Source organism: Leiobunum rupestre, chromosome 4 (genome assembly GCF_980474605.1).
Source record: "Leiobunum rupestre chromosome 4, qqLeiRupe1.1.hap1, whole genome shotgun sequence".
NCBI classification, from domain to species: domain Eukaryota; kingdom Metazoa; phylum Arthropoda; class Arachnida; order Opiliones; family Sclerosomatidae; genus Leiobunum; species Leiobunum rupestre.
In genome coordinates, this window is record NC_143387.1 from 33,026,517 (window position 1) to 33,098,605 (window position 72,089).

Genomic DNA, 72,089 nt, shown 5'->3' on the forward strand with positions numbered 1-72,089 from the left:
TGTTCCTTAATCTACGATGCCGGGCGATGCCAATAATTTCGTTCCTTTTTTTCCCGGCTTATCGGCGTACGTAGTGACCTTTATGTTTTTCTCGTCATCTTTGAAACCATCTGCCGCTTTTGCTGGCGGGATGGTTATTTTCGGTGCGAGGAAACAAACTGCTTTTATTTTAACAATATTTGGGACGATTTCCCTACTGGTCCACGCGACCGCTAAGAACTCCTTCGGGGCTTAGCTCGTATTATTGGCAGGTGCAAATCGCTATCGCGGGTAATCTATCCTACTCTCGAAGGATATAAAAATAACTCGACCGAATAGCCGGACAAATAAATATTACTCTAGCCTTGTATGGAACATTTTTTTTCCGTAATAAGCGAAATTGGTTTTTGAGTGGAAGTTTGCAGCTTCATCATCCTTGTTAAATTTAATTAAGAAATCAAATTTAACGAGCAAACATCTTAAGAAGATTATTTCTGTTGGTTTTTCTTATACTTTTCGCAACTTTAGTTATCTCTAATTCCTTTTTGCTTTAGTAGCAGGAATGACGTCGTTTGCTTATTCAGGTGTTAAGTGTGAAAGAAAATGAAGTACTATTCTTCAAATATTTTAGTGTCGTTTGAAATGATTAAATCGTGATTGAAATGATTAAATCGTGATTGAAATGATTAAATCGTGATTGAAATGATTAAATCGTGATTGAAATGATTAAATCGTGATTGAAATGATTAAATCGTGATTGAAATGATTAAATCATCATTGAAATGATTAAATCGTGATTGAAATGATTAAATCGTGATTTAAATGATTAAATCGTGATTGTAATGATTGAATCATGATTGAAATGATTAAATCGTGATTGAAATGATTAAATCGTGATTGAAATGATTGAATCGTGATTGAAATTGTTAAATCATGATTGAAATGATTAAATCGTGATTGTAATGATTGAATCATGATTGAAATGATTAAATCGTGTTTGAAATGATTAAATCGTGATTGAAATGATTAAATCATGATTGAAATGATTGAATCGTGATTGAAATGATTAAATCGTGATTGAAATGATTAAATCACAAATGAAATGATTAAATCATAACCGAAATGATATCATTGAAATGATTAAATCATAGAAGAAATGATTAAATCTTGATTTAAATTATGAAATCGTGATTGAAATGATTAAATCATGATTTAAATCATTAAAGCATGATTGAATTAATTAAATCCTGATTGAAATCATTAAAGCATGATTGAAATGATGAAAACAAGATTGAAATGATGAAATCAAGATTGAAATGATGAAATCAAGATTGAAATGATGAAATCAAGATTGAAATGATGAAGTCAAGATTGAAATGATGAAATCAAGATTGAAATGATGAAATCAAGATTGAAATGATGAAATCAAGATTGAAATGATGAAATCAAGATTGAAATGATGAAATCAAGATTGAAATGATGAAATCAAGATTGAAATGATGAAAACAAGATTGAAATGATGAAATCAAGATTGAAATGATGAAAACAAGATTGAAATGATGAAATCAAGATTGAAATGATGAAATCAAGATTGAAATGATGAAATCAAGATTGAAATGATGAAATCAAGATTGAAATGATGAAGTCAAGATTGAAATGATGAAATCAAGATTGAAATGATTAAGTCAAGATTGAAATGATGAAGTCAAGATTGAAATGATGAAATCAAGATTGAAATGATGAAATCAAGATTGAAATGATGAAATCAAGATTGAAATGAATAATTAGTGTTTACATTTTTAATAGTTTAATCATGATTAAAAGGATACCCTAAAGCGTAATCATAACTGAGCATATTGAAGTTTCCAACAAATCATCTTTGTCCCAGTAAAATGAAATTGCGGAGCCACTATTCTAAACCCGACTGACGGGGTAGGGGGGGGGAATTCAATATCTTTCTTTGGTTTATCTTCTTTGAAGGGCTGCATTGTTTACGCGTGGGAGTGTTGAGAATTCGAATTGAAGCTCTGGCAAATTGATTAGAAAAATTTAATTTATTTGCGAGTTATTGTATACGCGGTCTTTTGACGCAAATTGCGATTTATTTTCGGATCCCGGGCGCGCCCTTCCTCGCCTCATACGCCCGACTCATCGCGCCCATGCCCAGATATACGATCGGAAATTGAATGAAAGGGGTCCGCGGAAGCGCCAGAAGAGAGTGTCGCCTTCGAACTCCGATTCAGTTCCCGCGCGTGGCCGATGTTTGCAATTTCGATAAAGAAACATTTTCTACTTCCAGTTTTTTCGGAATATTTGCAAAGCGAAACGCTATATCCGCGGAACGATTGCTTTCCTGCTACACCTCGCGAGGCTCTCTTCGTCTTTCGGAATTGAAACGCCCGCTGTTCGACTTATCACTTCGGGAAGACGTGTCTGTCAGAATCGGATAAATTCCAATTGAGCGTTGAATATCCCAGTTTAATTGCTTTTTTTTAATGGAGAGCTTTGAAAACCGCAACTAAGCTTCCGCTGTATTTGGCGGTGCTAATTTGACAGCGGCGTCCAAACATTATCAAATTCCGCCTTCGCTAACTTATCTCTATTAGTCCTCAAAGGAGTTTGATTAAAAGGGAAGAACTCCAGGGAGTGTTCGCTAAAAAGTAAAATTAACTGGCGGGAAATGTTTAATAACGCATTAGGCTTTTAATGTACGTTTCGATTTTGAATTTGTCAGGATAGTTCGGGGACCTCTTGATTCTTGGCACTCCTTTCGAAATGGATGGTTTATTCCTTCCCGGGGCACTTCAACTCGATTATTTGAGAATGTCACCCGAGTAGTTTCTCTTTTCGGCGACAGGGGGAGGGAGAAAGCCTGATACTGTTCTAGGCCGTGTTCGGTCGAGAACACGCCGCGTGCTACCCAATAGACGGAGTTCTTTTTGGATTTTCTAGATTGAATGTTAAGAAGTAAGAAGCGTTTCCATCGTTTTTCAAATCCGAATAACTTCTTTCCGCTAGATTTACACTTGTTTATTTATTTTATCGTTCGTATAGAAGATACGAAAAAGCAATGTTTCGGAATCGCTTCCGTGTTGATGTCCAGCACGAGATCGTTTGTTTAGCGCTGTTCCGATTGAAATTTTGTTTCATTTCGTTCGCGTTACTTATCAGGAAATTGATATAGACTGCTAAGAGTGTTAGGATTTGTAGGGACTTTATGGGCCAACTTTGTCCTATTACAAACCCGCTTGAGTAATACGTCAAAAGTATATAATTTATCTTATAAGTATCAATCTCCATTACTGCTAAAGTGGTTGGCTTGCTATATAAAGGAATTTAATCGATGATTTATACATTTTACATCGTTCGGTGAAGTAATACCTGCTAAAGTACATGTTTAATTTTATGGCCCAAATAGATACTTTCTCGTAATTTAATTTTATTAGGGTTAAGAATAATAATCGGCTAAGCTAAGACAGTTTTAACTTTCGGAGTCGCAATCAGAAACTTGTGTAGGAATATTCCTTTGTTATTAAGAATTTTCAAGTTCCCCGTAGACATATACATCAAAAGAATACTGAATGTTAACAAAAGAATTGCACTATAATTCCTTCTTTCAACGGTCCAAAATAAAAATGGGATTTTCTTTATAAATGCAATATTACGTAATCGGGACCTATTTTCCTTACATTGTATACATGTAACGTCCCCACCAGAGAGAGGGTCGGCTAAGCCTAGGTTCACTCTCTATATCTTTTATATCCACTATTTTTAAAAAGGAGTTAAAAGTCAAATACATCCCCTTTTCTTCTGTTTCTTCTCCGCCCCCCTCCGCCAGGGAATTTCTTTTTAAAGTTCCTTATTTCGAACACTTCTTCTCTCTCATTTTTACGTGTGGCGACATCTACACCGAAAACGTCATTTCACGGCGGCTATTTGTAATAGAGAACGTTGGTAAATGTTCACCAAATGAGCTATTAGCACGTGGTAATCGCTTTTCATCCGTATTTTAGTTTCAAATTTTAAATTATCAAAACTCTCGTCTGTTAAATAGTAATTTAGCAAACGAATCTAAAGATGGTGATAGCGTAATAACAAAATTATGTTATGACAGAATTGAGGAATATCTAGTGGATTTTTAACAATCTATGGCTGACGAAAATGTATCTGCAAAAGAGAGTCACTGAGATTAAAACGAAAAATAAAAACATGAAGCCGTTTCTATACTTATCGTTAACGACTGAACGGAATTAATTTTTCTGTTGGTAATATAAATTAAATGTTAACTTTTACCGAACCTGTCTCCTAGTGGTTTCGTTCAGTGGTATAGTCCTAAAAAAAAAGAGCCGAGGCGCTACCTGGGTACGGCCAACTTCGATTTCGCGCGTAATCGAAGTTGGCTGTACCGGCACGCTATAAATGTACAGCCAACTTCGATTTTTAGCGTGATCGAAGCTGGCCGTACCAAGGTAACAAAATTTATAATAAATTCACACACCATTTTTTCGAGAAAAATGATTTACGAAATAGAAGCAAGGCGCGCCCTGCCTTGGAAAAAAGCACCGGGGTGACGCCCTGGCCCGACTACACCACTGGTTTCGTTGCTAAGTTTCTTAACGTGCGTACATACTCGAAGGCGATCGTCTCCTCGTCTACCATTTCCCGTAGGAAGAAATATCTTAAATCTATGTGCTTGCTTCTGTTCAATGATATCTGGTTTTTGGTCAGACACATGGCGCCTTGTTTATCAACGTTGATTCGCAAGGGTGCTTCGATTAGCACTCCATCGCCTATCTCAAAGCAGGGTTCTTAACCAAATCGCTTCCTTGGCGGCTTCACACGTAGCCAGATACTCGGCTTCTACCGTTGATGTAGTTGGTCGCCCATCACGTAGCATTTTGATGATATAAGATATGATACGATAACCCAGGTATGAAATCTGACGCAATGTTTCGGCGCTTAAATTTTTTATTTCTAAATAATTTTTTCTCGTGTTAATTTGGTGAGCTTCAAATGGTAAAATAAATATTGTGTTATTAAATTGGGACTTTAGTTATCGTGAACGGCATCCGTATTATTTCGCTCTTGGCCAACTTGTTTTATCTCTTTTGGGGAGTTCACTTTTGCAGAAAGCAATTGCCACGACTGGCCAGATTCCCTCTTTTCCACACCCCCTTTTTTAAACATCAAAATTTTTCTTCACTCTCCATCTCGCGACATCAGTTGCTGTCTCCCTTTTCGCTTAAACTGCTCCCTTTTATACTTTCAATTTTCGGTTGATTCAAGCAAAAAGAAAGAAAGAAATTCCCCCTCCCTTCCTAAGAAGAATAAAAACATCCCGTCCTCACTATTACCCATTTTCAGTGGCGCACCAAGGATTTTTTCTGGTGGGGGGGCGATGAGTCCCAAAACAATTGTAAATAGAGTTTGTAATGATGAGGGCTTATTTTCTTCTTCTTCCTGGGGGGAACGACCCCTACCCCCTTGGTTACGCTACTGCCCCTCTTTAACTGTATAATATTACGCGCTGTACGCTTTTGACATTTGCGTAGAGATGGCGTTAATAGCTATCATCCTGTAAATTAACTTCTTCGCGAACAGCAGTGTCGCGCGTGTGAAACACTTCTACAGGCGTCAGTAGGCCAAATTTGACGTTTAAAATTACGACGGTAGATAGTGCGAATCAAACTGTTTTATCTTTTATCGCGTAAGAACAGTAGATTTGGTTTTTTCATCCGTATTGGCCCTAAAAATGCCTATAAGAAATATGGCAAAGCGATCTGTTTGCCCAGAACTTATCATACAGGGCGCGTACGTCCTAAGAAAGGTCCCAACCTTTCCAACGTGTTTTGGCTCTTCGCGTTTATTCGTGTGTATATAGTAGATTTCTGTTTTCTCTGCCTTTGGCGTTTTTCCTTTGGATATTCGAAGCCTTTTATCACAACTCTTTCTATCTAGCGTCACCTGTATATTCGTAGGAGAAAGGTCACTCATAACCGTTGCCGCTGCTTAGTAAGCTCATTCCGCTTTTAAACGCAATACGCGAGGGTCCATATTTACCTCAGCACAGTGGCGTCACCAGGATTTCAAAACTAGAGTCGCTTAAGCCATAAGCCTTGCATGGTCAGGGGCGTCCCATTGAGTGATATGGGAGAGGGGGGCCGTCTCCAAAAAGTTTGGAAGTTGAAACATCGAGGCCGACTAGGAAAAATGAAGTTTTTGATGAGCTTTTTTAAGGAAGCATTTCGAAGAAACTTTTCTCCAAGTGAATTGGAAAATTTCTGAATTTTAGGAGGCGCTTCAAAAATGTTGGCTCAAGCGCCACCTAAAACACCCTAGCGACGCCACTGCCTCTGCAATTAAGTTATAAACTTTCTCGTCTACGTAAAGCCACTGACAAACTTCATGATGGGCCTTCGTTAATTTTTTTAATTTATTCGGTGTTAACTTTCATTTTACATTTAATTTAAGGCTATAAGTCCCTGGGTGTCTTGCCCCTACTACCCCAACGTAAAATAACCCGAAAATAAAAAAAAATTAATTTAATAATAATCTTTGTGAAAAATTGAGTTAAGTCTATGACTTAACTTAGATTGAGCCCTGTGATAATATTTTATGTAATATCAAAAAGTTAAATAGTGTATTTAGGCTTACTTTTATTTTTAAACATATTGGGAAAAGGCTTCTAGTTTCTAGCCGTGACCACTGGGTTTTTGCCATAATTCCCTTCTCGAACGCAAAGGATTTCTTTCTATTGTGAATATTTTTGTACGGCGGATATTGTTATATCTATAGAAAAACCCTGCCCGGAAATTGGTTGACGTAGTGGAAAATACGCGAATGCCCCAAACTTGTGTCGTGGTGGGTGCAACACCAGCGGCCTCTAACAAAACAGTATGAAAACAACTCGTCCGATAACAGTAGTCCTCCCAGACTCTTGACCAGTGCCGAACCGCCATAGTCGCGAAACTGAGCTTAGTTAAGTTTTAAAGTGTGCATTTTGAGTCGTCGAAAACAGTCGTTAAGTGCCGAAGGTTATCGTCGTCGGTAATGTAGCTAGCCATTAGTAGCGTCGAGCCAGCAGACCTTCGTGCGTCCATAAGCAAACACGCTCCAGACATCGGGACGGATGACGGATGAAGAAACCATCTTGGGTCCAGTTGCAGGAACGTCCGCTCATATGAGCCCACTATAAGATAAGTACTTTACACGGGACACCCGTACTATAGTGCCGCGATAGTAAGCCATTCGTTGGCATTCGTTGAGCTTAGTGTTCAACCCGTAGTTCGTCTCCACGATCGAATAAGTCGCGCGCAATAGAGTGGGGTACCCCAGTGTTTAAAGTTAACCGTTGAACTATAATTTCCACTACCAACCAATTAGAACCTTGATTAATAATTATTCGTTAATTAGTTTGTAATCGCCGTTAACCTAAAATTAGTGTTTGATAAATTAGTGTTTAAGTAGTATTTAATAATTGTTTAATTGTCTTTCCCATCATTTAATTGTTGAATTGTATTTATAATTTCAAGTGTATTTTGTGTTACTAAGAAAGTCTTTATGTGTAGGGATTTTGGCATATAATTTAGTGTTATTGTAATTTTAATTTACTTTTTAAATATTAAATGCTTTTCAAATTCAAATCCTTTGCGTTCTAGTATTTCCCTAATTCATACTTTTTGCCTAATGATTAGTTTAATTTGATGTCAACGTTATTGACTACGCAGGTCGCGGTAGGAAATGAGTACCTCGACTAGAAAAACGTTACAGCCCTTAATCATCTTATGCTCGTGATGTGTATGTAATTTTGTAAATTTAATATATCGCTTTGCTTGTTCGAAGCAAAGATAATATAAACCTCGTAACCTAGATTCGAAATCACAGCCTCGCCGGAACTCATAAAAAATAGCTTCATAGTTACCACGGTAACCAACTACAAATAAGACCAAGTCAAGTTTGATGACGCTCTGTTCGCGCAACAGTGCGTCATCAAAGTTGACCGTGACAATGCAGCGACCGATAGAGACCAATTTTTCGGAGAACACGTGCTAGAAGTTGGTAAACGTTACAAAACCGTCAATCGGAAAGCTCTCGGAATTCGAATTTATTGTAAGAAGTAACACTTTTAAAATGCTTTGAATACTCTATATTATTACTGAAACTTACGAAACTTTCAGTAAATGGCGTACAAAAGATTTAATATAAAAAATGCTTCCGTTTGTTTCTACATTTCGCTACCTGAGAGCAAAACTCAAGTAAGTCGAGATACGTGACTATTGAAAGAAATTCAAAATAAGAATCCTTGAGTGTTTTTAAATTAAGGTGACTCAGTACAAAATTTTCAATATATATTTTCACTCTATTTTTATCAGTTTTCATTATTAGATAATCATTGTTATTATTCTAGATTTCGAACTTAAAACTGGTTTTTCTGAAATAGGGGTTTTTAGACTTGCTTGACTCTTGCTCTAAAGTAGCGATTTGGTGTATTTCTAAACTTTAATAAAATGACACATTTGTTTTTGAGATATTTGAAAATTGCAAAATATAGAAGAAATAATCGTAATTGGTCGCTGTTTCGATAACAATGGAAAAACGCGGAATAAGCTAGAATGGAAGTTATAACGTATCCCACACATTCAAATTCTTAGTTTGTAACGGACGGCAAACGCTCCTAGCTGCCAGAGCAGTCAGACTCGTATATTAGCTTCTTAAAATCGTTCCCTTTTTTGATTCGCTGCGGGGCCACAAAGAGGGGGGTTTTCCTCTCCCCGCGTCTCTCTTATCCCAAATTTATTACCGCGATTTTGATTGAAATTTCTCCCTCTCTGGTACTTTTCTTCAAGCTCGAAGAAACGCGGATTGAATCGAAAGATGTCTTTGCGAAAAACATCCTCCTTTTCCGCCTATAACTAGCCTATAGCCATCGGCGGGGAGGACAGACTCGGAGATTCATGTCAAAGAGTATTACGAGTTGCTTAAGCGGCTTACGTCAAGCTTTTTCTGGCTTGATCCGTCGGCCCTTCGCCCCGACCTATCTAGATGGGAGCTTTTTCCGAGCGAAACAAATCTGATGAATCGTTGAACGATTCGCTGAATAATCTAATCTCCAGTTCCTCTCTCGAACGCGGCTAGAATCCCGGGAAGGGCCAGCTCTTTGCCTATAAAAGAACCCTGAGCTTGTAATTTGCCCTCGCTCCCGTAATAAGCGTTTTTTAGCTCTACCCAATGGCCAAATGGAAATTTATATTGAATTCAGCCAGCGCCTTTTTTTTACTCCCCAAAGAAAGCTCGAGTAGCTTTTTAATTACAAAAGTGCCGCCGCTGAGTAAACTGTTTATTTGTGTTTTTTTTTCTGAGGCAATTTGATAAAATTCGACTGGATCTTCTTTGTATTATACAGCCGTCTTTGTAATCTTATTTCTTATGTTTTTCTCTAAATTTCACCTTAAGGTTTTTGTTTCCGAATCCAATTTATATCTAGATATATCAGGTATACTTAGAAAGTGCAGTGTAGTGATTAATTTTGAATTAATTTAATTATTTTATCCCAGAAAGGCTGGATAATTTGAATTTATTTCTATTACTTATAGGTTTATTAAATTTGAAATTTGGAAATAATTACGAATTTAGTATAATTTATCTATAGTGCAAGGGACGTAAGCTTAGCAATTTCTGGTTGTAGAATTTTGCCAAAACGCGATAATACGTATAAATTATACAGGGTGTTTCAAAAGGGTTATGCAAATATTTTAAGGAGTTGTAGGGGTGAATTGAGAAGTATGCCTGTTTTTTCCCCATTTCCCTGCGATGAGTTAAAAGAGCGCCAGAGAGCTTCAAAGTGTGGCCTACTAGCCCCTGGAAGTAGGCTGCAACAAGCGCAAAACCAATCAGCGGGGAAATGTGAACATTAAGGTTTGGGTTCGTGTGATAGGTAAAAAAGACTTTGTAAACAAATCTAGGTAACCAGCGTAAAAAAATAAACTTACACAGTATTTAAAGTAGTGATGGACCGCGATTTCTCATCACTTTCAAGGAAGAAACTTCGAACATTTATTTTAACTTTTGCAAAATACATATTTTCCTACTTGGTTCTTCTGTGTTTAATTAAACTCATTGCACATTGCTTATTTACTCATTTGTTTTTTGTTATTTATCTAAATTCCCACGCATTCGCAAATTCATCGTACCCCTGAAACCACATTTCCCTGCTGCTTGGTTTTGCGCTTGCTGCAGCCTACTTCCAGGGGCTAGTAGGCCACATTTTGAAACTCTCTGGCGCTCTTTTAACTCATCGTAGGGAAATGGGGAAAAAACAGGCATACTTCTCAACTCACCCCCTACCACTACTTAAATATTTTGCATAACCTTTTGAAACACCCTGTATATATCGACGAGTTTTATTATTTTAAACTCTAAGCTTAAAAATATAAATCTAGGGCAGCAAAAGGTCGTAATTCTAAATTTAGAACTTAGAATTAGCGAAATATCTTACTCAAGAGGGAGATGCGTGAAGGATATGGCGGCCGCCTGCTGGGACGAACTGAAAGAGGAGAGGCTTATCAGGGCGCAGCCTAATGAAAGCGCAATAATTACTTCCTGAATAAGGGAATTTTGAGGTCATGAAGTCCGCCTTTACAGGGAAGAGGAAAAGTAGGGGGTTAAAAGGAACGAAGCGCCCGGAGCACACAGACACGCGGCAGAAAAAAATGGAAAATAAAAGGAGAAGGGTTGGGCCCGGCCAATGTTGCCCGAATTCACTTAAGCGGAGGGGCGAGAAACCTCGTCTTCGGTACCTGAGTTTCGCCGGACGGATAGCGTTCAAATTCGCCACCAATACAACAACTCACGGTCAGTTCGATAAAGATGGGAGGGAGCGCCGTATACGCTAGTAGGTCGACACAATGGCGACCTTAAACTCCCCTTCCATAAAAAAGCCCTATTAGCAAAATGCAGTCCGAGAGAAAGAGAGCTATTAGTCGAAGATGCTGGGAACAGGTAGATTATACGGCCTTTTGGCACGCGACCTTCCTGGATAATAACGGCCCCGTTCGCACTGCGACCGATGATTCATCGCTCGCTTCGTCAGATTCGCGTGTTGGCGAACCAATTCGCCTCAAATGCGAAGCTAGGATTAGTTTCGAGATTTAGCGTAATGTTTCCCTATTATATTTATTTTTGGTTCTTCTTAAGGTGGATAAAGTTTAATATTAGCTCGCTTTCGCGTATGGTATATGCCAATTAGTCACGCGTAAATACATTTCGAATTTTAGATTTCCCACTGACAAATAATCAACGAGACAAATACTTTCCCAAATTAATTTTCTAGTAAGGGTTCATCCTGAAATACATTTTTTCAAACCGAATGACTCGCGTTTTAAAATATTTTAATACATTTAGTATTTTAAGGTTTTAAAATTTGCATTATTTGGGAAAGCTATTTTGGTGAATGCCCTGTCACCTTAGAGCGTTATTTTTTTTAAACTCGACTAAACTCCATTAATTAAATCCGAAGTTTGGTATTAAATATAAAACGGAGAATTAATTCAATAAATGCAAATTTAAGGCATTAAAAATATTGGCGCTTCTAAGGACAAATTTCAGTCAAACACAGTAAGATATCTCCAAATAATCTAGCCGTCAAGTCAAAGTACACGGTCGTGGTCTTGGGCCACTCTGTGTCTCTTCCTAACAAGCGCTGGCGACAAATCGCGAAGGAGGCTAGCTGGCACCGTCGCGACTGTACTCTCGAATATTAATTAAGACCTGGACGAAATCATTTGTACAAACAAACTGATCAGGCGCGCCTTGACTGGCTCGACGTAAAAGTAACGTATTACCAAATTGATCGCTTTGCCCATCTCCTTTTTTATTTCGAGTCTTATATCGCGAGCTTTATTAAACACGAACAAAGCTAAAACTAGACGACATCGACTGTCAATTAGCGCGGAATCCGTCCATCACAGTCCAGACTCCGTTTGAGCCCTCCCCCGCCATCCACCTTCCCCCCCCCGACGTTCCGGAGCACCGTGAGCAATCTTGGGCGAGCGTAATGGATGCCGGCGACCCCCTCCCTCTCCCGCCGTCACATATTGTTTCATCAGACCCCTCCCAAACCCACTAACGCGTCCTAACCTTGGTCGGAAACGTACTTGACGTGGATCGCCAGCGAGTGAAGGATGAGGCGATCGGGCTCACGTTTTATAAGCAAAATAACACCGACGACGTAGGCGTGTAACCGAACCAATAATAAATGACTTTCATCAGATTGAGTACTCCGGGGAAATTCGTGTCGGTTTATCAGTTGATGTACCATAGAGGTAAAATGAGGCTACTCCGTACGTCGCGTGTGGCCAATTTGCTAACGCGAGATTCAAGCTCGATCGTGGTACTCTATTCCGTACCGTTATCATACAATACATACACCGAATCTCTACAATATCAATTATCAGCTTCCAAAATTACGTGGTCCCTCTTCAAGCCAAACTTTTACTTGAAGAGGGACCACGGTCCGAAAGCTCGCCGTGTTTATTTAATTGTAAATACATTTTAAAACTTTTAGTCATGAAGTATCCTGACTCTTTATTATTTTAAAAGTACAATCATAACGCCCTGACTTTAAATTGATTTAAAATTAAAGACCTTTCAATTTCATTAAACTTTCGAACCAAATTGCAGTTGGATTTTGGTCTGTCGCCGCTAACCCCGCGCTGTGATTTGGGTTTACGGACCGTCGTAACGAATGATAAACCATCGGGAAAAGAGTTTGCAATTCTAGACGACAGATGTCTCCCTTATCAATTAAATGTATTGGCTTCGCCCAAAACGTTGTTACTTCGTAAGGTGCAAAATTTGCCGTAGCGTATACGTGGTCGAATTACTTTTAGGATAAGTGACAATTTTCCTCGGGACCAGCGGGCGTTTCATCTTCGGCTCTTTGATGAGCTAAAAATAAGACAAAGTTCTTCCCCGTCTTAATGAAATAAAAACTTTATTAAGAACTTTGGCCGCGTATCTGTTCGCTCCTGGTTCGTCGCTAAAGGCGATGTTGCTCCCCCTCCTAATTCCCCCTAAAGAGTGCTCACATTAATCGTTCTATCGCCAAGAACCCCGGATTAATAGTCTACGCCGACGTCTACTCGCTGCCAAGGAAGGAAAACACTGACGGGAAACGCGTCTTCCTAACGTATGCGTTATTCACGCCTTCACCTATAAGACGTCTTCACTCGCGTTAGCGGCGGATAACTACGTACCGGGAAGCGGTAATGTGTCGTCCGCGTGGACAACCTTATTTTGATGTAAAACAGACGGATCTAGAGCATATCGCCGATTTTATTTGGGTCGGCGGTGGCGTTTCGTGAAAATAACGTGGCGGTGGTGCGGTGCTACGATTTCTTACTAAATTCTCGGTGGCGTTGAGTTTTTTGGCGGTGGCGGCGGCGCGGCGCTCCGATTTTTTTAAAATTCTCTTTGGCGTTGAGTTATTTGGCGGTGGTGGTGGTGCGGCGCTCCAATTTTTTTTAAATTATCGGTGGTGTTGACTTTTTGGGCGGTGGCGGCGGCGCAAAGCTCTGATTTTTTATTAAATTCTCGGTGGTGTTGAGTTTTTTGGCGGTGGTGGTGGTGCGGCGCTCCAATTATTTTTAAATTCTCGGTGGTGTTGACTTTTTCGGTGGTGGCGGCGGCGTGGCGCTCCGATTTTTTAAAAATTCTCTTTGGCGTTGAGTTTTTTGGCGGTGGTGGTAGTGCGGCACTACAATTGTTTTTAAATTCTCGGTGGTGTTGACTTTTTGGCGGTGGTGGCGGCGCTCCGGTTTCTTTTCTAAATTCTCAGCGGCGTTGACTTTTTGGGCGGTGGCGGCGGCGCGGCGCTCCGATTTTTTTTTTAAATTATCGGCGGCAAAAGTTTCTCCTCTCTTTTGAAAATTTTAAAGCAAAAATTCCAAAATTATTTTGAAGAAAAAAAAAAGTTACTTAGAAAATTTAACAAAAACTTCGGCGGCGGGAACAAAATATATCGGTGACGGCGTCGGCGGCGTGCTGAAAAGTAAATGGCTCGGCGGCGGCGGTAGGTTCGGCGCCAGAGAAAATATCGGTGACGGCGGCGTTGGATCGGCGGCGTTAGGTGTTCTAGACGTATCCCCCTTATAGTAACCAACTTTGGACCATTACCGAAATTTCGTTTAGAGCCAGAGATATATACGATGAAAGTTGGATGAACAATTCCCTTTATTCGAATAGTGGCCGAAGTTGGATTCGATGATGGACCGAGAGAAGTACGTAGGCCCGCGGAGACCTGACCGGAGGTCTAAATGTCGCGTGACCACTTATCCGGTGGAATATGTAGAGGCGAGTAAATGACCATTGGTTATTGATCTTTCTTACGCGTCGGAGAGGGAGAGGCGTCCGTGACTCGCCTTCGTGTATCTCGGCTGTTCCGTCGTTCACCCCCACTCCGCGAACTCCGGCGCTGCCAACTTTGAGCTGTATAAATAAGGTCAGGCGTCGTTCTTGAAATTGCACCCAGCGACTGACTGCAAACGACTCTATCAGAAAACCCGGCAGGAAATATCTCTCCGTTGGTTTTCGCGATTCGGAAAAGGTGTTTTTATTTTAGTGTTATTTTTTTTGCTCAGCCAGACTCGGAAAGCTTTGAAACGCGACCGAACTTATAGGGGTCGCTCTATAGCTATTTTTTTTGCAATCGCCTTTTTTACGAATATACGCTTGGAAGTTTTCCGCGGGGTTCATTCTTTATACAACCGCAAAATGCTTTTCTTTTGTTTTTAGGATCGTGTCAAATATTTTACGAGACGCTTTAATATGAATGGATGGAGCCATTTTTTTGGATGGCGGCGTCGAGATGCTCGAGAACGACAATTCCTCCCCGAAATATCTCGACCCTAGACAAACTTTCTAACCTTAAAAGGGTAGAGAAATACGGGTCTAGGCTATTTCGGTGTGGACATTTTCGCTACCGGCTATTTCGGTGTAGCTGTTTCGGTGCGTAGGTCGTTTCGGTGCAAATAAATATAAATAAATAATACTAATAATAAATAAAAATACACAAAAAAATGAATAAAAATAATTCAAATATGTTGTATACATTTAAAAATCAACCTCGTACCACTGCATCTTAATGATTCCACATGTGAATAGGAAAGCGAGCCTGTCCTGTTCGTCCAGTTCGTCCAATAAAATTGACCTCGAAATAATCTAATAATGTTAGGACGTAAGGGTTCAGATAGTTTGATAAATACTTCTTTTACGTCCTCTGGCGGAACCAATGCGAGACTAGGAACCATTCAACATTCCACCGCAAATTCGGGATCATTCTCGTATAAAACGTGAAGGCCACCTCGTTGAACTTCTCTGTAAACACAGTGACAAAGGTGAAAGAAGCAGCAACGGATATCAACTAGGGGATATACTTCTTGAACCGCCTTTATAGAAGCCATCTCAAAGTCGGTCATAACTGACTTTAATCTGATCTCAGGATGGTGGAGATGACTTTGACGTATGATGACTTGGTCTTGTTTTTCATCAAGACGAACGCTGCTGGTATTATAGAACCATTCTTCTTATTATCTCGATATTTATATTGCGTTTATATTTAATTATTTTATATTTACGCACCGAAATGGCCTACGCACCGAAATGACCGGCACCGAAAGTATAGTATTTCGTATGTAATATTTGACGAATAACATTGGCAAATCTTTAAAAAATATTAAACTTTATTAGGCAATTTTAATTTATTTAGTTGGTACATTATAAATTCAAATATATCGGCTATATAGAAAAAGCGTGACTACTTTTTTGGTTAAGGTCATGTTGTCCGTATCGTAATAAGTTAACTAGGGTTGGTCAGAGTCGCTAAATATTAATATTCAATCGCGTTACAAATATGTTCCGCCACCTGCTTTTCTATTTTTTCTTTCATGAACGCGTATGTCTCGAAATAGGCGTTACGGATAATTTAATTTAATTATATATTTATCTTATTAATTGAACAATATAGTACGTAGGACACAAGTTAAATTTCTACTCTACATTTCTTATTTATATAAATTGAATTATTTAATTTCCATTTACATCGCTTAATTAATAGGTATACATTATTTTTAGTCTGAACAGGAACACTTCGTAAATCTATACGCGCATTATACCCGTATTTCCCATTTTTTTCACGCGTGACTTTGGTTCGTTATTTATGATAAACGATAGTGGGACGAATATTTTTTATTCCGTTGTAAATGAACCGTAGCCTGGGCTAAGGCGATAATGAGTTGCGCGCGTCACAAAAACAGAAATTACGTTTTAACCAATGTTACTCAATTTACGCCATTTCTTAGAAGCCCGAGTTCACTAAATATTTTATTTTATTTTTCTTTACTTTATCTATACCGTCCGACGGGTTTCTCGGAATATTTTCAAAATATTATTTCCACGAATCATTCCTAACAAGCTAACTATTCGCGGTAGGCAATAAATATACCGCCTAAACTATGGCAGCGTAAAATAAAAACACCCTAATTTTCGAGACAATAATATTTGTCCAAAATGGGCTTTATTTCGCTACATCTTTTTGGGCTTTTTATAACTCAAAGCAGTTACTCAAAACTGCCAAAATTCAAATCACAGAAAACTAGAGAAAGCGAGATATACTTCCACCAAGATATTAATTTGCTAAAATGCGTGAAGTCAAATTACTGTCTAACTTTTACAAAACTATTGATTCTTCCTTATTTATAACGGAGGAGCTGAATTTATTTATTTAATTAATTCCAAGCAAATATCTCGGTAGAAGTAAAATAGTTCTTTTTATAAAGTAACGCGGCCTTCTTGTTTAAATGTGGCTCTTACGTCACAGTCTCTTACTTTGACAAGCCTACGAGCGCGCGCTACAATCGCCGGAGGAATATTGGTTTTTCTAGCGCTCGTGCAAATCGCTCGCGCGAAGAATATACTAATAAAGCTGGGTCTCGTGACGTAGAAGCAACATTTTAACAAGTTGGGCAAGACCACTTTTTATTTTATAAAATCAACTATTCCCGCAACTAGTAACAATTTCACATCTTTGTACACATTTCTTATATAATACATCGTATTTTAATTTCTATATACGTTTCTTTTTCTATCGGCGTTATTAATTATTTAATTAATGTTCGATATTAAATTGGTGCTTAATTCGTTTTTAATGTCTGTAGTAACGCTATACAAAATGAACGTAGAAATTGCGAATCACAGGTATGAACGGGACGCCTTTTTCAACTTTTATTTCATCTTTTTCTATCGCGATCTGGAGTTTCGGTATACCCACTTAGTCATGTGAGATTTGAGTAGAATCACTTTAGCGCGAAGGAAAATGTTCCTTTAAATGTACGCGGCGAATTCCTCAATTTGGTCTTGGTCGGCCAACCAATTACAATAGGTTGTGATATGTAGTCAATCGTCCAGTCGTACTTTTTTCGGGGTCGCTTACTCGAACCCTCTCAAATATGGGAAGTCATCGTAGTCCCTCTCTCTGAAAGAAACAAATTCATTGATTCAATAGCTTTATAGGGTTTTGAATCGGTAAATGTACAATTTTATCTCTCTTTGCTAGTTAAGGGGTAACTTTGTGAATATTGTTAAAGTATTTTTTGGGTCGTTGGGTTTAAGGTAGGTATAACTATGAATCAAATTGTTTATTAATAAATTAAATTAATTAAATACATTGTTTTAATAAATATCAAACTTGACGAACAAACTCAAACGTAAACATTTGGATAATTTTTAAAGGAAACTAAAAAGACCAATTTCGGTATTTATCTGGCACTTTGATCTCAAAATTTTAATTAGCTTACAGGAAACTTATTTTATATTAAACAAAATCTGTCTCAATAATTAGATTTTATTCCTGGGTTGTCTATGATAATGATTGACTCATTAAATTTGACATTGAGAACACCTTTTCCAAAGGGAACGTCTTGAATTCTATGAATTGTTCGCTACATAAATATAATTTTGGAATCAATTATAGAAACCCTTTTTTCACGTTATGTTTCACTGATTTCATGTTCGAAATTGAAGTGTAAGTGAAATCTTGTTATATTATTTACGCGACTTTTGAAATAAATTTCAAATAATAATTTTCAGAATATTGTAGTGGCTGACGAAGGACTACGGTCCGAAAGCTCCCGATCATTTTATTTTAATAAAATCATTTTTTAAATTCCATGAAGTAGCAGTACTTTTTATTATAAATCATTACAACAAATTTTCTAGTGTCTTTACATTACTTTGACTCATTACTTAATTTTTAATGTTGCTTTAAGTTTATTATTAGTATATTTCAATTATTTGATTATTATTGCAATTATTATAGATATAAAACTAAAATTTTGTTTTTTTCAGAATGGGGCTTATAGATTCGTTTGCCTTTTAATCTGAGGTAGCGTACTTTTAAGTTTTATTTATTTAGAAATTCACCATTTACCACGGCTTTACCTATCTCTCAATGGGAGCGAGCCAAAGAAAATTAAAAAAAAAGAATAAAAAGTTATTACGCTTTGAACATTTTATCGGTGACCTTTCAATTTCCCCACAACCATAAAGAACAAGATCGAAAGAAGCAAGTCGCAATTAGAAGTCTCGGCGCCTTTTGATTCACCTTCCCTTTATTTACGTATTTTTAAGTTTTATCGATTACGTCTTGTGTTGCCATACGCGTATCCTATTGGTACCTTTAGAAATTGGAAACTCCTAGCTATACGAAAATCCTGGATTCACGAAACTAGTGCACCTTATCTAACTTCGAGTTGTATGTCATCCGAAACAGCGGTTTTCTATGAATAATGTTGCTTATTCAATTTAGTCCGGTTATCTACGTGTCCGTTTCGGTGTTCGTGAGTGTGTCATCGCGTTTGGACACGCGGATTGAAACCGCTCTGCTAGCTTTGAACCACGCATTGGAAACTAAGATCTATAGCGAAAGGAACCAACGGATTCTTCAGATTCCATCTTTCAATACTTGTAGAATTGTAGTTAGTTCTAGTTCCTTTTAATTTCTAAATCAACAAACTTGATTATAAAATTAATTACCTTATTAAAAGGGTGCAAATAGTTTCAACGACTGCAATTAAAACTCTCAGGATAGCCGGAACCGTGGCTGGGGCGAGACAATAAGGGCTAATGACAAATATAAAAATCTGATAATCACTACGACTGCCTGTAAATCTTCCCAGGCGCACCCTGATCTCGAGGATGAACTTCATCAAAAGCGGGGCCTCAAAATCGTTGGGTGCTTCATCGGGTGAAGCACCCAATGATTTTGATGCCCCCGATTTTGCTGAGGCCCCAGGCACGCGCCTTATGCGCCTATGCGGTAATCCGCCACTGGCTGGAACCATGGACCAAGAATTTAAGGTGACTCATTGTTCCCGATATTTTGATACGGTGGGCGTGGTCTAAATTGGAAGGCTTACTGAGGTACATAAGCCGCTTTGAAGCACCTCAATAATTCTGTTCAACTATCACTGCTAGTTGGGGCTTAGAAGACAGTACGTGCGAGAAAGTTAGGTTAGGCTTAGTTCATTAAATCTTTTAAATTTAGAAATTAAATGGATTCCAATAAATTTTATTAAAAATCGTAACACAATGGTTAATTACCATTACTTAAACTTTTAAAGCCCAATTTCAAAAAAAAGGTCAAAACCTTACTAAGCCTAATCATTTAACCAACAACAACGGCGCCATTTTTTGAAAATTGAACGGCAACGCTCCAGCTTCTCTTTGAAACAACGCCGGAAATCGACTTCAGCGACGCCAAGTTTGAACTAAAATTAACCGTGATTTTCCTATTCGGGGAGTCGGGGTCCGGCTCTTGTAACCCGTCAGGGCGGTGGCGCGCTGGGAGATGTTAGCTCCGTCCAAAGGGTCCTACCTCCAACCTCCGACTTCGGTCAGGTGTGGGCTGGATACTGGGCTTCGGCCCAGGCTAATGGAGAGGGGCCGGGCCAACTGGCCACCTCGGCGGATTGGGTTGCCTGCTGTGGGGCTGCGGGCCTCCGTATGAGGGCGCGGCGGACCCATCTCCCGGCCTTTTGGATCACACCGGGATCTCCGGTGCCAGCTATGCCGGGTTATGCGGGCTGCTGCGTGCCTGCCGTTCCCCTTTAGGCGCTCTCTCCAAAGGGCTTGACTCCCTGCCTTTGTAGGTGGGGTGTCGGCCGGAGTTGCTAGAGCATCCGTTCTCTATCCCACTGCTGTGTGTGAAGTGGCGGGCTGGTCGTCCCATTGTTGCACCTTCTGCTGGGTTGAGCGGCTTGCGTCGAGGGTGCGACCATCAGTAGTGGGGTTCTGCTACCCATGCTGGTTTTGTCACCTGTCCGGGCTTGTGGACGCTGGCGTAGGGCATTCTGATGATAGGCCTCCGCTGGTGTGGTTTCTTAATTTTACCGGTACAGTGGGCTATAAATTCTGACAACATATTCCCAGTGAGTTTAAAGCTTGAACGGTGAGTCCCCTTAAGATTCTTGGTCCATGCTGGAACCGCTATTTCATATTGTTCGCTCTGTCTCGCGCTTTATCGTGCAGCGTATAAAATAAAAGGCTGATTTATTTAAATAATAATAATAATAATAATAATAATAATCAGCTAGGCTAATACCCAAGGCACCAACTTAGGCCCAAGTCATCTAGCGACTTTCAATGCCTTAAACAGGTAGGCGGGTTACAACGCGTAGGAGGGTGGTAGCAAGCCCTTCATGACACGCGAGCCAACAGCTCCCTACACTCACTATTACCGTTAACCTCTACAAGTTTAGTGTTATTCTTACCAAAGATAATATAGACCTCGTACGATAGATTCGAAATCATTGCTTTGCGCGTATAGTCAATATCGTTTACCAACTTCCTAATATCGGAACTCCGAAACATTTACCTATAGTTACCAAGGTAAAGAACTATAGATAGCGCAATACTGTAATTGATGGAGCTAATTTTCCTGAGGTCTGGTGCCGGAAGCAGGTAACCGTAATCGCTCTCTGTTTTAGAATCTATGTAGAGCCAATTTTTACTTCAAAACACTCCCAGAATCCCATTGACGTTAGCTATGGCAACGCGAGGTAATAATGCGAAATAAACTATTTTTATGAACTTCATTTGACAGATAGCACGCTCGGGGAATGGTACCAATGTCAGTGCGACTTCTATCTCATTCTTCGAATATAACTACGTCGTCATTTCCCTCGAAATATTGGTTGCGGTTTTCCTAGCTCGTGTTTTACCGATAAAAATGATTTAATGAGTCAGAGAATTTTGAACGGCCACGTAGGAAAAGGTGAGAAAAGTGAGAAAGAAAAAAATTAATGGTTCGAAGAATCGTGTGATCGTGCCCATTCAAGACGCGTCCCCGAAAACGTGGTTCGCAACTAGGCAGGGTTGAACGGCCCATCCCACTCTCCCCTAGATTTCGTGGAAGTAGGCGGTACTTCGGCGGTTTTTTTAATAATTAAAACCTCGAATAAAACGTTCCCAAAAAGAAAGGGTTTCCAGGAAGTCCGTTGCCCTCTAAAGGTTCCAAATTCTAGCGCTATAACCGATAATGCGTTGGATGGTATTTCAAATTTTGACCTATTTCGGGTCGCGTATGTCGGCGTACCTTGGCTCCTTAATTAAATTTCGTTAAAAAGATATTTGAGAGATAATTAAATGGATAACCTAAATATTTCTCTAACTTTAATGGTAGAAATAGCTCGTTAAATTCAAACTAGAGCGATATCTGTGTCTTAGTGAAAGGCGGTTAGTTTTGGGTGTCGTGTATCTCATTTAAGAAGCCGTTGAAAGCGTAATAGAACGCGGACCTCATCAAATAGTAAGCTCTTTCTCTCAGTTTGTCTTTTTTTCGCGGATGGATACGGATCTCCGTAATTAACTTAATCTAAATCTGAATCGGGTGACGTTTGTGGCGGTGGCGCCTCTCCCTGGCGGGAATCTCTTTCGGAAACGGGCCTTTCTAACAAATTAGCTGTCTTCGTCTCTCCAACGCAGTAACCGAATTATCATTGCAAATTTGCTCGCGCCACTTTTACTTTAGCCTCTTTTGAATCGTACCCTGGTGTAGGGCCCCGGAATCTCCATTCTACGGTATAGTATATACGTGCGCGTAGATAATGCCCGATACAACGCGATTCGTGGGAAACTGTTTTTCACGGCAGCTGCTGGCCGCCGAAAATCCCATTCTTATGCTAAGCTAAACGGAGCGCTCAGTTAAGCCCGTTTACCCCCTCCCTTCTAGGCTAAATGATTCCTACGCGATATTGATTTAACAAAAATTTCCTTTCAACGCGTCAATTTTTTCATTAACTAGCGTATAGGTCCGTGTATCGTCGATATTGCCTCGTTTTAAATGGAATTAATGAATCAAGTCGTGGTTGCTTTTAATGAACGCCGATCCAAAGAAAAGAGTTTTAGAAATTACGCGGAGGGCTCTGTAATATATGGAAGAGAATTAAGCGTTCGTTATTTTGGTTAGTTCGTCGTGTTTCCGAATCTGAAGTACGTATAAGCGATATTAGTGACGACGTACATCGGGTTGTATTTTAAACTATGGTTAAACAATCCTAGTAGAAGTTACGAATTCCTACTTCAGGCTAACATTTTTCAAAAACATTATTGGCCAGTGGGAATGGATAAAATATGTTGACCAAGTTTGGAAGAAGAGCCGAGGTTTAGCTCCCATTATTTAAATCAATATTTTTCGTAGACATCCTTGGATTATACAAAACTGAATGATTATTTTAATACAGGGTGTTACAAAAGATTATGCAAAAATTTTAAGTAGTGGTAGGGGTTGAGTTGAGAAGTATGCCGGGTTTTCCCCCCATTTTCCTACGATGAGTTAAAAGAGCGCCAGAGTGCTTCAAAGTGTGGCCTACTAGCCCCTGGAAGTAGGTTGCAACAAGCGCAAAACCAAGCAGCAGGGACTTTAAATACTGTTGCGGTAAAGAATATAACTGTTTAACTTTTGTCCCAGTGAGCGAAGAGATCGTGAACAATTTAGAAATTTATGAAAGGCAGTAGAAATTAATTGGAAAAATCGTCTACTTGTTCTTAACGCAACTAGCAACAATCACCTCAGCTTCTTTTAAACCTTGTGGAAGAAAATAAAACTTTATCGTTTCACCCTTAAATATGAAAGTTCACACATTAAGAAGTGTTAAATATATGTGGCACTATAAATATCAATGGTTGGCGATGATGTTGTAGAAAAAAGCTTGTAAACCTATGTTAATAAACACTTTTACATTTCAATTTTTTAAGTTACAGTTGGTTGTAATCTGCATTTTTGAGGATGCTTTCGAAAAAATTGGATGGGGCTAAATTTATATTTTACGCGCCACAACGCCCACCCGCCCCCCCCCCCCAAGGACTTAGCGACGCCACTGATGTTGGTTCGCGCGAATAGGCCTTGAGACTACCTACACTTAAAGGTGTTGACATATTTAGGAAAATAACTTCGCGTTTTGCCCAAATGGAGTTTGGAGCCGTTATTATCCAGAGAGAAATGAATAAAGGATGTCATATTACTCGATTTCCAAGATGCGTCTTCTTCGGAGCTGTCGTTGCGAGTATCTCCTGACAGCCATGACGACTGTAATGTTGATGATGAGGAAGCCGACGATTCCGCAAACCGCTCCCAGGATGACGGAGGAGCTCTGAACGGTCCTGGTGTAACTGTCATCGTCGGTGGCGCTCGAGTACATGCTGTTGCGAGATATACTCCGGTCGTAGTAGCCCCGATACGAACCGGAACTGATGAACTGCTCCGGTAAAGATGACGCCTGATGATGAGTGTTTACACCTGCCAAAATATATTGATTTAGCATAAGCGCCGAGGACAGAATTTGAGTCAACATATCTAACGTCGGATCCTTATCAGCCTGATTTATCGCTTCCTCGAGGACTCTCGGCCTCCATTATAGAATCTTCATGCAAATGACTTTTTTTAAATAAATTGAATTAAAGATCGATAATATTGAATAATTTTTAGTTTTTAAATGAAGTTTAACTATTTAAAGACTATATTAAATTAACTCTGCCCGAGAAGGCAGAGATATTTAAGGCCTCAATGGACCTATCGAGTTTTTGAAGACAGCAACGGGAAGGTTTTGGTATACAAGCGTGTTAGCTACAAACTGAGTTTGAATAGTTTCTCCCAAATCTAAACCCTGGACGTACACACGTACTCCTTTACAATTTAATATTTTATCAATTTACTTTTACGGTTTCCAGGCCCAAATTTAAGCAACGGGTTTTAAAATTTATACATTTCCATCTGATAAATATGTATATCAATTTACGAAAAGGTGACAAAAGTTGACTACAATTATTTTCAATCATTTATGAATTAAACTAAAACATACTCCGGGAGTAGTGGTGTACTCCTGTGATCCCAAGCGTCTGGGCGGCAGAGTTTGTAGATGGCCGTGTGAGGATGACCACCGACCACCAATCGCCCAACGGGTGGTCGGAATAGTTCCGCCACGGGTGTCCCCACCCCTGTACCCCCGTATCCCCCCGTTGGCGTGGCCGTTACACATTTCTCGCCTTTATTAAACAGGTGGACGAGCGGCCTGAATTTGTCCCACACGTCACACTCACGCCTCAAAATCTTCGCCGGGCTCGCGGTCTTCTCAGACTCAATCAGCCCTTATTTCTTCCTTCTTTGAATTAAAAAAAAAACTGAAATGTACATTATTTTTTTAAAATTATTCTAGAAAAATATCTCTAAATCTAAAATATCAATATCTGATCCTTTATAAGTCCCAACTTATCCTCCCTCCCTTAAATCTGCATTTAAATTGCTTTGGTAAAAGCATTAATTTTGTTTTCATATTTGTAAGATGCCGTTCGCAAATTACGCAACAAAGTAACGGAGAAGGAGTGTTTGTACGAGCTTTACATATTTCGTAATTATATACCGGAACTTAAAATACCAATTATTTTAAAGAACACTAACGATTTAGCACTTACGTTTGTCATTTATATTAGTATGATTAGTTTTCTAGAATTAAAACAACAAATAAATTGATTTTGTTTTGAAAGATATTTTATAATTTTTAGGTATGCTGGTATTATAATGAAGTGTTTTAAATATTTAATAAGGTGGTCATATTTCGCCTAGTTAGAGGGTTAAGCTAGTGGTCCACCTGATGTAGAACGTAAAATAACCGAAAGAGGGCATCCATTATTTTGGTTGAAAATCAGCGTCTACGTATTAGCATTAGAGATAATGGACGCGCGCTTTTTGAAACGTAAATAAAACGCGGATAAAACGTCATGCGACGTGGAAGTGACGTAACGCTCGCGATATGGTTACGTAACCTCTGGTAGACCACTAGCTTAGGGCGTATTGTGTAGGGGTCATGGAACTGTCGACCGTTCGAGAAAACGCTGAGAGGTAACGCTAGTCAGTAAGTACTTCCATCGAAGTGTCATAATGTATTTGTCACCTTGGCTATGTTTCGGTAAAACGATCACCCGGTAGAGTCGAGCGTCTCCTCTCCCCTTAACAACAGCGACAAAAACCACCTCGAAAAGATACTCTTTTAGCCGGAGCTACGGTATCCAATTTTCTCCGTCACACCTTACTAGCTAGAAACGAATGGGCTGGTGAGGCTGCTCTACTTGAATGGCGAGGCTTACAAGATTAGCTAGAAAATGAAGAGACATTGAGAATTGATTTACGGTAAGGAGAGGGCGTTATCTCGAACCAAAATGGCTACTTGAGTGGTCAAGTGGGGAAGCGATAAAACATCGCTTATAGGATTTTTCCATCCTGGCTTGTCTCCCTCTTTCGAGATGTCCGTAATATAATAGGACCTACGAAGAAGCTTGCCTCGAATTTTCCTCTTTTCACGATGTATAACGCAAATATAGCCGCCGTGTTGTGACAAAGTGTCAAAAATTTCTCAAGATTTACAATGAGGGGCTCTGAAGGGGGGGGGGGGGGGGTAAGGGAGGTATTGGAAATCGAGCCTCGTTACGGTGACATACAGTTTTCGCTTCCTCTAACCCCTCGTTTGTTAATTTGTCACTTATTGAATCCCATCTTTTCAGCTTTTAGTGACTATTAATTGAAGGAATATTTAATAACAATAAATACGCGTTTTATAATAAAAATTATATTACGTTTATTCCTAAAGTCCTCTATTCAGTCGTCGTTTTCTTTAAGCTTGGGAGAGTGGTATAGCAGACGAAGAGGAACTGGGTCTTCGCGAGCAAGGGACAACGACATTTACATTCACTGACTTTATTAATAAATCTATTGTAATACACAGGGTCATTTTTCTTATCTCACAAAATTTAATTAAAAACGGTTTCAACTTCAACGCGGTACGTAAACCAAGAATCCTCGCGCTTTGTAGTAGTTTTAAGAGTCTATCGTTTCCGTAGGAGGACCCTTTACCATTGAAAAGCTTTAAAATTACAATTAATTTATACTTGGAAACTAGAAGGAAGTAGAAGCGTAGAAGCGAATTTACTCGCTCTTAAAATTACTATTTTTAGAACGAAAAAAAATTCGGAAATGAATTTTAAAATCTCGGTGAAAACTCCTTACAGGTTCAATTGTCCGCGTAGAATCTTTGCCGCTTATTATCCTCATTAGGGCGAGGAGGTTTGTCCCTCGTAAACACTAGTTGTTCTTACGAAATAGGACGCGTTTTCGTTTTCCTAGCCTCTCCGTTTAATTGGAAATGGACGCTTGTCATTGTTCAGCGCGAAAAATATTTCTTAAGAAGGTGTTTCTAATTGGAGCGAGATTCATTCCGCGGCTCTCGAACCGCGACATTGACTTTATTAATCTCCGTTTCCATTGATTCCGTTTCGCTTTCTCGTCCTCCTGGCGTGCGGACGACATCCGCCCCCGTTTTCCGACAGAATCGCTCTTTCTAAATGACTAGTCGCGTAGTTGCCGAGGATATTTCGGCGCGTCTGACTTGATAAATGACGTCGCGTATTCTTTCTCGTGTAAAATTTAGTCAATTGGCTCGAACAAAACGGCATATGTTCAAAGATAGGCGAAATTATTTCGGCCAAAAGCCCCGAGTGGATTCTGATCGTTTTGTAAGTTCTGACAATGGCATTAGCTCCGAATTGATTAACCCTCGCTCAGACGATTCTCTATTTGCCCGTTTCTATATCTTTACAATTTGGCTTTTGTCGCGACGTCTAAATAAACGCCGTATACCCAATCATATTAAAGGAATATTTTATAGAGTTGAAATTGACATCCGCGTTCAGATCCTCATTAATTGTAATTGCGTTGATATTTGGAAGATTTCTTTTATAATTCCAGGTGTATAAATTGGACTTCGATTCGTCGGTATTCTAGAGTTATCCAAAGTGGTCGAAAATAATGCTTTCGACCAACACATATTTGTTGGTTCTTAGATAATACCATAAGTGTATAATATTATAACATAAGTGTGACACTTCCTATTCTACACGTGCAAAAGTTTTACTGAGAGCTATTCACGAGACAGACTGCATTACGGGCTTCTTCGGTGTTTCGCGTCCGCTTGCTAACGCGTTACATGTAGCCTTTGACAGCACCTCGCTAGGAGGTGATTATCTTCTGGTGAGGACGTAACTCCGTTACTAGCTCTCAGTAAAATATTCCCCAAAGTGACAAACTAATGGAACAATATTATAGACTTATGATAATGCGTTTTCCGTGACCACCGTTTTTGAGATAGATGAAATTACTTTATCATAGAGTAAAAAGACATTATTTCAGGGGGGTAAAAAGTACGCGTGAATGCGGATATTTTAAGAATTGGGTGGCCTTTACTCACACAGTAGGTATCTTATGAATGATTTGCATAGGTCTATTCGTGACCGAAACGAGTCTAGGTGACGTAACGGCGCTAGCTTCTCCGAGGTAGCGTCGGCTACAGACAAATTAAAAAGTCATAAGAACGTTTTTTCTTTAATAATATTATCAAAATATAATCAAACGATGCAAAAATTATATTAAAATGCAAGTATCATTATTTATAAAGTCAAATTAACGAGTAACGATGACAGAAAAAAAAACAGCGTCTGCTTTAGCCGTTACCTATCTAAGTTTCAATGGAGAACCAAAGGGGGCGTAGCGATAGATTTTGGTAGGCTGTAGCGAATACCGTACACCATTCGCAAACACGTATACGCGAATTCAAGGAAGCGCAACCTATTCTACAGTTATTGGACCCGAGGTACGGGAAACTAAAGCATTTTCGGATGAAAATAATCTAAACCCGCGGAATATCCGATATATCCTTAGGCTTAGAAATATCGTAAGATAATAAGATTTCTTTCTCATCCAATATGAAGAAAGCTCTTTTATGATATTCTTACGTTAAAAGACAACTTCTGTCCATTCCGAATTTCGTCGAGGATATTTTTTCGCCTTATTTTCTCGATATATTCTTAATAATTTCGTGTCCATTGTGTTGGAAGTCGGAGGTGGTCGATTGAAATCCTCGGGGAAACGAGGAAAGGAACGATGGAAAAGAAAGGACCTTTTCCTTCTTAAGGAAAGAAGGCCCGACCGAAAAAACAAGCGAAACTGTTACTGTTTGAAACCTTTTCCAGATGTTACTGACTCGTGTGTTCGGCCTAAACTTAAAATGCGCGTTTGTAGTAGTGGGCCGGACTGCAACTCCGGTAGACCCGTGGCCAACCCGGGCTGGATCTCTCAATGGGCAAACGCGAAAGTTGCGGCTGAACGGACGCGATTCCATTCTTCTTTTCTAAAAATATGATTATCGGAATAGATCCCGGCAGATGGCAATGTACGCGTATTCTCCATATTGCCTCGCCGCAACAACGTCCCCGTCATCGTGTATAGCTAACTGGTATTAGTGTCAGGAGCAACGCGCGACCAGCGAATAAATATTCATCGGCGTGTCCGCGTACTATATTTGGTAGCGAATACGACGCGTAATCTGCCGCGTTCTATTGGATTTATTATCGGGATAATAAGATTGTTAGCCACTCGTTCGCCGCTTTGAACTGCCGAGATATCGGCGGCTCCACCTTATCCCTGTCCCGCGAGTTGCGGGCTCCATCGCGTTTCACTCATTTCTGCCCAAGTTGGGTTTATTTGTAAGGCTTTATGCCAATTTTGGCCAATGTCTGAGAATAACCGTTTACAAAGTTCTTTAGCTACTTTCGTACGTAAGTTAATATAGCGTTAACTACTGCATTAGAACAATAAATAATAATAAGTGATTCCGAAAAAGGTCGGTGGTCACATGATTTGGTTACTTTTTTTCGTATAGTTAAAGTATTTGAGCGCGCGCTTCTTTTATTAAATTTCAACGCACGTGCAAAATCGCGTGAGCCACAATCTACAAATATATCACGAGCGCACATACAAAAAATGAACTCTTCTGTACATGTATTTGTCGATATTATATTTCAGAATCGCCTATTGTGAAGTGGTCATGTGTACGTATGAATTGACCTAATAGTTATTATGCCAATTTGCAATATTAAATACTGCATTAGAACGATAAATTATAATTGTAAAGTGGGAAAATGTACGTATAAATTAATTTGAGGTGCCATTTTTAAAAATGATCGTTGACTTCGTACGAGTAAAATCTTGAAAAAGATCCGAATAAATTCATCGAAGAAGAGATATGTTTCTCAAATATGTAGATTAGGTTTAAAAACAAATTGGAATTTTGGATTGCGTCATGGCAGCGTGGTCAGTTTCTCTCGCATCCATCCGGAAATCTTGAGGCTTAGGCGTCAAAGTCATTTGTAACCCGGGAACGTTCACTCAGATTCCATTCGTAAAAGGAAAGTGACCAGTGGTCAAATCCCCTTACTGTTCAAACGGAAAAGGTTCGACCTTGGAGGGGGCGCCAGAGTGAGAAGGAGAGCGACTGAAGGGTTCACCGCTTTTAACCTCGACTCCGGCGCGTCCGATTTATTAAATGCTCTACAGTCACACCGCCAAAGAGATAAGGAAATACAAAGACCGGAGCGAAGCAAAAAATGCGGAGAAAGGGGGAAAAATACGGAGCCAAATAAAAGCAAAAGGCGAACAAGATATCGCGTCGGATTTAGAAATATTTTTGGTACCGTCTACTATCTAATTTTTTTTGTATAATCCGTGTAAAAGCCTCTATCATTTGATTAAACTAAAAAGATTACTTAACTGTTTACAACTTCATATTGCTAAAATAGGTGTACGGATTTTTATTAAGTTGTTTGTCCCACGATTACACTTAATGTTGAAATCAGGAATTAAGATAATATGATAATATTCCAGTTGCAAAATAATTATTTGGGTAAATGAAACCAACTGTGAAACACTAAATTATTAGGGAGTTCCTATTCCAATAGCCTCGATTAGGTCAATTTTTTCACAATTATATTAATATTTTTAATATTTAATTGTTATCAACGCAGTTTCGAATGCGGAAGAAAGCGTCGAAATTGTCTTGCCGTTCAAACGAAGATGGTTGAATTGGAGTAATTTTACATAGTTTTCGATTTACTTGTAAATTAAATATTTTAATTACACTTTTAACACTTTTATGAAGTGAATACCATTCCCATTAAATTAGTCAAAACGAACCACGCGCTTGTGTTCGCCCTAAAATTATTTCCAAATCACTCCAATAAAGCATCGTGGCTCCGTGTTTGCAAATACGTCAAATTTTATCACTAAAAGATTTGACAAATGACGTGGTTGTATAAATCGTTCGGGCGCGGACAGACAATAAGTGGCAGCCCCAATAAAGGGTCACCGCAACGAGGCCCAAAGACATCTAATAACAAAGTAAAGGAATAAATCTATTTCGCCCCCTCCCCCTTCGCTCCGATGGCAAAAAACACAAAAAAAACGCGTAGGGATTCTTTTCCAATAATATATATATTTTCTTTTAAAGGGCGTCTCGCGATAGTGGGTGAGCGCGCGGATTTAAGGAAATAAATTCACTTGACAAATTCCCAACCCTTTCTAACTTCGATTGAACGATATTTTTAGAAGTTTAAGTTGTTCAAATCCCCGGGGAGTTTCAATTGGGGCCGCATCTATACCCCCTTTTTCTTTTTTTTAAGTATTTCTTTTTAAAAGAAATCTCGTGAAAGTTGGGTTTTTACTTTTTTTCTTTTGTTCTTGTTAGTTTTAAACGTACCAATTATTTCAGACATTTTGGTCGTGGCGGAATTGGGTTCAAACTAAACCCTTTTTTATACGATGCAAATGTTAATTACTTGTCGATTTTTTCGGGAATGAAATTAAATTGGGGAACGAATTGATCACACTTTTTGTCACTTCCAACTGTTCAGTTCATCCGGGTCGTTATTCTCAGATATATGAAAATAATAACTTAGCTTGATTAGGTTAATCTTGTATATTGTCGTCACCAAGCAATCTGATCTCAAATTGTAAATGATCTGAACTAATCTGTAATCTGAAATCAGCTGCCATTTCATCTGAATTAATTCGCATTAGTATTTAAATTATCTGGTTTGCATTTTCAACCTTATCATCTGATCCGATAATACCTGAACGTAAATACAGATATCTGATTTATAACAATTATTTATTCAGATCAGATAACGTCACTGTTTTCTGAGAATCAGTTGGAAGCACTAACTCTGCTACTGGGTGTTCCAAAAATATAATTTTATTATTTTTGAATACTGGAGAGTTGAATATAAAAGTGATTTAATTACGCCTGAAATTTATATTTGACTGTATTCCGGTAATTTAACGAAATCTCGAAATATTCATAGTGAGGCTCCAAAAGGTTTTCTTAAAATCGACTTCAACTGGAGAAGTTTTTGATAAAAGTTTTGTCTGTTTTGACTTAAATGAGTTAATTGGAGCGAAGCAAAGGAATTTGCTTAAAAGCGATCGAATTTCAGCATCAAAGTAGATTTATCAGATGAAGTTGCGAGTTCTACCAATTTATTAAAGAATTTGACTCGTTTCTATATTAAACATGACATGATTTATAACTTTAATTAATACGATTTGGTGATATATCAACTAGAATTTTAATATCAATTCACATATTTACGGATTAACAATTAACTCTAGATCATAATTTACTATAATCGAACTATTTCTAAGCTAATTACGGACACTGCACGAGGGTACCAGCCATTGAAGCGAAACTTCATTTTTTTTCTGAAAGTGCTCGTGAAAAGTCATCAACCATTTTCGAGTAAATCGTTTGGATGTAAAGCCATAATTTATCTCAAACGCGTCGAAGTATGTCGATTAAACTCTATACCGTAAGTTATACCTTAAAGTAAGTTTTACGTTTATGTCTAAACAACATTATAATCAAAGAGCCGTTGATCTAGAGCCGACAAGGGGCTTTTAGCCGTTGCCAAAATTTATAGGCTTGGGCCAAGTTCTCTTTGTCCACGCTGCGTATAAAAATATGAAAAATTCCATTAATTAAAAAATTCTCATTTCAGGTTATTAATGACGCAATGACGTATTTTAATTGGAAAGGGTTTTCATCGACACCGAGACTCGCGACTTTTTTCTGGGTCCAGGGTCATTCTAACTGGTGTTGACCGAGGCTTAATAATTAGTGACCGAGGCTTAACTCGGGGGAAATCATTAGTTATTGCTATGTTTTTTCAGCCTTTTCGGCCGCTCTCAGGCCTCCCCCACCCGTGGCTTCCTTTGTGCGGAACTTCGGGTAAGAAGAAAAACGACGTCAACTAGTGACTTAGCCCGTTTAATGAGCTGGACAATAAGTACGTGAAAAGGCTGGCTTCAGGAAAACGTGTTCGCCGTATCGCTCGCCCAGCAACCGGGGTACGAGATCGTCTATTTAAACGAGGGCTTTTAGCGGCGATTTTCGGCCCTAATGAAGCCTCATTTTTACGTTTCATAATTTTTACAGATTTCTTTCTTTCTTATATCGTTGTTTTAAACTTAAAGTTGCCATTTTTTCTGGTAACAAAAATATGAGAGACATTATAGTTTCCGCGCATTTTGCCTCAAGGCACCGAGAAAAGAAACGGTACTAGTGAATTTATTGAGAGAGGAAAATGGTTGTTCATTGTATTTTACCCTTTTTTTCTTATAGAGAAACGTTTTTCAACTTTACTTTGCAATTCAGGGCTATTTTTTTTTATTATCTTTTTATGTACAGATTTATAGATCACGGGAGTGAAGCCTTTTGTTGAGTATGGACCTTACTGAGATTCTTACAAAACCAAATCGGGTGATGGAATTCCGGTGGGGGGGGGGGGGGGGATTTTTTTTTTTATCATAGCTACACTTTAATATTTAAATAAGAAATAATTTACGATTTCTTACCAAATATTCAATATTTTTAATTTTTGTTTAATAACACCACCTTAGGCCTGAATCGCCGCCTTAAACCCTGGTCAGCTAGAGAGTTGTTGTGGTGTTTTGAAAATAATTTGAATACTAAATTGAACAAAACTTCAATTCGGCCGAGCCAACGATTTTATGTCAACTTTTGTACTTGTACTGCCTTTTTAGTGATGCTACCCGGTAATATGCAAAGTAGAAATGTGCAGTTTTTGTTCACTCTGCAACATGTTTCAAAAACGATATTCAAGACGCTATCACAGAAAAAAAAAGTAAAAAAATAAAAATATTGGTACGTGCCCCCTGTGCCCCCCCCCCTGGCTACGCCACTGGTTTTGATTGATGTGAGTAGATTTGGAATCACGTTAGTTGTTCTTGTTCGAATTAAATATGGAAATATTGGAAATACTTAGCCTATAGGTTCAGCGCATCTCTTAAATTTAAACTCTATTTTGGGCACTTTTCAAATTTAAACTTTATAATTTTACGTTGCTATGTTAATTTTAATGTTACTAATTTTCAACTGTTCCGCGTCGCGTTTTGAATGAAGATTTTGGTAAATTAAAACGTGTATTTAGGAACACGGTGCTATTTTTTCTGACACCTACAGAATGTCAATATAGTTTGAATATCTTACCCGTGGTAAAGTAGATGACGTTGGATAGTAACTTGTCGCCGGAGTAGCTGTAGCACACCATGTGGAAGTGATAGGAGACGTTGTAAGTTAGTGCCGTCACTTTGAAGGTGTGACTGTCGGGCAGGAAATTGGACAGAACTTCCAAGTGTTCGGGGTCACTTTGCGGTCCGTAGACCAACTCGCACAGTTTGAGTGAGCGGTGCTCCCCTTTCTTGAAGTTCCAGTCCATCTCCACCGAATCGCGGGTCACCTCGTACACCGAAACAATCAATGGGAAGTCCGTCGCCGTCGAAGATACACTCTCTGCATACGTGCGACAGTACCAGCGACGATAAAGTGAAAAAAAAGAGAATAAAATTTGTTACTCAATACCAGGATATAAATAAAATAGTATAATATAATATAATATAATATAATATAAAATAAAACATTTCTAATCGAATTCCCACGATTTAAATCGTGTTTGGATAAAATAATAAAAGTGAAATGAGCTCCAGGGAGTGGATAATTTGAAAGCTAAGTAGCTATTTATGAAATACGCTTCTGGATTATGGTATCGTCTTTCGAGCGACGAGATAATATTTCGGAGCAAGGTTACATAAACGTGGCCTTTCAGCGAACAACTTGAAGCGCTCGAGCAAATATATTCGTCTTTTCGGGAAACAAAATGAAAACGATCGGAGAGAACTCACCAGAAGCGAAACAGAGATAGCAGAACGTGGTAAAGACGGTGCAGACGCCGCACGCGTTGAGGACGCTTCCTAGCAGCTCCATGGTTGGCACTCCGTCCGTATCTGCTCGATACCAGCACTCCTATTCATCTGAGTCCTCCACACTATGCCGCGTTCTACAAACCAGGGGCGCACGCGCGCTGCCATCCCCCTTTTTCGAACATAATCGATTGATCCCGCCCCGTTACGTCAGCCGGGGGCGTCTCCCCCGATCTCGATAACACACTAGTAGATCGGAACCACATTTTTAGAGTGTTCGCCAAATAGCGTCGTAATTATCGGAATCTGGTAAGCCGATCAAAATATCATTTTTTCTTTTTCTCTTAAATCTCGCGAGGATGAAATTAATTTTTTCCTAATCCATTTTCTCCTCGAAAATGTATCGTTTTCTTGGAGCTGATTCCAGGGAAAGTCAATCGTCGAGAGTCGTTCGAGGCCTTGACATCCGTCACTACGCTGCTGGAACCCTTTCCTCCCATCAGGTCACATTGTCCATATAGCGAGTGAGTCTCCCGGATTCCCTCATAAAAGCGATATATTCATCGCGTTAATCTTGATATATTTAATTAGCCTACGGTAAAAATCCTGGGGTTTATTTCACGATTGCTAGTAGTTATGGTGAGAATACGTTTGAGCTTATAATCTAGAAGGGGATTAAAAATAATTATAATTTAGTAGAATACGGTTCAACGTGCTCAAAATCTCGTAAATATTGTAGTTATATTTTTGCGTATTTTGGCTCAAAGATGGCACGATATTCCGCGTTCTTTCTTGTTTAAACTAATCGATTTAAGGAGAATGGTTATTTGGCCGGTGTGACCGAAATGTCTTGTAAGAGTGAATGAGCGGCGGGCAAGTCTAACGACCGGCCCTTAATCTAGCGCGTCACGAAAGTCGATATCATTTTTCCCCCGGACTGATTACTTCGAACGGCGTAGGCGCGCGAATGAGGTGTTTCACCTACTAAAAGGTTCTTTACTGAAAATATCAGATTTATGTAAATTGTTAAACTCAAATATTAATTTTGATGAATATATTTTAAGTAACGTATGTTTGTAATCACTACTAGCCCCTAAGTACTATACATGTTGTAACTAATGATATAAAATAAATTAGTCTTTTCAGTTTTCTTAGACCCACGTAGAGGTCAAAACGGTTTGATTTTCTACCGCTAGAGGACGGTTATCCAGAAGTTTATGAGCTCTATGTAAACTGAAAAAGCTGATTAGAAATATTAGGAAACGTTTTGAGTCCAGTTCTTTGAATGCGCCACTTCAGCAGGCGCGGTTCTAGACAATTATTATTCTTATTAATAACAGGGGGTGGGGGAGGAAATCGAATGGAAGTGTATTGCTTCAGCATTTATTGCGACATACTATTTAAGTGATAAAAGGAAATTTCGTACTCAACATTTCTCTTTTCTGATAATAGATGTCGCGTAAGTCACGACGCTTGCCGAGATTGTTTTTCGGAATTGGTGTATTTTCAGGAATACAAACGTTTGCTTATTAACTACAAACGAAGGGGTTTTATTCTAGACCTCTGATTAGTGCTTCCAACTGATTCTCAGTTATCAGTTGCGTTCTTTGAACCCATCAAATTTCCCTCAATTAAATTGTTTTCAAAATTTTAAGGGCTGCTAGAAAATCTAAGGAGTGTGCCGCCCAATTTGTCGTAAATCTAGCCCAATTTCCAGCCCAACAAAAACCGTGAATTTCAAACTAGCCCAAAATTTAACCCAAGCAAATTTAGAAAGCAGCCCAATTATTCGCCCAAAAACGGTAAATATTTCTGAAACAGTCCAAAACGAAACCCAATAATAAATTTTTTGGCATTGATTAGGCAAAATTTTTCAAGTAATAAAGTCGTTCTTTAAAAAAGACTTTATGAACGTTACAAAACCTTAATTACAGAGTAAAATTCACACTTCGCGCCAGAGACCCTTTTAAGCAACTATAATAAGCTTCGAACTTAGGAAATATAGCGCCATCTGCCTTAATATCCGCCAATTTAATATGTAAAGATTTAGCAGACGTGCATACCCGTATACCTATTGCTGGCGGCGCCACTGCGTAGTACATTTACAATCTCCGCTAGATTTATCACTCTTGGCGTTTGAAAAATGCTTGTAGCTCAAAAGTAAGCGGGAAATTCAAATTCAGATTTGATAAAACAAGTTGGCAAGACAAAATATACCTCTCCTCGGAAGAGTTTTTATTTTCAGTGAAGCGTAATTATATCCGTGGTTCTGTGGTAGAACGCTCACCTGTCGTGCAAGAGGGCTTGGGTTCGAATCCCGACCGATTAAGAAATGATACTACACCCAATGACAAAAAGAGGGCACTTTTGGAAAAACCTTTTCCCTGATTCTAAGAAACTGGGTAGGCAGTGATTACCCTTTGCCCCGAAAATGCGAACACGTTCGCAGGCCTGACAGACAGACCCACAGACAGACCCACAGACAGATAGACAGACACGGTGGTTGTATAACCCCTCCTAGGGTACAAAGTCCCCTCGGAGAGGTAAAAATTATTTACAACGACAAATTTATCGTGAGTGACCTTTGAAAGAACCCGTACCAATATCGAAGCTGTATTTTTTAATATAAAAAAAGACTAATTTAAAGCTGCCACAGTCCCAAATTCATCCTTTTTTCATACTTAATTCATCCTTATTTAGAGTGAAAATCGAGACTTAGTTAAGGTTGCTATATTTTGGTTTAAGTTTCAAAATAGTTGGCCTTATTTTAAATTTATTTCAACTCTACGAAAGTCTTATTTGAGACTCCTTATAACGGTTCATTTAAGTCTGATATTCCTCCTTTAAATATAGTCTTGTTTAAGATGAAAAAGAAGTCTTGTGTAAGATAAAATTTAAGCGTATACTGCTAGGGTTATTATAAACATGTTTATAGCTGCAAATATAATATTAATTTTAGTCTCAATTTAAACTGCAAAAATATTGAATATTTTAGTCTCAATTTAGACAACAAAAGTAAAAGCAATTTGGTTTTAATTTAAGTTTACATTTAATTTAAATCTTTTTTAGATTGTAGCTTTAAATATATAAATGTGTGTGTTAGCAGCTTGAAAGCACTATTCTCTTCTTGAAATTAAGTACTCCTTTTGAAAAAAATATTACAATGGACTGAGAGCCAACAAATTGACATTTATCAAGCCATTGATCTTCTTATTTGGCGAGAAAACTAAATGAAACAATACTATTATTTTGTTTTCGAATTCCTAAGTATAAAATAAAAATATAATTGGATTTTATACCAAATTGTGTATGGGGTGCCGTTTTTATGAATGAACACGAATATTAATTTGAAATTAATTTGATTTCTAAGAAGAAAGTAAGTTTTACGATTTAGAGCTAGCTTGGTCACTAAAACATCTCGAATTTGAGAAAGGTGTTATCGTGGTGTGATAAAAAATAACGTCAAAAATAATTACATTATTGAAAAGAAATGGATTAAATAAAGTCCATAAGAAATTGCTAAGTCTATTATGAAACCTTTTATAGGTTATTAAAAAACCGTTTAGGGTTTACAATTTTTACGTTCAATTTATTAATCATAAATTGTTTGATTTTACTCACAAAGCGGTTAACTTACGTATTATTATTATTATATCACAGCCATCCAGGGGGGGGGGGGGTAAAGGTTCAGAGGGGTCGAGAAGGGGGTTAACATTTCGTACAGTCAAGGTACGCCCTCCTTGTCTACGCGACTGGAGCATAACGGAAATCTAAAGGCACACAATGAAGAACAGTTGTGTGCTCAGAGAAAATGTTTTTATAGTTCATTTCATTAATTGAGCGTCAAAGTTTTTCTTATAAATACTATACTGCCAATCTTATTTAAAATATATTTCAAGGTTCAAATAAGGATATTTTACACGGTTTTCTTTTATTTAATTTGTGTTATTAAGACTTCATTTTAAAACGTAAACTTTTACGATTTATATTTACCTAAAATACTCATTTTACAGTTTCAGTTTCAGTTTAATTAACACTTGATCTAAACGGGAATGTAGCTGAAAAAAAAACGTATTTTAGAGTTAATCAAGTCCTATTTGAGTGTTAATTTTAAAAAACACGATGTAATGTCAATCTTTTTTAAGACTATTTTAAAGTAATATTATTTTACACGGCATATTTTTAATCCATCTAGGTTACTAAGGCTGTATTTATAAACCGAATTCAATTCTCGTTTTGATCTTCATTTTTAAGATTTATGTTCTCCTAAAATACTCATTTTACTGTCTTATACAAGTCTTATTATATACTTGATCTAACGGGAATGTAGCTAAAAAAACAGTCGTTGTTAAGAGCTAATTAAGTCTTATTTAAGTGTTAAATTAGTTCCTAAAAGTGCTGTAATGCCAATATTATTTTAAGTTCAAAATATGGATATTTTACACTGCATATTTTTATTTCATTTAGGTTACTAAGGCTGTATTTTTAAACCAAATTCAAGACTCATTTTGATCTTCATTTTAAAGATTTATGTTATCCTAAAATGCTCATTTTTCAGTCTTATACAAGTCTTCTTTTACACTTGATTTATTTAATCGAAATTTAAGCTGAAAACAACAGTCGTATAAAAAAGCTAATTAAGTCTTTTTTGAGTGTCGAAGCTTTGGTTTAAAAATATGACTTGATTAAAACTTAAATAAACATAATATTCGCTAGAGCAAAAACATGAGAACCACCAATGGTCTAGAGAGTGAGGAGTAAAAACGCGAACAAGTAAAATATTATTATATTAAATATAACAAAAAATTTTGTTGAAATTTTACTTTCAGACTACATTCTTAAGACATTATCCATTTTGATCCTTATTACAGTTTAAAAGAAGTCTCCCGTTTTGATAAGGGAAGCTCAATTGGGCTGGAAAACCGCCCAACTAGCAGCCCATTTACTATTTATTTGGTTTTGCTTTTGCAAGATTTTATATCTACTAAACCAGGAATCCATACCTCTACTTGGAACGCTTATCCTGCCGTATCACGTATGATAAGATCACTCTGACGGCTTTGGCCCCGCCTACGAGAGAAAAAATCCTTTTTGCGAGCGCTCCCCTCTCACGTAGTTGTTTGTTAAGTTAACATAGTGACGTCAAAAAAACCGTCAGCCACATCGAGACGAAAATCTGCCACGCTAAACATTCCAAGTAGAGGTATGGATTCCTGACTAAACGTATAGGCCAGAGATCAGTTCAGATCAGTTATTTTGGGAAAAAGCATCATATACAATTTGAGATCAGATTTCCGGGGAGGGGAATATGAAATATTAATTTGATCTGAGTTACGGATTATCATCAGATATATGAAAACTACCACCTGAATAGACTTATTTCAGTTACAAAAGTTGAACACGACTTTTTCTCGTTAGACCGCTGCAAGTTCATATATGAATCGATTTCTTTAATTTTATAATAATAATAATAATAATAATAATAATAATAATAATAATAATAATAATAATAATAATAATAATAATGATAATAATAATAATAATAATAATAATAATAATAATAATAATAAATAGCTTTATTAGGATATCCAACTCAGTTTTTTAACTGCTTTCCAGTTGGGTCCACATGAACAACAATACATTTTAAAATATATACAGAGATAATTTTAAATAAACAAGAACAAAAATAATTAAACTATTGGGGTGTCGTATTATTAAATGAATCGATTTCACTGCGCGTACATTAGTACTGTTCAATGACAGTCGGCTAAATTAACAAAATATTGTATCTTTAAAAAATAGTAAAAATGACGTAAACTATTTAAAAGATATCTGTTTTTTCTTCACTATATACAGTTTTTCTTCGGAAAATGGCAATTTTTTCGGTCCATTCCATATATTGTGAAAATAAACGTAAAAACCTAATCCGCGATGTTCGAACGACTGTATTGGCTTCAAATTGCGGTTAACCACGCGATTCCATTTTTTACGAGGCGCGTTTCTTTGCCGAATCAAAAGTAGCAGCCTCGCGAGAACTTTGTCATCGGAACGGAACGCGGCGTGGGTTAGACGATATTGATCAAAATTCCCAGAAGACAGCGTCGACCGGTTTTTATATTCATGGCAAGGTCGAGCCGCAGTTGACCAAACAGAGTGTGCTCTTTCTTAAGAGCTCTTTGCTTTTCGCTTTACGGTCAATAAAATCTGTCTCGAGCAAAGAGCTACGCTACACGGCACTCTTTACTACCGTCTTCCTCATCCTTAGAGAGAGACGCCAGCCGTGGTGAATACCGGAAAACTTAAAGGTGAAGAAGTCCGAGCTCTCCACTTCGCGAGACTCTAATTAGATTCGAATGCTTCCAGGTAGATGCCCCAATATTGACTCGATCCATTTTTATGAGTTTGCTCTCTTCAAAAGTCTTCGCTTATACGGAGCACGCTCGAAAGAAAAAGAACTTTCTCGGTAAACATTGAGCGGGGAGGAATTGTTTATATCCCCCATTCCCTCAATACTACGTCAATCATTAGGAATCGAGTGCGCGACAACTCAGAATAGACTTTTTATTCACTTCTATTCTTCGAAAGCGCGTCTCGTTCTATATGGAGCTTAATTACTTCATACGAAACCGAGGATAATGTATGTACTTCGACTAGAGTTTTGAACATTCCCCGAAGTAAATATATCAAGATGGCTTGTTTCTCTTTAAGAAGTGATCTGTTGCTTTTATGTCAGGCGTCCTGTGGTATACCCAAGAGACTAAACAAAATTGTTATTATAACATTTGATAGAAGCTAAATATTAGTTATTATAACATATGATAGAAGCTAAATATTAGTTATTATAACATTTGATAAAAGCGAAATATTAGTTATTATAACATTTGATAAAAGCTAAATATTAGTTATTATAACATATGATAGAAGCGAAATATTAGTTATTATAACATTTAATAGAAGCGAAATATTAGTTATTATAACATTTGATAAAAGCTAAATATTAGTTATAATAACATTTGATAGAAGCGAAATATTAGTTATTATAACATTTAATAGAAGCGAAATATTAGTTATTATAACATTTGATAAAAGCTAAATATTAGTTATTATAACATTTGATAGAAGCTAAATATTAGTTATTATAACATATGATAGAAGCTAAATATTAGTTATTTTAACATTTGATAAAAGCGAAATATTAGTTATTATAACATTTGATAAAAGCTAAATATTAGTTATAATAACATTTGATAGAAGCGAAATATTAGTTATTATAACATTTAATAGAAGCGAAATATTAGTTATTATAACATTTGATAAAAGCTAAATATTAGTTATTATAACATTTGATAGAAGCGAAATATTAGTTATTATAACATTTGATAAAAGCTAAATATTAGTTATTATAACATTTGATAGAAGCTAAATATTGTTATCATCGCTCCACCAAACAGTCCATCGGATACCCATCGGATAACAATAGGATACCCTTGAATTAGACCTGATGTTTGCTCGCGGTATTTAATTTAATGTTTATTTAAACTATTCCGACAATTATTTATGATATTATTGCCTAAAAATAAATTTGTTTCCAAAAACGTATTTAATGAATCCGTAATTGTTTACGCCATAATCTTCAAAGTAGCATTCCCGAGACATTCGAGCTTCGGCTTATTTTAATATCAAAGTTTATTAAGCGTACCGTTTAGACTCGAGTTTAATTAATTTTGACATCGCGTGATTGGTTTCTAAAGAGTTTCTTTCAGCAATCTTCAAATTGAGGATGTTTACTCTCGAAGCCATATTTCGCGGATATTTTTTAAAGAGCGCCCGAAAACACGACGAAAAATGAAACGAAAAAGTCTCAATTTCTGCGAATCATAACACAGAGCTCTTCTTCTCCCGGGAAATGAGCGCTCATGCGGAGCGAGCCGCGCTCTCTCTAAACCCCGCAAAGTATATATATATATAAAATTCACTTTTTCTGGGAACCGCGAAACTCCCTAAAATTCCGCGCTCCATTCACTATTTCCAGAATTATTAATTTTGATATCGCTCGAGCGGCTCCTCTAAAGGCAGATTCTCGGAGATACGCGCGCCACCGATGATAACGATCTTTTGATAGTGGCTAGCTTTACCTGGAACTTAGCTCGTATTTGTATTAGCTATAGAGAAGGTCCCATTTCTTTGCTGGCTTTTCGATGCTAAGTGACTGACGAAAATGTCCCAAGTACGCGATGTTTTGATAAATGATCGGAAATATGGAAACTATGAAACTCGTTATTTTTTATTTTTTTGAGAATTTTTGCGCTGAACAAATTGTACTTTCTTGAATGTGGCTAATTTTTAAGTAAGGTATTTTTAAACGAGATAATTTATTTGAATTTTAAAGTTTGCTTTCCCAACTAAAATGAAATATATTTTTTTAAATTTACTTTTTATTCGATCTATATTCGTGAGCAACTCTTTCCCAAATAGGTTGAACAAACTCCGCGCTTAGTTAATTAATCCGTTAATAATTCACGGGTGTCTGTTTAATACGCGAATTCGTCGTGCATCAATCAACGTAAACTTAGCGCTGATTAAGCGATTCCCCGCCACTCTAAATTAAAAATCCCTCCGCAAACTTTTCATTTTCACTTAATGAGGTAGAACCGGCGTTAGAGCGAAAACCAAATATCTTGCATTTGCTAGTTTTTTACGAAGTATATTTAAAGCGATATGAGGCGTAGAATCTGTACACGTATTTTGGATATTTATGTTTGAATCATTTTTCAAAAATAGCAATTTTGACGAAACTATCCGAGTTCCCAAGATACAATTTCTTAACAAGATTTACGATGTACTCGCTTTAACGTTTTTATACGATACGACATTCCGTGGATATAAGAAAATATCAAAATAACGCTGATAAAATACCTTTCAGTCGTAGTTTACCTAAACCAAGAAGCTAGAGTGCTGGAGAAACTTAGTGGCAAACTCTAAAGTGCTTTTACAAGGTTCAATTTTCTTTTTAGCTAAGAATAATTCTATCGAGATCCATTTACGAGACGACAAAAGTGCTTTACACAGATACTTCGGCGAAATGGGCTCCTACTTCAGTAGATCTATAAACGATAATTTCCGAAAGAATCAGGAGTTTTTGCTCGAGCAACAGATTATTCAGGTTCGTCCGTTTTAGATTAATTTCGATAGGATTGCTGAATCGGTGAAATTTCCTTTTATTAGTTGGAACGTCAGATTCAAATGCACACTCAGTTCCGCGAACGTCAAGCCGCCCTTCAGATCGCTAAAGCCCGGGAGCTTCTCTATTGGTTCGGCGCCTTTTACTTAGTGGCGACGGCGGCCATGTTTGCGGGGTAAGTTCATTTTCGTACGTTATTTATATTGGATCTAAAACGGACTAGTTAATAGCTTTGGATTTTAATCGTTTCAGATTCAAACGAAACAAAAAGCCGATCATTTTCGCGCCTCTTTTCCCTATGACCTTCCTACTCGCCTACCAGGGGGACTTGGCCTACGGAAGCAAAACTCACCGAATTAGATGTAAAACATTTTTGACTTTATACTTTTCTGTTGGCTAATTTATTTTAGGGAGCGCTCCGAGAGCGCAATCTCAATTGTGTAACGACATGCTAATACCAATTCGTCAAGTAGGTGATCGGGTTAAAAGATAATATATGGGCAGGAGCGTTGCCAGTTCGTGAAACTCAAATTATCGTACCAGCTAGGTACCAGAGCCAAAAATGTTTCGATTTCATTAATAAATTATCGTACGCCTGAAACCTCTCGGTAAATTTTAATTTTATCTGAAATACTGAAGTTAAAATTGTGAAATCAAAATTTTTAATAACACTTAATGTTCGACGGACTGAAAACTTACGTTTAAAAATCTCAGTTTTTCAGCCAATTAAAATATTATCGTGAATTATCGTACGCGCAAGTTGATTTATCGAAAAATGCGTACTACATAGTACGCCATTGAAAATATCGTACGTCCCATAAATTAGCTCGAAATTATCGACGTGTACGATAATTATTGTACTTCTGGCAACGCTGGTGGGCAGCAGGGTTGTTCAAAATGCAAATTGCAAAATACTTTCTCCATAACTCAAAATGAAAAATACAAAATACATTTTGAAAATTAGTTTTTCTAAATGCAAAATGTAAATTGTAATATGGTTTTTGCAACTCAAAAAAAATTCAATGTTTTTACAAATGCACAGTTAGTTTGTAATAATTAATTAATAATTAATTATAATTATTTAGTAATTAATAATAATAACGTAGAGATTTCAAAACCATCCTCGCAGCCAGCGTGGGAAATAAAACGGTGGCACTGTACGAATGTTCGTCTGCTTCTGAGTAAGTGAGTAACTGAGTATTAGCCCAGCTGCTTATTATTATTATTATCTATGATTACTTAAGAGTAAAAAGCAGATGAACTTTCTCTTCAACAGCTGCGATGATGGTACCATAGTAAAAACATTTTGAATAACATTTTGAAAATATTTTTCTACATATCAAACCCACAAAATGCAAAATGTAAAATGCAAAATAGTTTTCTAGAAACTAAAAATGCAAAATGTAAAATAGTTTCCTGGAAACTCGAACTGCAAAATGTAAAATATAAAATACTTTTTCTAACTCAAAATGCAAAATGTAAAATAGTTTCCTAGAAACTCAAAATGCAAAATGGTATTTTGAATTTTCAAAATTCATTTTGAACAACACTGGTCTTGAGATTCCCGGAATATAAACCATGCCCATCCGGCTTTCTTCGTGTATAAACATTCCCCCCTTTCTGGCAGTATGGGGGAAGACACTCCTGTATCGATAGCAGGCTCTCTCTCCATAAAATCAGAGACGATAATTGTGTTTTGGAGCAAACGCGTAAAATGTTTTAGGCTTTCTTATAGAAATGCAAAGCTTTCACTCTAAATATAGCTGGTATTAATTAATTTAGGTTATCGATTTGAAATTAAATTGATACTCTATTGAATACTGCTAACCAGTTCAATTTTCGTAATTATGATTTCATAATTTCCAGTTGTTGGTTTGTAGTATACAGGGTGTTTAAAAGGTTATGCAAAATATTTAAGGAGTTGTAGAGGGTGAGTTGAGAAGTATGCATGTTTTTTCCCATTTTCCTACGATGAGTTAAAAGAGCGCCAGAGAGCTTCCAAGTGTGGCCTACTAGCCCCTGGAAGTAGGCTGCAACAAGTGCACAACCAAGCAGCAGGGACTTTAAATACTGTTTAAGTTTACTTTTTTACGCTGGTTACCACAATTTGTTTATAAAGTCCTTTTTTACCTATCATATCAACCCAAACCTTAATGTTCGCATTTCTCTGCTGCTTGGTTTTGGGCTTGTGGCAGCCTACTTCCAGGGGCTAGTAGGCCACACTTTGAAGCTCTCTGGCGCTCTATGAACTCGTCGTAGGAAAATAGGAAAAAAACAAGCATATTTTTCCACTCCTTAAAAAAATTGCATAACCTTTTGAAACACACTATATATCTAGCTATAATTTCAAAATTAATAATTAGTTTACTATGAATATCGAGATGATGAGAGTTGGTATTTATTTAACTACTAACAAACTACCATACAAAGTCACCCGTTGTGTTTTGTTTAAAATGGCCGCTTCCATATTTTGGCGCGAAACGAAATTAGACAACGCGGGAATATTTTGGAAAAATATATAGGGCTTAAAAATATGTTTTGAACATAGTTTTTTAAAACTTTTGATAATAATTTTGGGCTTGGAGCCCAAACATAAATCTTAATAGAACACTTATAAAAGACTCTATCTATGTCGGCCGAAGGTTTTGAATTTCGGGAGCGTATTTGTGGGAATTCGTCTCCGTAATATTTTATCCTCTCCTCGAAACTAACTTTTCACTTTCCTCTTTTCTCGTCACTTTCTGTTTTTTGTTGCGTTCAAAGGCGAAGCGGAGAACATTATAGAATTTGAGAATCCTTTGGTGGAGCTTCCTTTCGGCAGCCCCACTTTCGCCAACATCGAAGACGGCCGCGAAAGAAACAGGGAACGAGAAAATTTGCAAAGAGCTCACGACATCTTCTTGTGAACGAACTTCATCGGGAAAAAAACCACATTTTTATTTTCTTCATCATATACAACAACTAAAGCCTTTCATCAAAAAATGCCTTCAACGAATAATAGCTGAAGACCGAAACACGACGATAGAAATGACTCTTAAGCCCTTCCTTATTCGTCAATTTTTTTAAAGTCGTGACTATTAAGTAACCTAACCGATACGAAAACATTTTTGTTATAGCGAATTTAGTATGATTTGCGGACGGTAACGCGCTTAGATTTCGAAATATCAGAGTCGCCTTTCACCTCTAAATGGCCAGTCAAATCTAAAGATTGGGGACGGTTCGTTTGCAGCGGTTGTTGAAGTTACAATGATAATATTCGATCCATAAATCCCGTTTTTAAAAGAGGGTACGGATCGATGTATGGACCTTCTCTCGATTGTTATTTTTCGACTCTCTGTCTCTCTCTATACATACACGTTAAAAGTTAAAATATGATCATCTTGAATATTTGTCCCATAGAATCCCCTAGCAATATTTTTCAAACTGGAAAAGAAGTAATCGGTGTTTTTCGTATATATCACGTAAACAGACAGAATTTGTGACGAATATTTTCTATAATAGTTCATTTATCAGTCATTCGATAAAACCAGTCGGATTAAATTTGGGAAATGGCATCGCTTCGCCATGATTCCCGTTTAAAGGGCAACGAAGGTAACGTGTTTCTAGAACTACACATTTTCCGGATTTTTTAAGATATTTGATAGTTGTAATATACGGCAATTTCGGAGGCCACGCGGTTTTTCGTAACTTTTGTTGCCTTTTAATATCAAAGCCTCCGGTGCTATGACAAAAATCTTAACATCAATAAAATTATATATATTAAACTTATTATTTACCATGGTGAATATTAGTAGAAATTATGTTTAATTCAGAGAAAACGGCATGGTATTAGAAGATAAAACTTATTTTATACAAGACGTTTCGAGCCTCGGCTCGAAACGTCTTGTATAAAATAAGTTTTATCTTCTAATACCATGCCGTTTTCTCTGAATTAAACATAATTTCTATCAATAAAATTGCCTTAAAAAACTAAAGAAAATAGAAAATTTAAACGATAGCGAGCTTTACATATCACGCTCATATTTAAAAACTTAAAAACCTTATTATTCCAGTAGTAAGCGATTTTAATTTATCAATCGATATAGAAAATATGAAACTCCCGAAAATTTTTCATCGTAAATTTCGAATTTACCGTTCTTTCTCTTGTATAAAATTTCAATGTCATTTCTTACTGGACGAGAAATTATTCTTCGTGAAATAGGCTAATGTATTTATTCATTTCCGATAATGTTGTAAATTTCAATAATTACATTTTACTGGTACTTTTCCGTGTCAAATTTGTATATCGAAATATTTACACATCCTCAAATTTAGAAGCAATATTGTTGATATATATATATAAAGGTAAATTTTCATAATGTTGCGTATATTAAAGAATATTATGTTATAAGTAGTTCACTTTCACTTGGCGTTTTATATAATATGAAATCTGCTGAATGAATAAGCCTACATGTTATATGTTTTAGATTTTGATATAGTTGCTGTTGATGAAATGAAGTATAACAGTATTTGTTCACGGTGGAATTTTAAATTTATTCAATTCCAATAAAATTTTCTATTTAATTTAGGAAGAGATCTGGTTTTCAATATTTTCATTACTTTTCTTTCATTGCTTACGGTTCAGCTTCAGTTTTACGGTCTTAACTACGCGTCAAGAAAATCAATTGAAAGATTAATCTTCGTACTAATGTATTTCTTTGTAATATTTATCGTAAATATAGCATTAAATTGCAATTGTAAAAAAACATTTTACAATATCAAGTTTTTCTAAAAGTTTGAAAATTTATCATGTTTCAGGGGAAAAAAATAGGGGTCGCTTTATACTGAAAATGTAATATGGCCGACATTTTGAATCAATGAATTTCTGGTCAATCGATGATATTTACAAGGGTCGTTTTTTCATGAATTTTTAACATAAAACATTAAAGTTGTAAGTTAAAGTAGTATGTAATATAAATATCTTCCCGTTTAAACGAATAAATAAAACTCATCAGAAGAACATTTATGATATACAGATGGCGCTTTATTCCGCTTCTGCGCAAAAGCCTAGAAAAGGTTTCTTTCGATCAATAAGCGATCCGTTATTGACGTTTTAGGAAACGTCCACGCTACTAATAACGTAATTGAATATTCTGGTTTTTATGGGAACGGTTAATAAGCTTAATGACTTCGTGCTCCTTTAGCGAATACTTAAGTGCGAAAAGAAAGTACGGCTTATACAATATTCCTTTAAGAAGGATATCATAGATGTCGACTGTAGTCCTTCTCTAAAACCAAGAGCGTGGTCTCTAAACACGTTAAATGGTAACATTGGCGTGGAGCTCCATCTAGAGGTTCTGTGACGAGACTCGGAGCTTAGACTTCACTGCATTTCGACCCCTCTGTAATTTTTTTCTATATAAATGTAATTTCTAAATTAATCTACATCAATTGTTATAACAAATAATTATTGCTCTCACTAAACACAAGCACAGCTTAGGTATGGGAGAAGGTTGTGCACAAAATTGTAAATGTATTTAAAAAAATTGCCTTTATTTCTTAGCACAATAAAAAATTAATAATTATAATAATAATAATAATAATTTTCACCAAATTAAACCCATCCGTTATCTCAGCAGAATTTGGGGGTTGGCAAGTTTTAAACAAAATGTTTAAAACAAGTATTTAAAACACGTTTAAAACAAATATTTTAAATAAACACCAATTTGTTTTAAACGTTTTAAACTATCTGTTTTAAACATGTTTTTTATAAGGTAAATTTTCATTGTTTTTTTTGTACGATTTTGGTTATTCAATAGAAAAAACCATTCCAAGACTCTAAGAAAGGTAAATTGTATTGATAACGGGTAGTTGGATTTTAAGATTCTCTGAAAAGAGCGACTGAAAGTGCTCGATATGATTTCATAAATTTCCTACCAGTGCAAAAATCCTACGAACGCATTGAATTTTGTCTTTTTGTTTAAATAGAATGTATATAGCTGCCAATATACATCTATTTGGGACCCTACCTATGCACGAGATAAAAGTAGGGTTGCTGTTTAGTCGGGCTGTGCCGGTACAAGAAACACGGCCGGTCTGGACAGATCGGGTTAAAACCAACTAGGCGGCACTCCTAGATAAAAATTAAGGGATTTCGGTCGATTTTTTTGAAATTTTATGATGTGATGGAAGTTTTAAGATTATAGAGGTATCTAAGTTCTTATTTTTTATAACATTGTTTATTTGTGATGGTTTATGACTGCAGACATGCACATTTCAATAAACCAAAACTAAAAACAATGTGTGGATAACTAGCTATTTTCCCTTTTCTTAGTACTATGCGACCGAAAATTCCAGGATGATAGCTATATTAAAAACCCTACTACAGGTTAGGTAGTATTTGCATGGGGCATCGAAAACCCTAAGGCCGTCAATGGTTGGTTCATCTTATTGACACACTTACGTTTAATGATACGTAATATTTCTTTAAATGAGTTTACTCGTGAGTCTGATTCATAAGTATAATGAATAGTTTAAAATGTGTTTTAAACATAGTTTTTTATTGTTTATTATGTGTTTTTTATTGTTTGATTTAAAAACAGTTAAAAACAATGAATCTTGTTTAAAACAATAAAAAAACATTGTTTTTGTTCTTTTTGAAAAAAACAAGGATTTTGCCAACCCTGAGCAGAAAGCGGATTCAGTAGAAAGTGGGTTTATCGCAGCCACATAATTTAATCCAATTTGGATTCAAAACTGTTCAGATCAATATTTTAATATCAAATATTACGTGATTTTATCCCAAGGGATTAAATTTTGATCTTGCCGATTATGGATTAAAATTGGATTAAAATTCTTCTTAAGTGCTCGAGCGTCAAAACTCTTAAGCCCACCATTATTACGCTCTCTCATTAAGACCGAAATTATAACGTCTCTTTAGACGTAGAAATGGAGTTATTTTATTGAAGACCTACCTACTTTTTTTATAATGGAACAGAATATTTCCTATTATGTACCATTATATAATTCATTTAATATCCTACCAATTGTAAAATCATTACTGTTGTTATGTAACTGAAATATTTCGCGTGTTTTATTATGGTACGCAGAATTTTTAATATTTTGAAAAATTACGTAGTTCATTCAATATTCTATCACAGCGGTTCCCATTTTTTTGTTTGCTATGGAACCCTAAATTATCCACCTAATTCTGGTGGAACCACAACTCGTTTTTTTTACTTATCTTAAAAGACTCTTGACACAAACAAAGATGGCCGCGCTGCGGATTCTCACACCTTTTGGGAACCACTGTTCTATCAGAAATTATAGTTTCTGAAATATTTGCTTTTTTAACGCCAGTGAAATTTTTAACGTGTTTTATCATGGAACACATAATTTTTCATATTCTGTAAAATTACCTAATTGATTCAGTATTCTACTAGAAATTATAAATTCTGTAATCCAAAATTATCACGTACTTTTGTCGAGAAGAATATGGGACTCATTATAGCTTGTGAAAACTACTCGAGTCTTTTTCCCTTCGGATAGAGGTATATAGGAAAGGCTGTAAATACATACATAGACGGAAATCTGGAAAAAAGTTCGCGATGGAGAGAGAAAGGAAAGTAATAAGGCCGTCTGTCTGGAAATCGTCAAAGATTCTATCTGAAGGGCGCTCTTTCCCTACTCTCGGTAACGCGGACGAGACAAGTTGAATATATCTAAAGTGGAGAAAGAAAATCTGCCGTTTGCTGTAGAATGCGAGCGCCTGAGAAAAGAAAACTAAAGAAAAATATATTCTTAGCTTCGTTTCAATCTGAAGTGTTTCTTTAGCTGATCTAAACTATAACCGTAAGAAAAAGAAGGCGAAAACAGAATGCGCGTTTCTATATATATATATATATATATATATATATATATATATATATATATATATATATATATATATATATATATAAAGAGAGAGAGAGAGAGAGAGAGAGAGAGAGGAGCAAGATCACGCGCAGTGTGAGTCTGGCAACGCGCGATTCGCTGGTCTGAAAGAGAAATTTTTATTCACCCCTGAAACTTTTTAATATCTTTTCTCTCTCTCTCTTTGTGTAAAGGGACTGGCGACTTTTTGGGACGTTTCTTCCAGCTTCTTTCAGAATGCGTACTTAAATGGTGATAACCTACTACAATGCCTCCCAAAAATCATTTTTCTATATTTTTCTGACGTTCTATAAATTTTGTCGTAGCCACTTTCTTCGCGCGATGGTGCGAGGTGTGAAGCTTCGTTTATTTTTCTAGCTTTCGCTTTAGGCTTTACGAACCCCGTAGAGGCCTTTTCGAATCCCGTCTTTCGTCGTTACAGCCAGACTGTTCGGTCCGTATAGAAGTTAATAACGAAGAAAACCATGTAGAGAGTAGAAACCCTTTTCGATTGCGCCGAAGAATTGAACGCAAATACGTCTTAAGCGACTTTTAAGCGCTCTTCATATCACCTGTTTGCCCCGTGAAGTAAACAGTCACTGTAAATTACGGAGCGATTCTTGTATTTCCGCGCAATCATATTTTGAAGCAAGTACCACTAGCTCGATAGTTATTCGCGGCTAGCGTATTTCACTCTGCACTCCGTAAACATTACAAAATTATCGTGATATATATCTAAAAATATAACACTATATAGCTCACGCGCGAAGTTCGTGACGTAGATTTTACCGCTAGTGTTTACGCACCTAGCTCGTGAGTTTAACGTAGATTTTCAACGATGACGTCACTCCACATAATAAAGTTTCACTTAAGTCAGTCCTCTTTTTTTTCCGCTTGTTAAATTTTAACCTAGAGGCATTTGTAGAATGGCCACATCTTTCTGGTGGATTTGCTTCTTCGTATTAGTGAGCGCGTTCTTGGAGACGTGCAGAGGCGTAGGACTGTGATCATTAATTTTTAAGTTGACAATTTATCTCGCTAGACACTCTTACGTAACATAACTATAGACTTATGGTCTTAGTGAAATATTCACGACTGGGTCTGGGTGATTCTTATGGAATATACAGGATGTTTTAAAAGGTTATGCAAAATTTTTAAGGAGTTGTAGGGGGCTAGTAGTATACTTGTGAGTTGAGAAGTATGCATGTTTTTCCCCATTTTCCTATGATGAGTTAAAAGAGCGCCAGAGAGCTTCAAAGTGTGGCCTACTAGCGCCTGGAAGTAGGCTGCAACAAGCGCCAATCCAAGCAGCGGGGAAATGCGTACATTAAGGTTTGGGTTCGTGTGATAGGTAAAAAAGAAATGTGTAAACAAATTGAGGTAACCAGCGTAAAAAAGTAAACTTAAACAGTATTTAAAGTCGTGATGGACCGCGATTTCTCAATAGAGTTCTTTTCGGAAGAACTGGCGGATATTCATTTCGTGTATGGACTAGCGGATGGCAATGCTTTGGCATTCGCAAATTCATGGTACCACTGATATAGCATTTCCCTGCTGCTTGGTTATGCGCTTGTTGCAGCCTACTTTCAGGGGCTAGTTTGCCACTCTTTGAAGCTCTCTGGCGCTCTTTTAAATCATCGTAGGAAAATGGGAAAAAAAAACAGGCATACTTCTCAACTCACCCCCTACAACTCCTTAAAATCTTTGCATGACCTTTTGAAACCCCCTGTATATTACAGACACATGGAACTACTTTTAAAACTTAAGACTTTATTATTTAGTTTTTTAAATAATGATAATACAAACCAATTTCACCTAGATAAAAAAATGGAAATCGCGTATAACCCGTTCTTCAATTCGAGATAATATTCAAAAAATCTTCGCCCAAAATTCTCATTTTGGGAAAAAATTCGGTTGAAAGACTATGGCAGAAAGAGAGAGGGAGAAAAGAAATAATAGTTGCTGTAAGAAAAATTCTCGGGGCCGAGTCAGGCATGACATTCTGAGCAGACTTTTAACTTTGAACACATCCCGCTAGGAGGAAAACAACTTCCAGTCTGACTTCCGACACTGACTTCCTGGAGCATCTCCCAGCTTCTGCCATCATTTGTCACCGCACTCGCGCGCGCTCAGCCCCCCCCCCCCCGCCCCCCTTACGCTCCGGCTCCGCATTGATGTCCGCTCCTGGAATGTCATCTCCAAGAAAAAGCCGGCCACTCGCGTAGATTATATATTACCCGCTCTCTCTCCCCATTTTCAGCCTTTCTTATATTTTGGCGAGACCATGATAACCTCGATCATTCGCGGCGCCCCCCGTTTTTTACGAGTTTCGCCTTAACTTCCTGGTTTTTATTACCGAAGTGTTGATAGCCGATAATTTATTCGAAAAATCTACCAAAACTAGAATGGGTGACTCGACCGAGGCCGCTTCCTCTACCCTACCTCACCTCAACACATCCTCGCGATACTAAACGCGCATCATGTTCAATTTGTATGCCTTTACGTGGAAAATCCTAAAAAATATATATATTAGACCTTAAACAGCGACCAAAAGATAAAAATGGCTAGTAAAATTCCAAAATAAGGCCATGAAAATAAACGATATTGAACAAATAATAATTAGAAAACAATGAAATAAAAACCTTTATACAGGGTGTTACGGATAAGTATGTCATAAATTTTAGGGCGTGTTCTTTGAGTCTTAATGAGTCAAAAATGTTCTACGAACATGGGTCCTAAAATGCTTTGTTTCAGATTTTTAGGCCAGTAAAAACCGGACCCCAAAACAACGAAATAGCCAGTAATGTGAATTAAGCTCGTTATTCAGCCTTGAACCCAATTGTTTCCATTTATTATTCATTTCTTTTTTAATGCCAAATTTTCATTATTGAACTAGCAGAAGTGTGCTAAATCCACAATGATTTTATTAATGCCCAGTTCCATTATTTCAAAGAATCGAGCTAAATCGACACTGTTAAACATGGTCAGAAATTTTGGAAATAAGCAACTTGCACGAGGGGAATGCCAATTCAAAGTATTTACCCTGGTGCATGCTGTGATAGTGCTTTTTATTTTAAGGAAAATGTTGAATACACGGAATGATACTGATACAGTTTGATTTGCGTTAAGCCTGACCATTTAGCCCATGCGGAAGAATAAAATGACACTAACACGCTTGAGAGAACACTGACAAATTTAACCAGGACCAACATTTAATTCAACTAGTTTTTGATTAAATCACGTTATTCGATATGATTCGTCTTACCTTTTAGTTAAGTAAATTACTTTTCCAAAGTGAATTTAAACAATAATTACTTTAGGTTATTATCATTGTCGAAAACGATCCTGGAACAAGTACCCGGCGATTTAGGAGACATTTGGGTGTAAATCACCACCTTCAAAAGGTTCAAGCTCTGAACGACTCAGACTATCCTAGGCGAGTTGGGGCTTTACTAAGTGGTTTGTTGACAAAGTAAGTCGTGACCATCAGTTCTCGAGTATTCTGCTAACAGCCGATGAAGCCAATTTTCCCCGTGACGGTATACTCAACATGCACAACGCCCACCAGTGTAGTCAAGATAACCCTCACGGGACTAGTGTAAGATCTCATCAAGTGCAGTTTAGCCTAAATTTTTGGTGTGGTAATGTTGGTAACCATTTAGTAGGTCCTTTTTTCCTTCCGCCTAGGTGATCAGGCATACTTACAATTCCTGCAAGATAATTTACCCGAGCTACTCGAAGACGTGCCGTTAGAAACGAGAAGGCGCATATGGTTTCTGCACGATGGAGCTCCACCCCATTTTATCCGCGACGTAAGAACTCATCTCGGAGTGATTTTTCCTTTAAGGTGGATAGGTCGTGGTGGACCAGTTGTGTGGATTTTTCCTCTGGGGCTATCTTAAAGACTTAATTTAAAAGACTGAAGTTTGGGACGTTGACATCCTGCCCTTACAAAAATTTATGGCTGTATATTTGCTGCAGTTAGGCTTTTATATGGCTGCTGGTGTTAAATTTAGCTGCAGTTGGTCTGGAATGAACTGCAATGGAGTACAGTCTAATTACAGTCCAAAACGTAAACTGCAAAGCAGATGGAATTGTCGGGAACTACAGTTGATATTTCAAAAAACAATTAAAGATTTTAGACTGCAATAACACAAAGTCTGTAATATGACTGTAATTTTGCTTAAAAAAAGTTAAAAATTGCTATGAAGAATTCTGCAACTTGACTGTAAATAGCCTACAAATGTAGTCTTAGTATGAGCTGTAATATGACTGAAAGTTGGCTGCAAAATCAGTTCCGATATTATTCAAAGATTTTGATGACTCACGAACGACTGTAATGAAGCTGCATTTGCAAATTATAAAACTGCAAGCATTAAATAAAATAATGTATATTTCATCTGTTTTTATTTCTTAAAAATCACATTTGCAAACAATATTGACAATAATTAACAAGTTTCATAAAAGCTTATTTTAAAATGAAATAATAATCAATTTGAAAATAAATATTCAATAGTAAAAATTTAATTATCTGTAATGGAACTAGAAATTGATTGTATTCAAGAGCGGCAATTCTACTACATTTTAACTGTAGTGGTGCTGAATTGCGACTGCAATTTGACTACTGAATAACTGTAATGGGACTGCATTTGTCCTGAAATGTCATTAATACAACTCTGTTTCTTTACTTCATTTTTACTGTAAAGGGGCTGTTATTTATCTGTAACTGAACTGCAATAAGTCTGTAAGGAAACTATTTTTTCACTGCTTTAGCGTTGCAAGTTTACTACAAGTAATGGGACTGCAATTGTCCTGTATTACAGGTCTGTTTTCACTGTAATTCCGCTGTAAAGCAGCTACTATTTAGCTGTATTTAGACTTCAACAAAACTGTAATGAAGTTACTTTTTTGCTGCTGTAGTCTGAAATTGGTCACTTTTCCACCGAATAACAGTTCCTTTACTAACTATTTACAGATTATAAAAGAATGGTTTTGGCAGTCTGTAATATGACTGTCGAACAGCTAAATTGCAGCCATGAAATTTTTGTAAGGGTGCGGCTACGCATAATTGATGACTGTGAAACTATCCGCAACACAGTTGGAATCTTTGAAAGAGTTTGAGAATCGGTTGTATGACGAGATGTCGAGATCATACCTGTATTAGAGCCGGAGGTGGACATTTTGAACCATTTTTGTCATGTTTTAAATAAAACCGAAATTTGCATTCGTAAATTTCATTCAAAGTAATTAACATTGATGTAGATATTTAAAACAACTTTATCTAAGTGTTATTAAATCCATTGTAGGACTTATGACATTTAATTACTCAAATCTGTTAATGACATCGCTTATGGTCATTATCGTTTCACCATTAAACAACTGATTACTAAATGGAAGCAATTGTAAGCATTCGAAAGTATCATTTCGCGTATTCAACGCTGACAATATTGTTAAATACGTGAAACGGTACTTATGACCATTCTCATCATGAGATCTAAGACAAACTTACAAAGAATACCGTGATAAAATATAACATTTTCCAAATGAGTTAAATATAAATATTTTTTTATCTTCTAAATAAATAAATAAGCTATGTTTATAGCCCTGCATTTCACCAAAGTCCAAACTTTAAGCCCTTAATTTAAACCGCGTTTGTGGGTTGCGCGTACCTTACCATTAGCATTTCTACACGAATTAACTTTAACACCTCTGGACGTTTTTATGGAAAGATAAAACCGAAGTACTCGGAGAAAAACCTTTTTAGCAACCAAACGTGGAAGTGGTGATTTCCAGGTTTTCAGCCAATACCACGATCTAGGATCAGACAATAGACAATTTTCAGATCAAGTAGAAAAGAAGCAAAAACAGATAAATTAGCAGTATTTTTTAGGAAGAGAGATTTATAGCGTGCTCGGATCTGCTCCGATCAAGTTTCGCGTGTTCCATTTCGCGCTCTCGGGTGCTCCGAGATCGCCCAAAACCGATCTGCCGATTTCTACAGATCAACGGATCGAGATCGAGATCGGAGCAAATTTTCGCGTGTTCCTTTAAGATTTTTTGGCAAAATGGCAGACCAAGACGCGAAAATTCAAATTACTAGCGAACGAAAAACAACAAAGCGCGGGAATATGTTCATGGAATGTTCCATTTGCGGTTTTACTCTAGTCGATTGGGGCGAGATCTATGACGTCAGAGACAGATTCAGAGCGAATCTTGAGCAATCAAATGGAAAACGCTATTAGTTTAAAACTAGAGCATGATAATTAAGAAAAAATAGTAAATATATAGTTTCAAAGTCTTTACCTCTGAAAGAAATCCGAACTCGGCTTTGGCAGAAGATATGGATTTTATATTTTTGAAGGGGAAAGAACCCCCGACTTGATGTATTGAATATGCAGGAATTCTTTTAGGTATACTTTCATCCTTCCCGGACTCTTTTCGGCTTGCGGGATTTTATGCTTGGCCTTTTCCACGTCTTCTCCCTACCCCCCCCCCCTCCGCTTCTAACGCGCTCCTTTAAAGGGAAACTAGCCTTTTCCACGAACCTCTTCCTCCTCCTCCATCCGCCCTCTCTCTTTCTGGCTGGCGTTTTTTTTGTGACCTAATGGCATTGCCTTGTACGAGTATAGTTCCTTCCCGGCAATTTTGGATATACGACCTTAAAATGGGTCTAAAATGTAAGCTAAGAATACGCCTTCGAAAATTGCCTCGGATTTTTTTTCCTTATAACCCTTCGAATCTCCGCCGCTCCTCTTTCAACGTGAAAGCCAGGACCAAAAAAATAAAGGAGCGAGCCAAATTTTCTTCTTAGTTATATAGTTAAATCTACACTCCCGAACATTAAATAATATTTTTATTAAAATGACCAAATTTTACTCGAAATTTCTTAACGAATGCGCTGATGACGAAATTCTGAATATAAAATAAGTTTAAGACGTCATGGCGAATTTTAACGTACATTTGGGGTTATTATACCCTTCCAAGAAGTTTAACGTACATTTGACATCCTCATCGAAGACTAAATTAGTCTGCTAATTAGCCTTTTCTGTTGACATAGAGCAGTGGCGTAGCTGAGAACTCAGAGGCCCCCCCGCAAAAATCACTATGAGGCTCCCCTTTTTAATTTTTTTATGGTTAGCGGGGCCCCCCCGAAGCTCAAGCCCTCCCCGCACCGCGGGTCCTGCGGACCATCAGCTACGCCACTGACATAGAGCCACGTAGCGGCCATCGTGAGAAGTTCGGATTTTCGTCTCCTTAACAGGCGATATATCACAAATTTGAAAAAGTGAAAAGTCCATAAAAAAACAGAGCAAAAAAGCTAAAACCTAGAAAACTAAAGACCAGTAGGCCTTCGAGCATAAAATAAGGGCTCGAAACTGTGACCAAATAGGCCTTCGAGTAGTAATCGAAATAAAAATGATGAAAATTAACCAGAATTTCCTATTAGGCTTAGCTTTTTAATTCGGTTGTTTAGCACACTCCAGATATTCTACGCAGTACTGATGAGCCCCAAACTGGGCGAAGCCGGTTTACTGTTAGAAATTCTGCCTAACTTTCATAATTTTTATTACGATTACTACTTATTTGGCCCTAGTTTCGTGTCTTTATTCTATGTCCGAGTATCGTTTGAAGTTTTCCAAATTTATCTAGGTTTTAGATTTTTTGTACCGTTTTTCATGAACTTTTATACCTTTTCACGCAATTTTATTGAATTACAGTCCATTGGTGGTTAGTGAACGAAAATCCAGCAGTTTAAAAGCAATTGAAACTCGAATACCATGTGTTCTACGTAAACGACGTGACAGAAATAGAGCAGACACCGACTGTCTGACACTTGGAGAGTTCCCTATCTTAACGAATAGTAAACCAGATTTAAAAATTTTCCTTTATCGTTCTATCGCTGTAAAAAAACTTGCTTTTGTTACAAAAGACATTCTTTGAACAGCTAGGTGGGCTACCTTTGTAGAAACGCTCATTGTATCGAAGCTGCCGGATTTGGCTATTCACCAATTTTGGTAAACAACGAATTTATACAACTAGAATAATTTTTATTGACATTTACAAAAAATATGGCCAAAAATATTTGCCATTGAAAACGATGAAGAAAAGCAGGATTGGATTGTTTTCGAGGTAAGCCACGAGCGGAAGAGAAAGCGAGAGCAGCTGCCCCGGGGGAGAACTTTCCCGTATATATTCGTCTCTCCTTAAGCTTGGCGCGGGCCCAGCGAAAAAATGGAGACAAATGCGGGGAAAGAGGGGTAGGCCAATAACTGATGCATTTTAAAGCGGAACCAGGCAGTCACGCGCAATCTTGGGGTCCCGAATTCAATGACCCCCCACGTAACGACCTCTATACCCCGGGTGACACTCTTATTCGTACTTAGGTAAACTAAATCTATACGGCGTATCTATAGGTAAAGTGGGCTACATCAAAAATGATCTAGAGTACGCGGAAAGTACAAGTACGGATAGTATCCAAACTCCAAGAATGACGGAGTATCTTATTATTGGCTGCAGACCAATCATAATTCCATTTACCTCCTTTTGGATCTCGTTATATTTCGAACATTTCATCTCAAAGATATAGTATAACGCTTAAAAACGTCACTGAGGATTATTTGTAATTAAATGTTTCAATAAAGCTTGACTGCACCTGTGTATCGGTTAATTAAGAAAGAAAACACCACTTCAATTACGCAGTAAATTTACTGTGTAATTGAAGTGGTGTTTTCTTTCTTAATTAATTAAATGTTTGCTTTAAATGTTATACTTTCAAGCGAAATCTTGCACTGCTTGAATAAATAGATAAATTAATAGATAATTAATGGGTTTTAACACTGGTATTCTAGATGCCAAATTGTTCCCATTTAGTATCCTGGGAAACTGACAAGAGTTTACCTAAAACTAACTTAACCTAATAAAAAAAGCCCTAGGTGACAGATATGTTTTCAGCTTCTCCAGTTTTTAATATTTTAAATTTAAGTAAATTTAAGTTGAAAAATTGTAATAAAATTAAAATAAAGTCTTTCCCCTAGATTTATTCTACCTCCTGTTACGAATAGAGGGTGCAACTAATGACGACAACTAGGAGCAACAAACACAAGGAGAATGCAGCTAGCTTTTAAACACGCTAACGCAGTATTGTGTACAAATTTCATTGGACGAACCTTTACGGGCAGGGGGACGACAATTTCCGAATTTTCCCCTTCCGACGGCAGCAGGCGCTAAAGCTTCTAACCAATGTAAAGTGTACGAAAGAAAATGCGTGACGTTTTTTCCACCTGTTGTTTTCCTGTTAAAAATCGTGTGGAAAATCGTACTTCCATGGTTTTTTCCACCTCTAGTGGCAAAATTCAATAAAAAATAAATAATAAAAGCAGTATATTCTTCTATTCTATTCACTCTTCTTCTATACTTTTTTCATCTCTCCTATTTGCAATGACCAAATTAGTCCCTTAATACATACAGTATATCAATCATTAATTTAGCATGAAAAGAATTTTTTCCGGGTTATACCTGTTTTTTTTTGCCAACCCTGTATGAAACGCACAAAGATATAGAAGATATTGCAATTTAAGTTCTTAATACTTATGCACAAAAATTGAAAATGAAGAACAAAACCACTCAACAAGACGTATAGTTAAATCAAGCAAAAGTAGAAATACTACTGACCGACTAGAAACAATCAATCAAAATCAAGATTTGAAGTCAGATAAACTTGAAATCACCAAACCAAAAAGTGAACTTGGCACAATGCCAACAGAAAAAGCTGCTACATGTAAACTTCAATCATCTCAAACTATCCGGGACTATTCAATAAATTCAAGCGATGTCACCTTAAAGGAGATTTATAAAGCAGAAATATTGATGTAGCTGGTATTTGTTCAACACAGTAATTCAGTAGGACCATAGGCCACTTCTACTGATGATATGATTCTGAAACCCGATATTTGGCAAGTAAGGACTACTTGCCATAAATTGAATTATTCAATCCGGCGTGAAGAAAAAATAAAACGCACCAATATGGATAACGCTGCCTTAAAAGTTAAAACTCTCAAACATTCCAGCATTTCAATACTACTTATCAAATTGTTCCCAAGGTACCCTATCGGAAGTTGTTAAAGAACATTTAGAGACTCTTAGCATTATAGACGCAAAAATTACAATGAATAGATTACCAAATAATTGGAAGTCATCTTCCATTATAAAAACACCATTTAACCAGGACACTACTATTTTAAATATTGCAAATTAGCCATCCAGAAATACTAGAAAACAAAAACCCAAGTGACTCATCATGAAAGTGAAACCTGACTCGGCTCTCACTATATAAACTGCGCAACACCGAACTCAGTTGATGAAAAACAACCATCAAGGTTTAAAGATTGGCCATCTAAATGTAAATCAACTCCTAACTCATTTTCTTGATATAGTACTTTTGATAACCAAGCAAAACTTCGATACCTTATGTATATGTGAAATATTCCTTGATGAATTTATCCCTGATAAAGTTCTTCGTACACACAATTATTATTTTTATAGAAAAGATATAAACAGTACAAGTGGTGGTGGAGCTCTCAAGTTCAAGTTCAAGTTCAATTTATTTTAAATTCAAATGGTTTGTTTACATAGGGGATTAGGGCTAAGTCATCTATACTATTTTCAATCTTTACCAATTATGTGATAATAATTATCTTTGGATTGAAATTACCTGTAAAAATTCACCTAACTTGGGTGTCGGTTGTTTTTATAGAAGCCTTAGTAGTAATGAAAACACAATTACTCAACTTCAACCTATCTTAGACGGTCTCCTACAAAATAACTATGAATTAGATCTAATGGGCGACTTCAATTGTAACTTTTTCGCACCCCCCACTATCAAAAAATAAGAATCTACTGAAAACTATAACTCTAACTCTAATGGCGGATACAACTCGCATCACTGATGACACAAGTACACTAATTGATCACTTATATACTACACAGCCTGTATTTATAACGAATGTAACAAATGAAGACTGTGCCTTCCCTGATCGCAATTTAATAACATGTCTTTACAACCGTAAATGTCATGTTTCACCAACTCATTTTGTTTGCACTCGAAGTTATCATAATTTCATTAAACAAAATTTTCGGCAAATGTTGCATATAACCTGGCTGTCTCTGGTTTGATTACTGACTTTGGAAGCAGCCAACGACCAGATGTAAATTATTATTTCCAACGATTAACGAAAATGTTGCAGTCATTTATAGAGAAATGGGTGCATACAAAATTATCGAAATGGCTGACTGACAATATCAAAAACTTAATCTCACTACGAAATATGCATTCAAGAAAGCGAGCTGGTACAAATTCAGCTTATCACAAGACTCAGTTCAAAATCTACCGGAATGAAGTGGTTAAAGAATATCGTTAAGCTAAAAAGGTTTTTTATGCCACACAATTCTCAAAAACAAGTTTATAAACTCAGATGTTAAAAAAAACATGAAGGAAAAGAAAGTTATAACTTTGAAACCAAATGGTAAACTCTTAAGTAATCTGTCTGCAGTGGTACAGTGCTACAGCGATCATTTTGGATCACGAACTCCATCTTATAACCACATAGAACCAGTTTTCTTTGTAACTTTGATTGATGAAAAATCTCGGAAATTGACTTTAAAAAATATCTCAGTCGAGCAAGTAAATCATGCTATTAAGGACTTACGATCCACTGATGCTGTAGGGGAGGATGGAATACCTACATATATCCTGAAGGTATTAACTAATGAAATTAACATCCCATTGACACATCTTATAAATACCTCAATAAATAACTCTACTATTTCAAACATATGGAAAGTGGCAAAAGTCGTTCCCATCTTCAAAAAAGGCAATGAAAATGACAAAGATAGCTATAGACAGATATCAGTATTAACAAATATGTCAAAGCCACTAGAAACAATAATAAATGATCAGTTCGTAAACTACTTAGAAGAAAATAAAATTATCCATCAAAGGCAAGCAGGTTTCAGAAAAGGCCATTCAAACTTTCTTGTAACAGTTAGTCTTATTGACAACACAAACATGGGTCGTGTAAATGTAGTTCTACTGATCGATTTGTCCAAAGCCTTTGATACAATCAACCACAAACTTTTTTTCAAAAAACTGGCAGAGCCAACTTAGAACTGGTTTAAATAATATTGATCACACCGCTCCCAGGATGTTGAAAAAACGAAAAAGAAATACTATTTGGAGTACCCCTGGGGAGTGTTCTGGGCACTATTCTATTATCAATCTATGTAAATTACTTCCTTCGTGCTTTACAGTATACAACTCCTTCCCAATTCGCTGACGATACCGCCATGTCAATGTCAAACGACGATGCCAACTCGGTAACCATACACCTCGACAAGGAATTTGAAAACTGTAAACAGTGGTTTTCGAATATAGTTAGACAATAAATATTATGAAATATGAAGTTAAACTGTTTAGTCCAGTGAAAAAACTTCGGTCTGTAGATCATATCCAAAATCAGAAGGGTTAAATCTACAAAGTATCTCGGCTTTCTCATTGACGAAAGACTTACTCATATTGAAGGCATAATAAACAAAATTAAAGTACGTATTTCAATCTTAAGACTTGTCCGATCTTATATACCTATGCCCATTTGAAACATGTGGTACAAGACACCGTAGCTCCCATTTTTGAGTATGGAACTGCCGATAGTTCCCAACTAGTTAAATTACAAGTACTTCAAAATTCTTTGGGGAAAATAATACTAGGAGTAAACAGGAGAACTGCAACAAAATACGTCCATACCCTACTCTCTTGGTATTATCTCGAGTCAAAAAGAAAAATACATTTGCGTGTTTAAATTTTAAAGCCCGTGAAGGATTGACACCATCCTACATTTCCACGTTGTTTCAACAACCCTCGGAGGTTCACCATTACGATAGCAGAGGTGCAGCACTGCAGCTACTACACGTTATATCTCATCGCAAGACTCCAATATTTCCAAGAAAAGAATATCATACAGAGGTGCGTTATTGTGGAACTGTTTACCCAATGATCTAAAACACTGTGTAAATCAAAATGAAAACCAAAATTTCATATTTTAAAAATACTATTTAATTTAATTTAAAATAACACTTGCTAAGAAAGATATTATCAATAAATATGATGTTATAATAATAATAATATACGTTTTCCTAACCCTAACCCAACCTAACGTTTACTGACCCTAACCTATAATTTACTAAACCTAAATTCACATAACCTATATTTTCCCCAAACCTTCCCCTTCCCCTACACCTTTTCTTAAACATAAACTAAGTTTTTCAAAGCCCTAACAAATCTATTTTTATCTAAACGCTAACCATATCTAACTTTTCTAATTCCTTACCTAACCTATCCCTAGAATACCCTGAATGGTAAGCCTAAAACTTCGACACTTTTCATGAAACGCATCAATTTAATTCACTGTGTACCAGATTATTAATAATGCAGTATACTCTGTATTGCAAACAAAGTAAATGAGCCTTAATTCTCCAAATATTCGAGTTTCTTCTATACCATAGACTAAATCTACGTAATCCCAATATCCCATTATGGTATTAATTTCTTCTCGACAATTGCGAAGGACTTAAGTGTATATTTAAATTAAATTTTGAAATAACCGCGCAAAAACGTTAATCAAACCCCACCCTTTTAAAATTTTGTGAATTCGAAATACGTAACCTAATTTTGAAACCAGCATTAAAAAGCGTAATATCTTTTCAAAATTCATATTCTCTCCCCGAGGTACGGTTGACGTGCCCGGCCGCGCGTGCTTAATCTACATTTTCAAATGTACCGGTACAAAGGGCGTATCATAAGGAATGAGAAAAAATATTTAATTTTTTTTTACCATGCGTGGTAGAAGTTATCGCTAACTTTTATTCGGCCAAAAAATAAACTAAAGAAACGAGAATGAAAACTAATAATTTCGAAGAAATATGAGGCACGGAATTTTCAACGCCGCCTAAGAAATATAAATAAGAATCACTGGAGTTTCGTGATATTTTTGTCTAAAGTATCGCGTACTCGCAACTTCACTCCGCGTTAAGCCGATGGTCTCTCCGCTTTCGAGCGAAGATCCGCTAAGCCTCGTAAAGGGCTCCCTTTATACGTTAGGTAACCGCGATGTTCGACTAGCTTTTAAAGCCTTGTCTTTGCGAGTACAAGACCAAAAGAAGCTCTTTTGGGATTTTTTTGGTGGATTTTTGCATCGATCCCTTGTTTTTCCTCGCACGCCCGTCCTCCCTTTTTTCAGGAAGTGGGAGCTCTTCTCTTGATCTCGCTGTATATATACGGTTTTTTTTAAACAAAGTGACAGATGAGATAAAAATTCTGCAACCCATATTTAACTGCGCCTTTAATTGAACTTCAGGGAAAAGGTATTAAATTTTGTTCCTTTTTTTCTGTCTGCCCTTTCGCAAATATGGCGATATCGGAGGCGAATGACCAAACTAAACCGTCATCTAAACGATAAAAGTACAGTTCATCCTTTATTTGCTTTATTAAAACCAAAGATAATTTAAACTCGTACCCTAGATTCGAATACTGAGAGCTTTCCCATTGACGGTTTTGTTACGAAGCGTTTACCCTTTTCCGGCACGTGACCTCAGAAAAATTGGGCTCCATCGGTTGCGGTAATGCGCAAACCATGGAGCGAATTTTTTCTGAGTTCCAGCGGGAAGTGGGTAAAGGCTATCGGCAACGCGCGAGAGAGTGATTTCGAATCTAGGGTACGATTTTAAATTATCTTTGTTAAAACTAAGCAAACGAAGCAACTCGGTCAAATTTCGCGATTAATAATTTATTCATCGGTCATCCTTTTGAGCTAATTTTAAACAGAGAAGAGACGATATTTTATTTAGGTCGTATCACAATTATTAATTATTGGGTATTAAGAGAGCAAAATTCTGAAATAACACTTTATTTTAAAGTTTATTATAAAGCGATTATTATACAAATTTAGAATGTCTATCTAGAGCAAAATTTAAAGGCCTATTCACATGAGACTAAATTTTTATCCAAATTGGTTGTTGAGCTCAGTTTTTCAAAACACATATCATTTTTTATCACATATTTCTCGAAGAATAAACGTAAATTCTGAAAATAATACTTCTATTACAAAGAAATTTACTTTAATAAAGGTAGCCAAGATTAATATTTCCAATTAATTTGTTTGAATAAAAAATTATGCGTTCGAATATTACGCGATCGGCCAGGGCATTTTTTTTCAAATACTATTTAATGTAGAGTTCTGAAATTTTCAGGGTATATTTATTGGAAAGGTATCTTTTTCATTTATAAATTTCAGAAAAATCTTATTATTTTTCAACGATAGGCGTCAGAGAAAACGTTTCAAGGAAAATGTTGCAGAGCATACTCTCGAACCTACAATTAAAATTAGTTCCAGCGAAAAATCAATTTTCACTTAGATATTACGTCAAGTAACGTCATGAACAAAAACAAGTTGGTACTACTTGCTTAGCCATTTCTAAATTGAGTTATGAGCATAACACTATTCAGTGATAAAAGAGCTTTTTTTTATTCAATCAAACAATTAGACATTTAAGATCTACTAAATACAACCAAACATGTTTTTTGGCCAATTTTAATGCTTTGTAAAAAATAATTTTTTTTTCATTTAGAACCTTAAGTCACGTCTTATGTATTTAAAATCATTTTGACAAGCTATTCATTTAAGTTAAGCATGCCTCGTTATTTTTGGAAAAGAGCGCGTTTATTTTAGAGCTATTTCTTGGTGAAGGCAATCGAAATGCTACTAGAGTTAGCCAATGGTTAAAAAGGCGCTATCCTTATAGTAGAACTAACCACCACACTGTAATTCGAGTGGTTCGTGACTTTGAAATTTATGGTAATGTCAATCTGAGGTTCCGAGGAGCGGGTTATCATACCCTCAACATGGAAGATATCGTTCAGGCCTATTTTGCTGCTAACTCTCCATCCTTTCCGAGCAACCCTCCAACAAGCACTGCATGATAGGGATATGACACCAAGTTTTGACTTTTGCAACTAACTCCTGAACATGGCCCCGCGAATACCCTAATTTTCTACGTCTACTGGTAATATCTGATGAATGCTCTTTCTCAAGAGATGGCTCTTTTAACCACCAGAATCAACACATTTGAAGTTATGTCAATCAACACTGATGATTTCCTCATCACCATCAAGAGCAATTTAGGATAACTTCTGGGCAGGTCTGTTCGGAAATTGCCTTATTGGACTGTTTTTTCTTCCACCTCATCTTAATGGGCAGAACTACTTGGCCTTCTTACATATCAAAGTTGAAAATTAATTGGAAGAGCTTCCATTGACCGATGTTCGACGAATTTGGTTTCAGCACGACGGTGCTTCAGCACATCAACAGCACGATGTTGTAGAATATCAGCGATGGATTAGACGAAACGGTCCCATTCCTTGGCCTGAAAATTGCCAGACTTAAGCCCTCTCGACTTTTTCCTGTGGGGTTTCATATCGGATTACGTATACCGAAGGCCTGTCATCACTGTTTGCGACTTTCACCAGAGAATTATCGACGCTTTCCGTCAGATGACTCCTGATATGATTCACAGGTAATTTAGCAATATGGTTACTTGGTCCGAGATTTGAATCGCAGCAGAAGGAGGAATTATTGAACCATACTGGTAATTAATTATTTTGTCTGACGCCTACAGCTAAAAACATTATTTTTAATAAATTACGAACTATTTTCCGATTTTTTTTAAATTTTAAATTTAAATGATTCCCCGAAAATTTCAGAACTCTACATTGAATAGTATTTGAGAAGAATGCCGTGGTCGATCGCTCTGAGACACCCTGTATATTAGAGTTAAGCCTCAGTCAATAATATCGTTTGTGTGGCAAACAAGTTCTCTGGATGTTGACAACTCTTTTTTTTTAAGTCTTTGTTTTCAACTCGTTTCCAGCAATGTTTTGTAAAATGTTCGCCCGAGGTCGCATTATCACTTTCCAATCTTGTTTTTCGTTCTCGCATCTTGACCCGCACGAGCGCGTCTCCAACACCGGGAAGTCTTAAATTTTTCTTTTTCTCCGTGGAAATACCCGGAAGCTATGGTACAGCCGAATGGATCCGAGATTAAGGTAAACGCCATATAAATGCAAAACTATTTTAAGGGCAGAGACTACGCGGGCTCTGGTTGAGACGATTTACTTCGTTAAGCCTTTCGTCTTATATTGCAGCTGATTTCGGGGATCCGCGACTTGAGACCCGCATTTGTCATCGCGCCCCGAGAAGCAATCGCGATTCATTTATTCCTGTTATTTATACCCAGATTTTGTGTAGTCATTTTCACTTGCATACGCGCTCAATACGCTTGCTAACACACCGTTATTTTTCGAAACAAGCAGTCCTGGGGTCATATTCTGGGATGCGGATTTTCTACATATTTTGTAATGGTATACCGTGGAATGTCCTGGTTAATATTGGTTGTAGGAAACGTTTATACAGGATTTACGACGGATTTTCTAAGGGCGATGTTATTAAAAGGTTATACATTTATTCATTGATTAATCTTCCGCGCCACCCATGAGCGACCAAGGAAACAATTAACATTCTTCGGCTTATTTTGTAGATAAATTTCGGATATTTACAAAATATTGTTTCTTATCAGTTATTTTGATGAGCAGTTTGAAAACACTGTCCAAATACCATTAAATTAAAAATAATATAATATGAGATCCGTTAAAAGCAAACTTAGGAGGTAATTTATTAACCCTCTGGATATACCTTAAAAACGTGCATCATCATATTTACGGCAAATAATCAAAGAAATCATTTCACGTCTACCATTTTGCAAAAATTCCGACATTCTAAGTACTTTTTAAATTGTTGATCAAACATGAACCGAGATAAGGAGTCACGCGGGAATTCAAGGCCTATATTCAGTAGTTGCTTAGATCATGGTGGTGCCTTGGGTATTAGCCTAGCTGATTATTATTATTATCATTATTATTATTATTAGGTCACGTCCTTCAGTCAGCGTCCAAAAGAAATAAAATACGCGCAGTTGGTGACTTTCGTGGAAAGGTGTTTATTATATACTTTTGGCTGTACTCTAGAGCCAGTTGTTCCTGGAAATGTGTATACGATCCCGTTTGAGCCGGTCTATGACCTCCTCCGTTGGTCCTGGTCGCCGCGAGCCGAGACATTCTAAAGCCAGTCACCCCGAGTTTAAACAATATGAATGAGCTTTAATTTCGCTCCGTGACGTGGCCCATTTGTCATAAGTAATCTCCCTTGATTATCACGTACCAGGACAAACTTGTACTCGGCGCGCTTCACGCTAAAGCCCTCCAGTTTTCGGTAGCGGGCTTCTGTTGCCGAGAAATTTCCTAAAGCCCATCTTTTATTGATGCAATTAGGCAAAAGCTCTTTCTTCCAAGCGTCGCACCTGCGCGTTTCGCCTCGATCGTAAGACTACCCGCGAAAAGGTCGCCGAGGTATATGCCGTATAAACGATTCGCGACTGTAATTCCGGTTGATCATTCTCCCGAAAAGAATGACTTTTTTATATTATTTTTATCTTTGTTTCGTCGTAGTACGCGGTTCTCATCTCGAGCTTCTTAAGCCCGTTTTTAGTGGATTAAATCGGAACTAAGTTCTTGCGGAGATACGCCTGGAAAAAGAGGAAAACGGAAAATTAGTTATAGAACGGCTTTTATTTATTATACAGCTTAGAATAAGTAGACCAAAGGGGGTAGCTGGGAAGGTACAAATAATAAATGGTTTTTCTTCCGCTCTCTTTGGCGAGCCTTAGATTTAAATGAAGCTTATATTTTCCGTATACCTTTCCCTTTCATCCTTTCGCCGTCGATTTCAACGAATGCGCGAGACAGTGGTGCTTCTTCAAAGCCCTCAGGTGGCACTTTATGTCTTGAAATATTAACGGCATTTGGGTTGGATTAAAGTTCCGATTGATATCGCCATAAATTGCTGTAAGTAATTACGGAAGAACCATAAGTATGTGGTAATTAATTACGGAAGAACCATAAGTATGTGGTAATTAATTACGGAAGAACTATAAGTATGTGGTAATTAATTACGGAAGAACCATAAGTATGTGGTAATTAATTACGGAAGAACCATATGTATGTGGTAATTAATTACGGAAGAACCATATGTATTTGGTAATTAATTACGGAATAACCATATGTATGTTGTAATTAATTACGGAAGAGCCATATATATGTTGTAATTAATTATGGAAGAACCATAAGTATGTGGTAATTAATTACGGAAGAACCATAAGTATGTGGTAATTAATTACGGAAGAAAATATGTATGTTGTAATTAATTACGGAAGAGCCATATGTATGTTATAATTAATTACGGAAGAACCATAAGTATGTGGTAATTAATTACGGAAGAACCATATGTATGTGGTAATTAATTACGGAAGAACCATATGTATTTGGTAATTAATTACGGAATAACCATATGTATGTTGTAATTAATTACGGAAGAGCCATATATATGTTGTAATTAATTATGGAAGAACCATAAGTATGTGGTAATTAATTACGGAAGAATCATAAGTATGTGGTAATTAATTACGGAAGAACCATATGTATGTTGTAATTAATTACGGAAGAACCATATGTATGTTATAATTAATTACGGAAGAACCATAAGTATGTGGTAATTAATTACGGAAGAACCATATGTATGTGGTAATTAATTACGGAAGAACCATATGTATTTGGTAATTAATTACGGAATAACCATAAGTATGTGGTAATTAATTACGGAAGAACCATAAGTATGTGGTAATTAATTACGGAAGAACCATAAGTATGTGGTAATTAATTACGGAAGAACCATAAGTATGTGGTAATTAATTACGGAAGAACCATATGTATGTTGTAATTAATTACGGAAGAACCATATGTATGTTATAATTAATTACGGAAGAACCATAAGTATGTGGTGATTAATTACGGAAGAACCATAAGAATGTGGTAATTAATTACGGAAGAACCATATGTATGTTGTAATTAATTACGGAAGAACCATGTGTATGTTGTAATTAATTACGGAAGAACCATAAGTATGTGGTAATTAATTACGGAAGAACCATAAGTATGTGGTAATTTATTACGGAAGAACCATAAGTATGTTAGCGGGGTTATTTGATTGATACTTCAGATTTTCGTAGTGGCGAAGTAAGATACGTGGTTAAAAAAGTACCACGTGGTGGCTACTTCGTAAACTATACTAAAGAAAATTATGTCTATGCAGTAGAGAATTGGCTTAGCTTGGAATT

At 37.0% G+C, this 72,089-nt stretch overlaps 2 protein-coding genes across 4 annotated transcripts; one reads left to right on the forward strand and one right to left on the reverse strand.

The window, feature by feature from the left end:
* Positions 1-17,331: 17,331 nt before the first annotated feature.
* On the reverse strand, positions 17,332-34,766 carry LOC149947478 (uncharacterized). The gene is made up of 4 exons (XM_090172709.1): positions 34,667-34,766; positions 33,975-34,277; positions 23,554-23,827; positions 17,332-17,506 (listed from the first exon to the last, which is right to left on the reverse strand). Exons 1-4 carry the CDS (start codon positions 34,746-34,748, stop codon positions 17,461-17,463), a joined length of 705 nt encoding a protein of 234 aa, XP_090028835.1. The 5' UTR covers positions 34,749-34,766; the 3' UTR covers positions 17,332-17,460.
* Positions 34,767-34,932: 166 nt separating this feature from the next.
* On the forward strand, positions 34,933-47,611 carry LOC149947479 (plasminogen receptor (KT)). Of its 3 annotated transcripts, XM_090171771.1 has the most exons (6): positions 34,933-34,993; positions 35,102-35,208; positions 43,699-43,847; positions 43,910-44,040; positions 44,118-44,227; positions 46,629-47,611. In XM_090171771.1, exons 3-6 carry the CDS (start codon positions 43,767-43,769, stop codon positions 46,769-46,771), a joined length of 465 nt encoding a protein of 154 aa, XP_090027897.1. In that variant the 5' UTR covers positions 34,933-34,993; positions 35,102-35,208; positions 43,699-43,766; the 3' UTR covers positions 46,772-47,611. The 3 variants fall into 3 exon arrangements, with proteins under 3 accessions (XP_090027897.1, XP_090027898.1, XP_090027900.1); XM_090171772.1 differs by lacking the exon at positions 34,933-34,993 and having other exon boundaries at positions 35,095-35,208; XM_090171774.1 differs by lacking the exons at positions 34,933-34,993; positions 35,102-35,208 and adding an exon at positions 43,154-43,329.
* The last annotated feature ends 24,478 nt before the right edge of the window (positions 47,612-72,089 follow it).

Coding starts and splice junctions, on each gene's coding strand:
- LOC149947478 (XM_090172709.1), bottom strand. CDS start 34,748: ATGGAGCTGCTAGGAAGCGTCCTCAACGCGTGCGGCGTCTGCACCGTC. Junction 34,278..34,666: donor CTATCTCTGTTTCGCTTCTG/GTGAGTTCTCTC, acceptor GCACGTATGCAG/AGAGTGTATCTTCGACGGCG. Junction 23,828..33,974: donor CGTCATCTACTTTACCACGG/GTAAGATATTCA, acceptor ATATTTTGGCAG/GTGTAAACACTCATCATCAG.
- LOC149947479 (XM_090171771.1), top strand. CDS start 43,767: ATGGGCTCCTACTTCAGTAGATCTATAAACGATAATTTCCGAAAGAAT. Junction 43,848..43,909: donor TCGAGCAACAGATTATTCAG/GTTCGTCCGTTT, acceptor TCCTTTTATTAG/TTGGAACGTCAGATTCAAAT. Junction 44,041..44,117: donor ACGGCGGCCATGTTTGCGGG/GTAAGTTCATTT, acceptor TAATCGTTTCAG/ATTCAAACGAAACAAAAAGC.